Genomic DNA, 72,089 nt, shown 5'->3' on the forward strand with positions numbered 1-72,089 from the left:
GATCATGTAGTGTCTAATTTGATTAAGAAAACACATATGTGATAATATTTTATTAATAAAATTAAAGATTATGAAATTTATACTCAGAAATTTTAGAATACCTGTCCAATATTTCACAGTTAGTCCTTAAAAGAACTGCAGCCTTGGAAGAAAGGCTGAGTCAGAGGACCCAGCAAAACCATGCACAGATTCCTGACCCAGAAGAGCTGTGAAAAAAATGTGTTGGTTAACTACCAAGTTTTAGAGTAATTCATTACAAAGCAATACATAAGTAGTAAATAGGATATAATGAAAGTTTGGATACATGTTTAAATCATAAAGAATATGTTCTAAGGTCAAAGTGGAAACAAAGCATATCAATAGCAGAAAAACAGCTAGAAGTCACCAAAGTTTGGAAAATAAACAACACACTTCTAAGTAAGCCTCCAGTCAGAGCAGAAAAAAGAATAAAAATTAGAAAACACGTTAAAAATATTAAAGGCTTGCATAGTATCAACCCATCAGAGTTGGATGCCAAGCTCTCCCTATGTAAGTGACAGAAATGTGCTTGTTTGTGCCTGAAAATACACACTAGTAATATTTGGAAATTTTGTGGACAACCTCATTTAAATTACCCGAAGTGGGCCTGGTACCAAGGGAAATAATGCATACACCCAGCCTGACCCTATTTACTCTTCTTATGAGGCAATATGTCTTTGACTTAATGTTGATTTTATTGTCATTTACTAAATAATACTTCTTTCTTGCCATTTACAAAGAGGAACAAAAAAGAAGGTAAGTATAACTAATAAGAGGACTGACAGACAGGTCATTACTCCAGGTACACAAAGATGTAAAAGCTATTATTAGGAGCCTATGCAAATAAAGAACTGGTTTAAAATGTTCTCCCGTTAAAAATAAAATAAAGATAAAGTAAAATGTTCTCCCAGGGAAAACATTGGGCACAGATGGCTTTCAGACTACATCTACAAAATTTTCACAGAACATATTGTTCCAATATTACACAAACTCTTCCAATCAATAGGAAGGAAAAAATGGAACATTCCCTAACTCATGCTGCATTTATATCAAGATCAGAATAATCAAAGACACCATAAGAATAAAACTTAAAGTCTATTTATCTATCAATATAGATACAAACATCTTTTAATAATTTGCAAACTGGTGAGCTAAATAATGTATGTGGGTGTGTATATGTATCTTAAATACATATATAATACATATATACATATATATATTTCCAATACTTGGCATATACATGTATTTCCAACATGCTACTGAAGGAACAGTATTTTACATCAAAATATAAATTGAAAACATTTATAAATATCCACATTTGCCAATGTGCAAACTAAACATCTATGGTCAAGTCATAAACACACACATATATTTCTTTATATTTGGCAAAGTGACTGGAACCATTAAAAAAAAAAAAAACTGAGATTTAAACTGTGTTAATATTAATGCTGGTATAAATATAAGTTTGAAATTATTATTTATAAATACATCTAAACATCCTCAAAAGTCACTTTAATATTAACATTTCATAGCATTTACAAGATATATTAAAACCAAAAATTTAATTATAGCTCCAAAATAATAATCTATTAGCTACTTATAAAAAGTAGATATTACTGATAATGAAATCTACCAAAAACTTAAGAAAACCAAGACTTTTTTACTCTGTCTCTAGACTTTGTCTCACTCTTTTGATAAGAACAGCCTTTAATAAGAACAATGAGGGGAGGAGCTAAGATGGTGGAGGAATAGGACGGGGAGACCACCTTCTCCCCTACAAATTCATCGAAAGAACATTTGAACGCTGAGCAAACTGCACAAAACAACCTCTGATCACTAGCAGAGGACATCAGGTGCCCAGGAAAGCAGCCCATTGTCTTTGAAAAGACAGAGAAGAAATCCAGTTCCACGCATCAGAACACCGATGCAAACTTCCCTAACCAAGAAACTTTGACAAGTCAATCGTCCAACCTCACCCACTGGGAGAAACCTCCACAATAAAAAGGAACCACAGACCACCAGAATACAGAAAGGCCACTACAAACACAGCAATCTAACAAGATGAAAAGGCAGAGAAATACCCAACAGGTAAAGGAACATAAAAATGTCCACCAAACCAAACAAAAGAGGAGGAGATAGGGAATCTACCTGAAAAAGAATTTAGAATAATGATAATAAAAATGATCCAAAATCTTGAAAACAAAATGGAGTTACAGATAAATAGCCTGGAGACAAGCATTGAGAAGAGGCAAGAAGTATTTAACAAGGACCTAGAAGAAATAAAAAAGAGTCAATTAAAAATGAATAATGCAATAAATGAGATAAAAAACACTCTGGAGGGAACCAACAGTAGAATAATGGAGGCAGAAGACAGGATAAGCGAGGTAGAAGATAAAATGGTGGAAATAAATGAAGCAGAGAGGAAAAAAGAAAAAAGAATCAAAAGAAATGAGGACAACCTCAGTGACCTCTGGGACAATGTGAAATGCCCCAATATTCGAAGCATAGGAGTCCCAGAAGAAGACAAAAAGAAAGGCCATGAGAAAATACTCGAGGAGATAATAGCTGAAAACTTCCCTAAAACGGGGAAGGAAATAGTCACACAGGTCCAAGAAACCCAGAGACAAACAGGATAAACCCAAGATGAAACACCCCAAGACACATATTAATCAAATTAACAAAGATCAAACACAAAGAACAAATATTAAAAGCAGCAAGGGAGAAACAATAAATAACACACAAAGGGATTCCCATAAGGATAACAGCTGATCTATCAATGGAAACTCTTCAGGCCAGAAGGGAATGGCAGGACATACTTAAAGTAATGAAAGAGAATAACCTACAACCCAGATTACTGTATCCAGCAAGGATCTCATTCAGATATGAAGGAGAATTCAAAAGCTTTACAGACAAGCAAAAGCTGAGAGAATTCAGCACCACCAAATCAGCTCTTCAACAAATGCTAAAGGATCTTCTCTAGACAGGAAACACAGAAAGGTTGTATGAACACGAACCCAAAACAACAAAGCAAATGGCAACGGGACCATGCCTATCAATAATTACCTTAAATGTAAATGGGTTGAATGCCCCAACCAAAAGACAAAGACTGGCTGAATGGATACAAAAACAAGACCCCTATATATGCTGTCTACAAGAGACCCAGCTCAAAGCAAGGGACACATACAGACTGAAAGTGAAGGGCTGGAAAAAAATATTCCATGAAAATGGAGACCAAAAGAAAGCAGGAGTCACAATACTCATTATAAGATAAAATAGACTTAAAAATAAAGGCTGTGAAAAGAGAAAAAGAAGGACACTATGTAATGATAAAAGGATCAATCCAAGAAAATATAACAATTATAAACATATATGCACCCAACATAGGAGCACCGCAATATGTAAGGCAAATGCTAACGAGTATGAAAGGGGAAATTAACAATAACACAACAATAGTGGGAGACTTTAATACCCCACTCACACCTATGGATAGATCAACTAAACAGAAAATTAACAAGGAAATACAAACTTTAAATGACACAATGGACCAGCTAGACCTAATTGATATCTATAGGACACTTCACCCCAAAACAATCAATTTCACCTTTTTCTCAAGTGCACATGGAACCTTCTTCAGAATAGATCACATCCTGGGCCATAAATCTAGCCTTGGTAAATTCAAAAAAATTGAAATCATTCCAGTCATCTTATCTGACCACAATGCAGTAAGACTAGATCTCTGGCTAACAAACACATGAAAAGATGCTCAACATCAGTCATTATCAGAGAAATGCAAGTCAAAACCACAATGAGGTACCATTATACACCAGTCAGGATGGCTGCTATCCAAAAGTCTACAAGCAATAAATGCTGGAGAGGGTGTGGAGAAAAGGGAACCCTCTTACACTGTTGGTGGGAATGCAAATTAGTACAGCCACTATGGAAAACAGTGTGGAGATTTTTTAAAAAGCTGGAAATAGAACTGCCATATGACCCAGCAATCCCACTTCTGGGCATACACACTGAGGAAACCAGATCTGAAAGAGACACATGCACCCCAATGTTCATTGCAGCATTGTTTATAATAGCCAGGACATGGAAGCAACCTAGATGCCCATCAGCAGACGAATGGATAAGGAAGCTGTGGTACATATACACCATGGAATATTACTCAGCCATTAAAAAGAATTCGTTTGAATCAGTTCTAATGAGATGGTTGAAACTGGAGCCCATTATACAGAGCGAAGTAAGCCAGAAAGATAAAGACCATTACAGTATACTAACACATATATATGGAATTTAGAAAGATGGTAACGATAACCCTATATGCAAAACAGAAAAAGAGACTCAGATGTATGGAACAGACTTGTGGACTCTGGGAGAAGGCGAGGGTGGGATGTTTCAAGAGAACAGCATCGAAACATGTATATTATCTAGGGTGAAACAGATCACCAGCCCAGGTTGGGTGCATGAGACAAGTGCTCGGGCCTGGTGCACTGGGAAGACCCAGAGGGATCGGGTGGAGAGGGAGGTGGGAGGGGGGACTGGGATGGGGAATACATGTAAATCCATGGCTAATTCATTTCAATGTATGACAAAAACTACTGCAATGATGTAAAGTAATTAGCCTCCAACTAATAAAAATAAATGGAAAAAAAAAAAAAAGACTAGATCTCAATTGCAGGAAAAAAACTATTAAAAATTCAAACATATGGAGGCTAAATAATATGCTTCTGAATAACCAACAAATCATAGAATAAATCAAAAAAGAAATCAAAATATGCATAGAAACGAATGAAAATGAAAACACAACAACCCAAAACTTATGGGACACTGTAAAAGCAGTGCTAAGGGAAAGGTTCATAGCATTACAGGCTTACCTCAAGAAACGAGAAAAAAGTCAAATAAATAACCTAACTCTACACCTAAAGCAACTAGGGAAGGAAGAAATGAAGAACCCCAGGGTTAGTAGAAGGAAAGAAATTTTAAAAATTAGGGCAGAAATAAATGCCAAAGAAACAAAAGAGACGATAGCAAAAATCAACAAAGCTAAAAGCTGGTTTTTTGAAAAGATAAACAAAATTGACAAACTGTTAGCAAGACTCGTTAAGAAACAAAGGAAGAAGAACCAAATCAACAACATTAGAAATGAAAATGGAGAGATCACAACAGACAACACTGAAATACAAAGGATCATAAGAGATTACTACCAGCAGCTCTATGCCAATAAAATGGACAACTTGGAAGAAATGGAAAAATTCCTAGAAAAGTATAACTTTCCAAAGCTGAACCAGGAAAAAATAGAAGATCTTAACAGACCCATCACAAGCATGGAACGATAATCAGAAATCTTCCAGCAAACAAAAGCCCAGGACCAGATGGCTTCACAGCTGAATTCTACCAAAAATTTAGAGAAGAGCTAACACCTATCTTACTCAAACTCTTCCAGAAAATTGCAGAAGAAGGTAAACTTCCAAACTCATTCTATGAGGCCACCATCACCCTAATTCCAAAACCAGACAAAGATGCCACAAAAAAAGAAAACTACAGGCCAATATCACTGATGAACATAGATGCAAAAATCCTTAACAAAATTCTAGCAAACAGAATCCAACAGCATATTAAAAAGATTATATACATCATGACCAAGTGGGCTTTATCCTAGGAATGCAAGGATTCTTTAATATCCACAAATCAATCAATGTAATACACCACATTAACAAATTTAAAGATAAAAACCATATGATTATCTTAATAGATGCAGAAAAAGCCTTTGACAAAATTCAACATCCATTTATGATAAAAACTCTCCAGGAAGCAGGAATAGAAGGAACATACTTCAACATAATAAAAGCTATATATGACAAACCCACAGCAAACATTATCCTCAATGGTGAAAAATTGAAAGCATTTCCCTTAAAGTCAGGAACTAGACAAGGGTGCCCACTCTCACCACTACTATTCAACATAGTTTTGGATGTTTGGCCACAGCAATCAGAGCAGAAAAAGAAATTAAAGGAATCCAGATAGGAAAAGAAGAAGTGAAACTCTCGCTGTTTGCAGATGACAAGATCCTCTACATAGAAAACCCTAAAGACTCTACCAGAAAATTACTAGAGCTAATCAACGAATATAGCAAAGTTTCAGGATATAAAATTAACACACAGAAATCCCTTGCATTCCTATACACTAACAATGAGAAAACAGAAAGAGAAATTAAGGAAACAATACCATTCACCATTGCAACAAAAAGAATAAAATACTTAGGAGTATATCTACCTAAAGAAACAAAAGACCTATACATAGAAAACTATAAAACACTGATGAAAGAAACCAAAGAGGACACAAATAGATGGAGAAATATACCGTGTTCATGGATTGGAAGAATCAATATTGTGAAAATGAGTATACCATCCAAAGCAATCTATGGATTCAATGCAATCCCTATCAAACTACCAACGGTATTCTTCACAGAACTAGAACAAATAATTTCACAATTTGTATGGAAATACAAAAAACCTTGAATAGCCAAAGCAATCTTGAGAAAGAAGAATGGAACTGGAGGAATCAACCTACCTGACTTCAGACTATACTACAAAGCCACAGTCATCAAGACAGTATGGTACTGGCACAAAGACAGAAATATAGATCAATGGAGCAAAATAGAAAGCCCAGAGATAAATCCACGTACCTACGGACACCTTATCTTTGACAAAGGAGGCAACAATATACAATGGAAAAAAGACAACCTCTTTAACAAGTGGTGCTGGGGAAACTGCTTAACCACTTGTAAAAGAATGAAACTAGAACACATTTATAACACCATACACAAAAATAAACTCAAAATGGATTAAAGATCTAAATGTAAGACCAGAAACTATAAAACTCCTAGAGGAGAACATAGGCAAAACACTCTCCTACATAAATCACAGCAGGATCCTCTATGACCCACCTCCCAGAATATTGGAAATAAAAGCAAAAATAAACAAATGGGACCTAAAGAAACTTAAAAGATTTGCACAACAAAGGAAGCTATAAACAAGGTGAAAAGACAGCCTTTAGAATGGGAGAAAATAATAGCCAGTGAAGAAACAAACAAAGGATTAATCTCAAAAATATACAAGCAACTCCTGCAGCTCAAATCCAGAAAAATAAATGACCCAATCAAAAAGTGGGCCAAAGATCTAAACAGACATTTCTCCAAAGAAGACAAGCAGATGGCTAACAAACACATGAAAAGATGGTCAACATCACTCATTATCAGAGAAATGCAAATCAAAACCTCAATGAGGTACCATTAACACACCAGTCAGAATGGCTGCTATCCAAAAGTCTACAAGGAATAAATGCTGGAGAGGGTGTGGAGAAAAGGGAACCCTCTTACACTGTTGGTGGGAATGCAAACTAGTACAGCCACTATGGATAACAGTGTGGAGATTCCTTAAAAAACTGGAAATAGAACTGCCTTATGACCCAGCAATCCCACTTCTGGGCATACACACGGAGGAAATCATATCTGAAAGAGACACGTGTACCCCAATGTTCATCGCAGCACTGTTTATAATAGCCAGGACATGGAAGCAACCTAGATGCCCAGCAGCAGATGAATGGATAGGAAGCTGTGGTACATATACACTGGAATATTACTCAGCCATTAAAAAGAATTCATTTGAATCAGTTCTAATGAGATGGATGAAACTGGAGCCCATTATACAGAGTGAAGTAAGCCAGAAAGATAAAGACCAATACAGTATACTAATGCATATATATGGAATTTTAAAAGATGGTAATGATAACCCTATATGCAAAACAGAAAAAGAGACACAGATGTACAGAACAGACTTTTGGAATCTGTGGGAGAAGGCGAGGTGGGATGTTCAGAGAGAACAGCATTGAAACAAGTATACTATCAAGGGTGAAACAGATCACCAGTCCAGGTTGGATGTGCACTGGGAAGACCCAGTAGGATGGGATGGAGAGGGAGGTGGGAGGGGGGATCGGGAGAGCGAACACATGTAAATCCATGACTGATTCATGTCAATGTATGGCAAAAAACACTGCAATATTGTAATTAGCCTCCAACTAATAAAAAATAAATGGAAAAAAAAATAAAAAAATAAAAGCTCCCACAATGAAAAAAAAAAATAAGAGCAATGGAACACCAATTTTCCAGTACTGATAAAACATTCATGTATAGAACAAGCTGAAAGTGCTGACATAGAATCTTGATGACAGTATATATTTCTGAAATGATACCCCTCTATTTCCAAAATATATTATTGTAAGGCATCTTTATATAAATAAAATAGTAATAGTTAATTGGTAAATATTTTTTTTGAAATTTTAATCAAATAAAAATATGAACAGACAGATCTTGGAGATACTGCAGGTTGTTTCAGACTGCAATGAAACAAATATTGCAATAAGTGAGTCACATGAATGTTTTCATTTCCCAGTGCAGATAAAAGTTATGTTTATACTATATTATAGTCCATTAAGTGTGCAATAACATTATGTCTAGAAAAAATACATACCATAAAGAATACTTTATTGCTATATAATGCCAAAATAATTATAAAGTAACATCAAAGGCCAGTGCTCACAAACAATAACAAATCTAATAACTAAGAGAAAAGTTTGAAATATTGCAAGAAATAAAATGTGAGACTCAAAGTGAACAAACACTGTTGGAAAAAAATGATGCTGACTGACTTGCTAGATGCAGGGTTGCCAAAAATCTTCAGCTTGTAAAAACAAAACAAAAATCAACACAGTTATCTGCAAATCTCAATAGCGTGAGGTTCAAATAAACAAGGAATACCAGTACATGATCATTAATCTGCTGAAATTATAGGCAGTAGAATAGAAAGTTCCATTCTCTTGGGGAAACAATGAGGATTTGATCTCTGTTGAGCACTTCCCAGGTTTTCAGTGGCACTGCTGAGAGAAAGCACTCAGTTTCTTCCCGGCTGCCACCCACCATCTCCAGGAAGGGAAGAAGTTTGCCCTGACCTTGAGAGAGTTTAAGGACTCCTGCTAGACTATATTTTTAAGAACCTTCTAGTTTTAAAATGCCTACAGAAGACTCTTCTCCTTGTGTCTTCTTTCTGTTTTTCCCTTGGTGTGATGTTCTCAGACTTTCTTCCTAATCAGAACTGAAAGATAGAGAGGCTGAGATATGGGTGAGAAATTAGAGAGAAAGCATAAAAGATAATGCTTGAGCTACTTTAGTGGTAGGCCTTAGGCCCACTTTCTAACCCTGAGCTCAACTGAAAACTGCTTTAGGATCTATGGAGCAAAAACAGTCAATAAATAACACATTCCTTTGTATAGCTTTGCCTTCTGTACATATATCCCTTCCAAGTCCTGAATTACAGGCAGACAACCATTTCAGGAGAGGATTCAAATATTAAGGGTCTTTATGTCCCAGAAATATCCCACTTAATCTTCCCATGTGCTTTTGTAGCAAGAGACAAGTGTGTATGAATAAAAAGTGCCATTCAGAATAAAGGTCAATATAAGGACAATTTATAAAGTTAAGAGGAGCACAAAAGAGATGATAGTCTGTATAATCCATCCGAAGCACCAAATGTTGCCATGTACTAGCAGGATCCAACAAGATTCACCTATTGGTAATTCATTTATTTCCAGAGCCAAATGAAATATGACTTTGTGGGATAATGTCGGGTTTCTGGGGGAGACGGGGCATACCAAGAGGAAGGCAGTAGAATCAGTGTGTGCATGTATCACTCTGTGCTGTTAGCACATGAGTTAATTTGTCTCAGTGCTTTTTTTATGATGTTAATCTACCTGATTACAAACTATGCATGAGACTCTAACAGCTCCCATACCTGACCCTGCTTCCACTTGCCTCTGGGACTCCCTGGAAGAGCACTCAGAAAGCAGTTGTTTGCACTGCTACCCTTCCTGTTCCACCTGAATCTATTCCAACATCATCCGTCCCCATCTCTCTAACGCTTCTCCCAATTAGAGCCACTAGCAACATTCATGCTGCCAAATCCAATGAAAAGTTTTCAGCTTTTATTTTTCTCAATTCTTCAACGGACTGTGACACAGTTGCTCACTTCTTGAAAATATATTCCTCACTCCCCATCCTATTTCTTCTAAATGCTTTGGCAACTGCCTTTCAGTCTCTAGTTCTAGATATACCACTTTTGGCTAACTCTAAATGTTGGTGAATCCAGGCTTCCGGGATCTCTTTTTCTTTATTTCTGTATTCACTCTGTTGGTACATTCATACCAACCTCTGGGGCTTAAACACCATCATATGCTGACAATTCCCAAGTTTATGAGTTTCCCTGACCTCTCTCCTAGGCCAGTTTACAGGGATATTTTTGACTGGATACTTACATAGAAACCTGAAATTTGTTGTTTTTGTTCAGTCACTAAGTTGTGTCCGAGTCTTTGCAACCCCATGGACTGCAGCACGCCAGGCTTCCCTGTCCTTCACTAGTTCCAAGCGTTTGCTCAGATTCATATCCATTCAGTCAGTGATGCTACCTAGCCATCTCATCCTCTGCTGCCCCCTTCTTTTGCCTTCAATCTTTCCCAACACAGAGTCTTTTCCAATGAGTCAGCTCTTTGCATCAGGTGGCCAAAGTACTGCAACTTCAGCATCAGTCCTTCCAATGAGTATTCAGGGTTGATTTCTTTTAGGACTGACCAGTCCAAGGGACCTTGAAGTCCAAGGGATTCTCAAGGGATTCTCAAGAGTCTTTTCCAGCATCACAATTTGAAAGTCTCAGTTCTTCAATGCTCAACCTGAAAAATGACATGTCAAAACTAATATTGGTTTCTGTGACATCACCTCCCCACAAGAAAATGTTATTTGTTTAGTATTCTCCATTTTGAATAATGGACTCACACAGTTGCCCAGGCGTAGAATCTTAACTTCTTCTGTTCTTTATTTTATGAGTGCTGGTAAGTCACAGAATAGGTACTCCCTAAATAGCTGTAGCACAAGTGATTGAAAGACTTATAGGGAATCATTTTTAAATATTTTGAAAATTTTTGTAAATACACAAAAGTTAAAAGTACAACAAATGTCCATTTACCCATAATCAGTCTTGAAGAACTGTCAACATTTTGGAGAGAGTCATTAAAAATAGACATTATTTTAATTACAGTTCATTTTATCAACTTTATTAAATGTGAGCAAATAGTCTGTAGAACAGACAAAAAAAAATCATGTGGCAAAATGGCCTACATTGCATTAATATAACAAATCTATATAAATAAAATAAATTGAGTCATTATAAAGCACTATATGTAAGTATACTAAAGCATTCTTACATTCTGCCATGTCAACAACAAATGAAACAGCAGATTAAATATAGTTCAAAAAAATTTCTCCTTCTTTTTACACATGCATTCACTCTACTTACTTAAGGCAGTAAGTACTTTTATCTTCATCCTTTTCAATTTCTCATATCTCTATGGCGTTCTGTTCAAAGGCCTCCTGGTACCTGCCTCTTTGGGACTATTTCTGCCTAAACAGTTTGACCTTTAGTTCTCAGCTTTTTTAGTTTATCTTATCAGCTAAGCTTGTGCTTCAATGAAACCCTTTTGTAATTGGTCTAGGGACTATCAATTTTTTACACCCATGCCCTCTCATGTTTTAAAACATTTTTTGCAGCTTTAAAATATAATACACAGAAATAATATATAAATGTTACTCTCTTTCTGCCTGCATGGTCGTGGAGGTGCTTCAAGAATGAACTTATTTATTACAGTACCTTCTCTTGTTTACAAAATTATGTTGCTGCTGCTGCTAAGTCGCTTCAGTCGTGTCTGACTCTGTGCGACCCCATAGATGGCAGCCCACCAGGCTCTGCCGTCCCTGGGATTCTCCAAGCAAGAACACTGGAGTGGGTTGTCATTTCCTTCTCCAACGCATGAAAGTGAAAGTGAAAGTGAAGTCATGTCCGACTCTTCACAAACCCATGGACTCAGCCTATCAGGCTCCTCCGTCCATGGGATTTTCCAGGCAAGAGTACTGGACTGGGTTGCCATTGCCTTCTCTGATACTTTTAGATATCCCTATCCATTCTTTCTGAATAACATTAAACTCAGTTCAGTTCAGTCACTCAGTTGTGTCCGACTCTTTGCGAACCCATGAACCGCAGCGTACCAGGTCTCCCTGTCCATCACCAACTCCTGGAGTTTACCCAAACTCATGTCTATGGAGTCGGTGATGCCATCCAACCATCTCATCCTCTGTCGTCCCCTTCTCCTCCTGCCCTCAATCTTTCCCAGCATCAGGGACCCTAGTAATAACTTGCTTTGGTCAACAAATATTTATTCAATTTGCATTTGTGCTAAGCATTATTCTAAGCAACAGAGATATAATGGAAGAGAAAGCAAATGAGGTCCTTGCCTCATATTACAGCAAATTACTGTGTAATTTCACCAAAGTTAAGTAACTAGCCTCAACAGTCTATCCTGTTACCTAAAACACTAGCCATATATTTCTTAAAATATTTTGTTTGGTCCTTCAGATGGGTATGAATGAAGGAAAGGGCAAATTCTTTTCTCTTTAAATATCAAACTGCTATCATTTATTGCTGGCCATAAAGAAGTGTTATTGGGAAATCCATACCAGACTATTTTCTTTGTTCTAAAATAGTCAATTAGAATGAGATTTAAGAACTTAGGTTTGAGTTGGGAGGGGAAAAAAAAAAAAAAAAACTAACCACCACAGAGTTTCTAGTCATTGTAATAAGACAAGAAATAATAAACAAAAGTATACAGAATAGAAAGGAATGAAGAATGTTATTATTTGTATATGATAAGATTGTGCTAATAAAGGATTTGAAGAAAACCATTAAAAGTTACTAGAACTAACATGTGAATTGAATTTAAAGAAGCTGAAAATTATAAAGTATATATACAAACAATGATATTTCTATATATTAATCAAAAACTGTTGAAAACTGAAATTTTAAATACCAAAACATGGAATAATTATATTTAACAAAGTATAGGGGTAAAATCTGAAATAAAAATAAACTACAAAATACTGCTAGGAGAAAGAAATGTTTTTTTACATGAAGCACAGATTTATTAGAGGAAGAAATAGGAGAGATGCTCAGGGATGGGGAATTGGGAAAGGGAATGAGACAGAAGCTATGCATCAGCCTCTGGTGTCCCCGCGAGTCAAGGTGAAAGCCCTAGAACCAGCCCAGATATATTTCTTGCTTCAGGACATGGATGGGCCATAGCTGTGGCCAAACTGGAAGCTGGAGAAGCTGGGACCTCACTCACGTTCATCTAGGAGAGAGTCAGAGCGCAGAATAGAAGAATATTGGGAGCAATGGGATGGGTGAGACAAGGGGTTGCATGCAAAGAAACCCTGACAATGCTTCCTAGGACCCTGAGTAGGAGAAGGTGGGAAAGGAGGGCAAATCCTTGAGCTGAGGATCAGAGAAGGAGCAGGAGGAAGAGAAGGCTGCATCTGGTAGCCTGGTTGGTGGGCAGGTATATCTCAGTCCATTCTTACTTCTATTTATTCTTGGGGGCTTGTTGGGTTGCAGGAACTTCTGCTGGGCATAGATTGCTGTGTCCTTAGGTGGGCATTGCTTCTTGGCCTGGGGAGCACATGGATCCTTGGTTTTAGGTGCTCACGCCTCTTGATATTTGACAGGGGGTGGCTGACAGGGCTGCTTTACCTGCTGCTATTGGATCATCTGGGGCAGGCACTACTGCTGCTGCTGCTGGGAAGACATGGCTGCAGGAACAGGTGAGCCAGAGGCACGAGCCAGACCCTAGGACATTCGGCTGAGCACAGGTTCCGAGAAAGAAATTTTAAAGCCTGTAATAAATGGAGAAATACACCAAGTTTATGAATTGGAAAACTAAATATTGTTAAGGTATCAAGTCTTCCAAGGCTGATCTATAGATTCAGTGCAATGTGCAGCATAATTTCAACAGGGATTTGTTTGAGGGGAGGAAGTATAAATTGACAATCTGATACTAATATACATACACATACACACACACAGAAATGCAAAGAACAAGAATAGTCAAAACAACTCTTAAAAAAACAGATTTGGAAAACATATACCCACCTGATCTGAACTCCTTATAAATCAAGCCAGTGTAGTATAGGTGTAAAGACAGACATACGTATCAATGGAACAAAACAGCATCCAGAAGTAGATATGTCTGTATGTGGTCAGCTGTTTTCTGATAGGGGTGCCAAGGCAATTTCATGGTAAAGAATGGTCTTTCCGTATCTCAAATGTTGCTGGAACAACTATTTATTCATATAAAAAAAAAAAGAGATCTCAATCCTTATCTTAAATTAAACACATATGTTATCCCAAAATAGATCACAAACCTAAATATAAAAGCTAAAACTGAAGAATTTCTAGGACCAGGGTTCAATTTTGCTACACCAATAGATATTTGACAATCTCTAGAGAAAATTCCAACTTAGAATATTTGGCCCAAAATGTCAGGGAGGTTGATGCTGAGAATCTCAGGTCTCGAAAGAAAATAATAGAAAAAAGTATTTGTGATCTTAGGCATAGAAAGTTACTTCTTAAATAGCACACACAGAAATCATTACACAAAAAATAATGACAATCAAAGTCAAACACTTCTGGTCTTTAAAAGAAACTGTTAAGAAAATAAAAATACAAGTTAAACAAGATTCATAGAAATCTTCACTCAAATATATCATCAAAACATATGTATCCCCAATACACAATATGAGTAACTTCTACAGATCAATGGACATAAGATTTGAACAGATATTTCAAAACCTTAATGCATGAGGGGCCAATAGCATATTATAGCAAGATTGATGACATTAAATATTAAATGTGTATAAATTAAAATCATAATGTAATATCAATAGACAAACATAAAAATACCTAAAATTTTAAAACTGACCATGTGAATTACTGGTGAGGATATGCAGCAACTAGAATACTCACTGGTAGTTCAGTCAGTAAAGAATCTGCCTGCAGTGTAGGAGATCTGGGTTCAATCCCTGGGTCAGGAAGATCCCTTATGGAAGGAAATGGCAACCCAATCCAGTATTCTGCCTGAAAAATCCCATGGACAGAGGAGACTGGTGGGCTACAGTCCATGGGGTGGCAAGAGTCAGACATGACTTAGCAACTAAACCACCACAGAATACTCACACTTTGGTGGTGGGATATAAAATAAGGCAGCCACTTTCAGAACAGTGTATGAGTTTCTTACATATTTAAACAAACTTTTTTTTTTAACCTACACGACAGTTATTTATACAAGGCAAATAAAAACATATGACCACACAAAGACTTTAAAAATATGCATAACAACTTTATTCACAGTAACTCAAAACTAGATACCAAACTGTCTATCGATAGAAAAGTGAAAGTAAAAGTCACTCAGTCATATCTTACTCTTTGTGACCCCAAGGACTATAAAGACCATGGAACTCTCCAGGCCAGAATACTGGAGTGGGTAGCCATTCACTTCTCCAGGGGATCTTCCCAACCCAGGAATCGAACCCAGGTCTCCCACACTGCAGGTGGATTCTTTACCAGCTGAGCCACCAGGGAAGCCCTATCTATAGAAGAATGGATTAATGGGTCTGGTATGATATATACAATGATATTATTCAGCAATAAAGGAAAAACTACTAATCTATATATCAGTGTCGACATATGTCAAAAAACTGTACTGAGTAAATACACTATCTCAAAAGAATGCATAGTATATGAACGTGTTAATGTAAAGTCCTAGAAAAACAAGCAAACAAATTTTAATGAAAGAAGGTGGGTCAAAACTTGCCTCATGTGAGGTTTTGAAGGAGGCTACTGTTTTTAAAAACGAATTTTGGGGAATGATAGACATGTGTTCACAGTAGAAGCAAGTATCATACTTATCAAAATTATTTTTACATTTTAAATGTTTATGTTTCATTGCTTATAAATAAGATCTCAATAAAATTCATTTTCAAAGTCCTAGGTTGTACAGATCAATCTGACAGCAGACAGGAGTACCCAGCCACCGGAAAAGAATATATAGAACCATGCAAAGCTCAGTAGGACAAAGGAATTAGGGGAAAAAACAGAAGAGTTAGTAGGACTGGACCTGCCCTCAGTAGGTGGGGGAGCTGAAGCAGGGGTCTGATCCCCACATCGGGGCAATGTTTGGATTAGAAGAGAAATATTGAGGCTGTGAGTGAAGCAGCTGATCTGCGGCAGCCTAAACGGAATGAGAATCTCAGACAAGGCCTGCTGTAGCCACAAGTACCCGGGGACAGGGACACGGGTCCCCTAGAAGGCACAGCAGCGGGGAGCTGGAGCACACGGGTTGGGGCGCAATCTCAGGGCGAGGTCTGCTGTTGACTGTGGGGAGATGGCCCGGGGGGATGTGAGGGAGGAGACTGCGGTGGGAAATGCCTGTGGAGGAAAGCCAGGCAGCCAGGGAAGCAAGGCGATGCTGCTGAGTCATGCGTAGGGGGCGGAGCCATCACCACAGCCTATCTCCCCACACGCCAGCACTGGGCATCTGAACAATAGTGAGGCTGGCCCTTCAAGCACCTGACATGCAGGACAACAGAGAAGGACCCCAGTTAGGGCGCCCCTTTACATGCCTAACACACCAAACAACAGAGAAGGACCCCAGCCAGGGGGAGCCCTTTCAGTGCCTCATGCACAAACCAACAGAGAAGGATCCCTCTGAGTGCCTGAACAGGCAAAGTGAGGAGAAGGACTAGCCAAAGAGGCCTTCTGATCACCAGCTGCCAGAGGCTAGAAGAAGACTCTGATGGGGCCATCCCTCCTGCAGCTGAGGCAGTCCGTGCCCCTGCACACTTGGCACCACCAGGGTCCCAGCAACCCAAGCAGCTGCACCGCCTTCATGCTCAATCCTCACTGGGACAGAGCTTCAAAAGGCTAGAAAAACACCTGCATCTGAGAACATGGGGTTGCTTCCACTGTATTCAACTCTTTGTGACCCTGTAGACTGACTGGTCTGCTAGGTTTTTCTGTCCAGGGGATTCTCCAGGCAAGAATACTGGAGTGTGTTGCCATACCCTTCTAAAGCACCATATTTCCTGCTGCCATCTCCTCTGAATACCTGTGCTGCCAGGGCCCCTGCGACCAAAGCAGCTGCACCACCTCCACACCTGGCCCTCACTGGGGCAGACCCAAGTCCTCCAGGGCAGCCTCAGGAGCAAACCCCACTGGACGACTCACACGCAGAAGTGGGGACAAAATCACAGTTGAAAGCCAGGGGCAGTGTCCTAAGGAAGAGGACCCAAAACTTCACACCAGATTAAATCCACACAATCAACTAGGCAGACTCTGGGTCTATGGAATATATAAAAGGACATTGAGAGTTTCCACAAAAGAAAACACACTAGTTCTGACAGCTGTGGACATTGGAGGCAAGAACACACAGCAGTAGGGCCAGATTACAGTCAGAGTTGCCCCCACAACATGTCCAGAGATCAGCACAGCGTGAGAGGGCATCCTAGGGAGGCAAGGTGGAATGTGACTCCCAGAGAGGGAAAGATGCTGACAGAAGAGACTCAAGAAAGACATTTATTATTCTATATTTTGACTTGTTCTGTAGTTCCTCCTGGATTTTTCTCTCTCTCTTTTTTTTCTCTTTTTTTTTTTTACCTTATTTCCCCCTCTGTTGTTGAGGTGTCGATTTTATTAGTACTATTTAAGTTTTTGAGAAATTTTTTTTTTCAATCACACACTTTTTATTTCTGTTATAAATGTCTGCCTCTTCATTGGCCTTTTGCAGTTCTGTGGAGATTTTTTTTCCCTCGGTATTGTTTTAATTTAAATTTTTTTAATTTATTATTTTTTCTACATTAATTCCTTTGTTTGCTTTTCTTACTGGTCTTTTCCCTTCACAGTTAATCTTTAATATATATAAATTTATTTATCTACCTCTATTTAACTTTACATTTCTATTATTTCCTTTCCTTTCTTTTCTTTCTTTTTCTCACCATATTTGTTAGTTTGTTTTTCTTGTTGTTGCTTTATTCCCCAGTTGGCACTCTGCTTTAGTTTTGTATTCCAGTTTGTGCTTTAGTTAGTTTTGTTCTTAAGTGGTGGATATAATTTTTGGTTTCTTTTGTTTATCAGTTCAATCTATTGTACATTTTTTTTTTTGGACTGCTTTGATTTACTTATGGTGTATATGTATGTGTGCACATACAAAATTCCATTATTTTAGGTATTATATGTCTGATATTCTAATTGCCATTTGTCTGGGTGCATCTTTTGTTTCCACTTTTGGGTATTTTTTTTAATCCCATGTAATGCCATAAAAAACCATCTGTGGAATCTCTATTCATGCCAGAGATCAAGGCCTGTGCCTTTGGATTGTGAATGCTGACTCCAAGACCCTAGATTACTGGAGAACTACTAACCCTAGGGAATATCAAATAGTGAGAATTCCCACAAAGGCAGCCACTTGCATACAAGACATGGCATCACCAACTGCCCAGTAGCACCCTGTGCAAGATGCCTCATCCAAACAACAAACAAGAAAAAACTACAAACACAATCATCAGCAGACGTCACCTCACTCAGCCCTGCCCATCAAAGGAAAACAACAACTCAACTCCTCCCACCAGAATGCAAGCACAAGTCGAATCCTACACAAAGCTTACGCAAACCACTGAGCAAACCTCAGGAGGGCAGAAACCAAACAGAAGAATGAATTCAACTTTGAAGCCTGGAAAAAGGAGGCCTCAAACAAAGTAAGTTAAAAAAAGTAATGAAAAGGCAGAGAAATACTGTACAGATGAAGGACAACCAAGAAACACAAGTCCAAATATATAAAAAGGAAATAGACAAACTACCTGAAAAAGAATTCAGAATGATAGTAAAGATAATCCAAAACCTTGAAAATGGAGTGGAGAAAATGCAGGAATCAATTAACAAAGACCGAAAGAATTAAAGAATAAACATACAGAGACAAAAAACACAATTACTGAGCTTAAAAATACTCTAGAAGGAATCAATAGCAGACTATCTGAAGCAGAAGAGTGGGTCAGTGAGCTGGAAGACAGAATAGCAGTAATAACTGATGAAGAGCAGAATAAAGTAAAAAGAATGAAAATAACTGAGGATGGTGTCAGAGACCTCTGGGGCCATAGTAAATGCACCAACATTCAAATTATAGGGGTGCCAGAAGCAGAAGAGAAAAAGAAAGGGTATGAGAAAATTTTTGAAGAAATTATAGTTGAAAATTTCCCCAACATGGAAAAGGAAATAGTCAATCAAGTGCAAGAAACACAGAGAGTCCCATACAGGAAAAAACCCAAGAAGAAACAGGCCATGACACATACTAATAAAACTAACAAAGATTAAACATAAAGAAAGAATATTAAAGGCACCAAGGGAAAAGCAATAAGTAACATATAAGGGAAACCCCATACATTTAACAGGTGATCCTGCACCCAGAAACTCTGCAGCCCAGAAAGTAATGGCAAGACATATTGAAAGTACTGAAAGGGAAAAATCTACAAAAAAATTACTCTCCCTGGCAAGGATTTCATTCAAAATTGAGGGAGAAATCAAAAGTTTTACAGATAAGCAAATGTTAAGAGAATTTAGTATCATCAAAACAGCTTTACAACAAGTGTTAAAGGGACTTCTGTAGTCAGGAAATAAAAAATATCTACAAAACAAAAAACAAAAAAACCCACAATCAACTCAGAAAATGGCAATAGGATCATCAGTTCAGTTCAGTAGGTCAGTCATGTCCAGCTCTTTGCAACTACATGGACTGCAGCATGCCCTACTTCCTTGTCCAGTACCAACTCACAGAACATGCTCAAACTCATGGCATTTGAGTCAGTGATGCCACCCAATGAGCTCATCTTTTGTCCCTTTCTCCTTCTACCTTCAATCCTCTCCAGCATCAGGGTGTTTTCTAAGAGTCAGTTCTTCACATCCAGTGGCCAAAGTATTGCAGCTGCAGCTTCAGCATTGGTCCTTCCAGTGAATACTCAGGAATGACATCAATTAAAATTGACTATTTTGATGCCCTTGCAGTCCAAGGGACTCTCAACAGTCTTCTCCAACACCACAATTGAAAAGCATTAATTCCTTGGTGCTCAGCTTTCTTTATGATTCAAATCTCATACCCATACATGACTACTAGAAAAACCATATCTTTGACTATACAGATCTTTCTCAGCAAAGTAAGGTTTCTGCTTTTTAATACCATGTCTAGGTTTCTCAAAGCTTCTCTTCCAAGGAGCAAGCATCTTTTAATTTCATGGCTCCAGTCACTGTCTGAAGTGATTTTGAAGCCCAAGAAAATAAAGTCTGTCACTGTTCCCATTGTTTCTCCATCTATGTGCCATGCAGCAATGGGACCGGATGCTGTGATCTTTGTTTTTAGAATGTCAAGTTTTAAGCCAGTTTTTACACTCTCCACTTTCACGTTCATCAAGAGGATATTTAGTTCCTCTTTGCTTTCTGCCATAAGGCTGGTGTTATCTGCATATATGAGGTTATTGATATTTCTCCCGGTAATCCTGAATCCAGCTTGTGCTTCATCCAGCCCGGCATTTCACATGATGCACTCTGCATATAAGTTAAATAAGCAGGGTGACAATATACAGCCTTGATGTACTCCTATCACAATTTGTAACCAGTTCATTGTCCCATGTCCAGTTCTAACTGTTGCTTTTTGACCTGCATACAGGTTTCTCAGGAGGCAGGTAAGTGGTCTAGTACTCGCATCTCTTGAAGAATTTTTCACAGTTTGTTGTGATCCACACAGTCAAAGGCTTTAGTATAGTCAATAAAGCAGAAGTAGATATATTTCTGGAACTCTCTTGCTTTTTTCTATGATCCAACAGACATTGGCAATTTGATCTCTGCTTCCTCTGCCTTTTCTAAATCTAGCTTGAACATCTGGAAGATCTTGATTCATATACTGCTGAAGCCAAGCTTGGAAAATTTTCAGCATTACCATGCTAGCATGTGAGATGAGGGCAATTGTGCAGTATTTAAAAAATTATTTGGCATTGCATTTCTTTAGGATTGGAATGAAAATTGACCATTTCAAGTCCTGTGGCCAGTGCAGAGTTTTCTAGCTTTGCTGGCAAATTGAGTGCAGCACTTTCACAGAATCATCTTTCAGGATTTGAAATAGCTCAGCTCGAATTTCATCGCCTCCATTACCTTTGTTTGTAGTGATGCTTCCTAAGGTCCACTTGACTTCACAATAGGTATGTATATACATCAATAATTGCTTTAAATCTAATTGGATTAAATGCTGCAACCAAAAGATACAGACTGGATGAATGGATATAAAAACAAGAGCCATATATATGCTATCTACAAGAAACCTACTTCAGACCTAAAGACATACATAGACTGAAAGTGAGAGGATGGAAAAAGATATTCCATGCTAATAGAAATCAAAAGAAACCTGGAGTAGCAATCCTCATATCAGACAAAATAGACCTTAAAATAAGGAATATTACAAGAGATAAGGAAGGACACTACATAATTATCTAGTGATCAATCCAAGAGTAAGACATAACAATTGTAAATATCTATGCACCCAACATAAGGAGCACTTCAATACATAAGACAAACACTAACAGACATAAAAGGAGAAATTGATAGTAACACAATAATAGTAGAAGACTTTTACACCCCATTTACACAAATGGATAGATCATCAAAGCAGAAAATAAATAAGGAAATACAAATCTAAATGACATATTAGACCAAATGGATCTCATTGATATATTCAGGACATCCCATCCGACTGCAGAAGAACACCTTTTTTTCAAGTGCACATGGAACATTCCTCAGACAGACCACATCTTGGGTCACAAATCAAACCTCAGTATATTTAAGAAAATTGAAATCGTATCAAGCAACTTTTCTGACCACAATGCTATGAGACAAGATATCAATTACAAGATAAATAATGTAAAAAACACAAACACACAGAGATTAAACAATACATTTCTAAACAACAAACAGGTTACTGAAGAAATCAAAAGGGAAATCAAAAAATTCCTAGAAACAAATGACAATGAAAACACAACAGCTCAAAACCTATGGGATGCAGCAAAAACAGTTCTAAGAGTGAAGTTTAGCAATACAACCCTACTTCAAGAAACAAGAAAAATATCAACTAGACAACCTAATTTTATACCTATAACAACTGGAAAAAGAAGAATCAAAAAACCCCAAAGTTAGAAGAAGGAAAGAAATCATAAAGACCAGAGCAGAATTAAACGAATAAGAAATGAAAGAAACAATATTAAGCATTAACAAAACTAAAAGCTGCTTCTTTGAGAAAAAAATTGACAAAACTTTAGCCAGACACATCAAGAAAAAAAAAGAGAGAAGAATCAAATCAACATAATTAGAAATGAAAAAGGAGAGGTTACAACAGACAATGGAGAAATACAAAGGATTATAAGAGACTATTATGAGAAACTATATGGCAATAAAATGGATAACTGGAAAGAAATGTAGATTCTTAGGAAAATTCAATCTTCCAAGACTGAATCAGGAAAAAATAGAAATTATGAACAATCCAATTTCAAAGACTGAATTGAAACTGTAATCAAAAATCTCTCAAAAAACAAAAAAGTCTAGGACCAAATGGCTTCACAGGGGAATTCTATTAAACATTAGAGACAAGCTAAAGCCTACCCTTCTAAAACTCTTTCAAAAATTTTCAGAGGAAGGAACACTTCCAAATTCATTCCATGAGGCCACCATCACCCTGATATCAAAATCAGACAAAGACAACATAAAAAAAGAAAACTACAGGCCAATGTTACTGATGAACATAGAGGGACACTCCTCAATTCAACCACATTAAATAGCTCACACACAATGATCAAGGTGGGTTTTTTCCAGGAATGCAAGGATTCTTCAATACACACAAATCAATAAATGTGATATACAATATTAACAAATTAAAGACAGAAACTACATGATAATCTCAGTAAATGGAAAAAATCCCTTGACAAAATTCAGCACCCATTTATGATTAAAACTCTTCAAAAAATAGGCATAGAAGGAATCTACCTGAACATACTAAAGTCCATAAATGGTAAACCCACAGCAAACATTACTCTCAAATGATCAAAAACTGAAAGCATTCCCTTTGAGATCAGGAACATGACAAGTGTGGCCACTCTCACCACTATTATTCAACACACTTTTGGAAGTCCTAGATATGGCAATCAGAGAAGAAAAAGAAATAAAAGGAATCCAGATGGGAACAGAAGTAAAGCTCTCACTGTTTGCAATGACATGATACTATACATAGAAAACCCTAAAGACACTATAGGAAATTGCAAAACCTAATCTGTGTCTGACTCTTTGAGACCCCATGGACTACAGTAGGTCAGGATTCCCTGTCCATCACCAACTCCCAGAGCTTGCTCAAATTTATGTCCATCAAGTGGGTGATGCCATCCAACCATTTCATCCTCTGTTGCCTCTTCTCCTCCTGCCTGCAATCTTTCCCAGCATCAGGGTCTTTTCCAAGAGTCAGTTCTTCACATCAGGTAACCAAAGTATTGGAGTTTCAGCTTCAGTGTCAGTATTTCCAATGAATATACAGGGCAGATTTCCTCTAGGATTGACTGGTTTGATCTGGCAGCCCAAGGAACTCCCAAGACTCTTCTTCAACACTATAGTTCAAAAGTATCAATTCTTCAGTGTTCAGTTTTCTTTATAGTCCAACTCTCACATCCATACATGACTACAGGAAAAAACATAGCTTTGACTAGACAGATCTTGTTGGCAAAGTAATGTCTCTGCTTTTTAATATGCTGTCGAGGTTGATCATAGCTTTTCTTCCAAGGAGCAAGCATCTTTTAATTTCATGGCTGCAGTCACCATCTGCAGTGATTTTGGAGCTGAAGGAAATAAAGTCTGTCACTGTTTCCATTGTTTCCTTTCTATTTTCCATGAAGTGATGGGACTGGAAGCCATGAATTAGTATTGTGAATGTTGAGTTTTAAGCCCACCTTTTTCAGTCTCCTCTTTCACTTTCATCAAGAGGCTCTTTAGTTCTTCTTCAATTTCTGCCATAAGAGTGGTTTCATCTGCATATCTGAGGCTATTGAAATTTCTCCTGTCAATCTGATTCATGCTTGTGCTTCATTCAGCCCAGCATTTTGCATGATGTACTCTGTATATAAGTTAAATAAGCAGGGTGACACTATACAGCCTTGATGTACTCCTTTCCTGATTTGGAACCAGTCCATTGTTCTATGTCTTGTTCTAACTGTTGCTTCTTGACAGGCATAAAGATTTCTCAGGAGGCAGGTCAGGTCGTCTAGTATTCCCATCTCTTGCAGAATTTTCCAGTTTGTTGTGATCCACACAGTCAAAGGCTTTGGCATAGTCAATAAAGCAGAAGTAGCTATTTTCCTGGAACTCTCTTGCTTTTTTAGGATCCAATGAATGTTGACAATTTGATCTCTGATTCCCCTGCCTTTTCTAAACCCAGCTTGAACATCTGAAAGTTCACAGCTCACGCACTTTTGAAGCCTGGCTTGGGGAATTTTGAGCATTACTTTGCTAGCATGTGAGATGAGTGCAATTGTTTGGTAGTTTGAACATTCTTTGGCATGTGTTTCCTTGGGATAGGAATAAAAACTGATGTTTCCCAGTCCTGTGGCCACTGCTGAGTCTTCCAAATTTGCTGGCATATTGAGTGCTGCACTTTCACAGCATCATCTTTTAGGATTTGCAGTAGTTCCACTGGAAAACCATCACCTGAACTAGCTTTGTTTGTGGTGATGCTTCCTAAGGCCCACTTGACTTCACATTCCAGGATGTCTGGCTCTAGGTGAGTGATCACATCATTGTGGTTATCTAGATCATGAAGATCTTTTTTTGTATAGTTAGTCTGTGTATTCTTGCCACTTCTTCTTAATATCTTCTGCTTCTGTTAGGTCGATACCATTTCTGTCCTTTATTGTACCCATCTTTGCTCCCTTGGTATCTCTTCATTTTCTTGAAGAGATCTGTCTTTCCCATTCTATTGTTTTCCTCTATTACTTTGCACTGATCACTGAGGAAGGCTTTCTTATCTTTCCTTGCTATTCTTTGGAACTCTGCATTCAAATAGGTATATTTTTCCTTTTCCCCTTTGCCTTTTGCTTCTCTTCTTTTCTCAGCATTTTGTAAGGCCTCCTCAGACAACCATTTTGTGTTTTTGCATTTCTTTTTCTTCAGGATGGTCTTGATCACTGCCTCCTGTACAATGTCACAAACTTCTGTCCATAGTTCTTCAGGCACTCTATCAGATCTAATCCCTTGAATCTATGTGTCACTTCTACTGTATAATCATAAGGGATTTGATTTGGTCTAGTGGTTTTCCCCACTTTCTTCAATTTAAGTCTGAATTTTGCAATAAGGTGTTCATGATCTAAGCCACAGTCAGCTCCTGACTGTGGTCTTGTTTTTGCTGACTGTATAGAGCTTCTTCTTCTCTGGCTGCAAAGCATTTAATCAATCTGATTTCTCTATTGACCATCTAGTAATGTCTACATGTAGAGTCTTCTCTTTTGTTGTTGGAAGAGGAGGTTTGCTATTACCGGTGTGTTTTCTTGGCAAAACTCTTTTAGCATTTGCCTTGCTTCATTTGGTACTCCAAGGCCAAATTTGCCTGTTACTCCAGGTATCTCTTGACTTCCTACTTCTGCATTCCAGTCCCCTGTAATGAAAAGGACATTTTTTTTCTGGGTGTTAGTTCTAGAAGGTCTTGTAGATCTTCACAGAATCATTCAACTTCATTTTTTCAGCATTACTGGTTGGGGGATAGAATTGGATTACTGTGATATTAAATGATTTACCTTGGAAATGAACAGAGATCATTCTTTCATTTTTGAGATTGCACCCAAGTACTGCATTTCAGACTCTTTTGTTGACTATGATGGCTACTCCATTTCTTCTAAGAGATTCCTGCCCACAGTAGTAGATATAATGGTCATCTAAATTAAATTCGCCCATTCCCTTCCATTTTAGTTCACTGATTGCTAAAATGTCAATATACACTCTTTCCATCTCCTGTTTGATCATTTTCAGTTTACCGTGATTCATGGACATAACATTCCAGGTTCCTAAGCAATATTGTTTTTTAGAGCATCATAATTTACTTCCATTAACAGTCACATCCATAACTGGGCACTATTTTCACTCTGGCTCTGCCTCTTCATTCTTCCTGGAGTTTTTTCTCCACTCTTCTCCCGTAGCATATTGGGCACCGACCAACCTGGGGAGTTCATCTTTCAGTGTCATATCTTTTTGCCCTTTCATATTGTTCATGTGGTTCTCAAGGCAAGAATACTGAAGTGGTTTGCCATTCCTTACTTTAATGGACCACGTTTTTGTCAGAATCTCCACCATGACCATCCATCTGGGGTGGTCCTATGGGGCATGGCTCATAGTTTCACTGAGTTAGACAAGGCTGTGTTCCATGTGATCATTTGGATCTGCTTTCTGTGATTGTGGTTTTCATAAGGTCTGCCCTCTGATGCATAAGGGTAAGAGGCTTATGGAAGCTTCCAGATGGGAGAGACTGACTGTGGGGGAAACTGGTGTGTCTTCTTCTGATGGGCAGGGCCATGCTTAGTAAACCTTTAATCCAATTTTCCATTGATGGGCAGGGCTGTGTTCCCTCCCTGTTTTTTGACCTAAGACCAAACTATGGTCAAGGTAATGAAGATAATGGCAACCTCCTTTAAAAGGTCCCATGTATGCACTGCCACACTCAGTGTCCCTGACCCTGCAGCAGGCCACTGACCACCCACACCTTCACTGGAGTCTCCTGGACACTCACAGGCAAGTCTGGGTCAGTCTCTTGTGGCATCGCTGCCCCTTTCTCCTGCGTCCTGGTGCTTACAAGGTTTTGTTTGTGCCCTCCAAGAGTCTGTTTCCCCAGGCCTGTGTAAGTTCTGTAATCAAATCCCACTTCCCTCCGAAGTCAACTTCCCTGGGGGTTCTAAGTCCCTTTGCCAGATCCCCATATTGGGAAATACGTTGGAATATTACTCATCCATAAAAAGGAATACATTTGAGAGTTCTAATGAGGTTGATGAACCTAGAGCCTATTATACAGAGTGAAGTAAGTCAGAAAGAGAAAGATAACTATTATATATTAATGCATATATATGGAATCTAGAAAGACGATACTGATGAATTTATTTTCAGGGCAGCAATGGAGAAACAGTCATAGAGAACAGACTTATGGACATGGGCTGTGAGAAAGAGGAGGGTGGGATGTATCGAGAGAGTAACATGGAAACTCACATTGCCATATGTAAAATCTATAGTCAATGGGAATTTGCTGTGTGACTCAGGAAACTCAAACAAGGGCTTTGCATCAACCTAGAGGGGTGGGATGGGGAGGGAGATGGAAGGGAGGTCCATAACAGAGGGGCTATATTTACACACGACTGACTCATGTTGACATTTGACAGAAAACAACAAAATTCTGTAAAGCAATTATCCTTCAGTTAAAAAATAAATAATATTTTTTAAAGTGATGCTAACAATACAAGGGAAACTGTAGGTATTTAATTATCTTTTAGTATGAGAAGATAAACAGAATTATTTTGTATAAGTTTATCCATTACTATATTTATAATCAGTATAACAACTACACATTTCATGCATTTTTATTTCGGCTCATGTGTCTACCCTTTGATATATTTAAGGTGAACTCATCCTGATTCAACTGCTCTGGGATACAATAAGAAACCTTTGTGTACAAGTAAGTTTGAGAATCAGATCCTTGATAATGTTAATAATAAAACACACATACATTTTTTGAAACTTTATCTTTGTTGTTTTTTGTTATTCCTCACCAAAAATATTTTTGTTTCCATTTCAGTAGAAAGACCTGTGGTTCTGTGACAGGCAGTTGAAGTATATATGCATCTAATCTTATTTGTTCTCTGTAGTATATGCATTAAGGTACAGTACATGCATTACAGTAGTGGTTTTAGGATTTACGGAAGAAATAATTTGAGCTTGGTGAAAATGCCCACATCAGGGCTACTAGCAAGTGGTAAATATGAAGCACCAAAATAATTTATAAAATTGTTAATTCATTCATTTGAATTGCACCTTGTTTTCAAAAAAATTGATGGCTTAAAAACACAAAATAATGTATAACATAACAGAATACATTAGAAGTAGGTAAAATAATGAAAAAATAAATGTAGGAATATAAAGCATAGGCAAACAAGGGACAGATAAGAATCATCATATCATAAAATCCCTCACTCTTACTATTGAGGGAATCCACAAATTGAATTCTGATTTCCAGCTGTCAAAAAAGAAGTAATTTATCAGATGCATGATTCACAGTGGCTTTGCAATAAGTCTCAAATCATGTTTTCAAAAGAAGACAATTATTCCCAAATTTCAAAATTAAAAACATCTTATTAAGGAATACTGCAACAAATAATACGGAAATGAATATAATCGACAACACACATGCACTAGACCTCTTAGGAGGGCATATTGGGAGGCCCTTTCTAGGGTGGTCCTCGCTGTCTTTAACCAAAGAGCAATGTGCTAGCTGTAAGAATAAACTCCAAAGTGCAATGCTTATTCCTCAATCTGTATTCTACAGAAATACTGTAATGTGATTAGTCAAAAGGTATTATGTAGTGTTGGCTTTGAAGATGCGGCCCCTGACCAGTAAGAACTCAGTATACAAGTACTCTAAATGCTTGTGGAAGCTTATGACTTGTGCTTTAACTGGCTAGGAATGTGGGGTACACACTGCTTTTTTCCTTAGAAACTTTGTGGGGCAGTAAATAAATAGGTTATCTCCAGTAGAAGAAAGGAAAGAGATAGGAGAAGGAGTCCCTATGGATGGTCTGACCCTTTGGGAAGCATATGCTTTGCAATACAACCCTCTTTACCTCTTTATCAATGGAGGGTAAATCCCTCCAAATCTCACAGGTAAATCCCTCCAAATCTCACATAATCTCATCAATTCAATTTTAAATAATTGTAGGGGCCTGGTGATACCATAAGATACTACAACTTGATTTAGCTAATACCACACATTTGTAATCTTACAAGCACTGAGTCATAGTTATTTATAATTTTATGGCCATGGAGTCCTAAAAAATAAATTCTCTAGGGTAGAATTTAAGTGCTATTTATACTCAGAGAAAACAGTTTGATTATTTCATCACATCCATTAAAATTTTTATTGTTAATCTCTAAGTTTGCCTTGCTAATTTTCAGATATCACTAGTTGAATGTTGATTTTAATTGAATTCAAAATCTATATACAATTGCTCTATATAGCTCATTTCTATTGCTATCATTTTTCTATTTTGTTAGCTATAAAATATAAATTGATACTCTTTTCTAGTAATACATCTAATCACAGCAGGACCAATGAAAGCAGCCTACTAAATATCATTAATCTTTATTACTGAAAATCATAAATACTGTAAGATATATGAACTACTTCCACAGGAAGCCAATTCTAATATTTTCTGAACTATAGAACTACCTGAGTTTATAAAATTGAGGCATATATTTAATATACATAATATTACATATAGCTAAGTGTCCATATGTATAGCAGATAATTTAAAAATCAACTTACCCATAACAACAGTCTTTATTTATTTAGGATTACCTGCTAGACTTTATATTGAAGAAGAAAAAATGAAAATTAGATAGCTAAAAAAGGAAGAGAAAATGAAAATTAGATAGTAGAATTTCTAAGAACAAAATAGTATTTATCCAGACATGAGTGCAAGTAGATTTTTAGACACAATTTAAAAATACAGACCAAGTGATTTAAATGAGTCAGGGCTAGATTCTATGGTTTTTAATTTCTAGTACATTACTTCTCTATTAAATATTCATGTGCAATTTGCTTATTCATTCACTGATTCACTTCTTGTTAATTATTTTCTCAAGAAACATTTATGGAGTACCTTCTTTTTTTTTTTTTTCCAAAAAACTGTGTTGGGAAATTACCTATGACCGATTGGAAGTGCCAAATAAGTAAATAGGCAAGCATGACTGCTTCAACAAACAAAAGATTGTTAGGAGAACTTAGAACACTTGTTTTACTCTAGACAGTACCCAGGATGGTGTTATTTTCCTACTGGTATGAAAGATGAAAACCGCATGTGATAGGAAAGGAGCAACTTACAACTGGGAACACAGAAGGCAGTGACAAGTTGGGAAGTTTAGTTCCTTGTAGGCAAAGAAATGAGCTTTCCTGGTGTCTCCATGGTAAACGATCCACCTGCCAATGCAGGAGACTTGGGTTCAATCCCTGGGTCAGGAAGATCCTCTGGAGAAGAAAATGGCAACCCACCCCAGTATTCTTGCCTGGAGAATCCCATGGACAGAGAAGCCTGGTGGGCTACAGTTCCTGGAATTACAAAAGAGTCACACCCGACTTAGCAGCTAAATAACAAAGGCAAAGAAACACATGGTAATAATGAAACATAAGAGGCTCAGTATGGATAGACTAGAGATGGATTTAAGGAGGGATAATGAGATATATGTCTGAAAAAAAGTAAATAAAGGATAGACCAGTTGTTATTAAATTTTATGTTTAGGATGTTTCAGTTCAGTTCAATTCCATCATTCAGTCGTGTCCAACTCTTTGAGACACCATGGACTGCAGCATGCCAGGCCTCCCTGTCCATCGCCAATTCCCAGAGTTTACTCAAACTCATGTTCGTTGACTCAGTGATGCCATCCAACAATCTCATCCTTTGTCGTCCCCTTCTCCTCCCACCTTCAATCATTCCCAGCATCAGGATCTTTTCAAATGAGTCAGTTCTTTGCATCAGGTGGCCAAAGTACTGGAGTTTCAGCTTCAGCATCAGTCTTTCCAATGAATATTCAGGACTGATTTCCTTTAGGATGGGCTGGTTGGATCTGGTAGAATGTTTAGGAAAATCCTAAAATTTTGAAAAGATATGTACAGCTCATACATTTCTATATGGCCATCTAAAACTTCTAACCAAATTTAAAAAGATTCAAAGCAACTATTTTCCAGTGAATATAAATTATGATTTTTTGAAACAAAATAGTAGTACCTAATGGAATCTAAATACCAGGGTGAATTATCATCTATTTAGAAAATATATGAATAAGCTCTTCTTATGGGAAGTCAGACATCAACCATCACTATTTTTCATTGACTTTGTTAACAGATTTTCTATTTACTATAATAGTTTTTATGCTTCAAGGACTTCTATTGATCATCTACCATATTTTTCTGAAATAAATGTATAATCAATTAAAATTATTCTAAATTGTTTCTTACTGTGATTATAAGACTACTACAGGAAATACAGTTTTTGAATATATATAATTATCACAAATTTATGAAAATATTAAATATTTTAATTTTTAAAAACAAATAAAATTTAATTACAATTAGTTTCATGTTGTAAAGTTTAAGTTTGCTCAATTCACTTTCTATAAGTGAATTTTATTGAATGCTAGAATGAGATAAAACATCAATTCTATTTATCAATTAATAAAATTGGATATGAGGCATTTTGCTTATTTCAATTTATTCAAAAACATGAGAGAACTAAGATTTTGTTAAATTTTAATACATTATTACCAATAAAATAATTGTGGATAAAATGCCTTAATCTTATCAGGCAGTTTAAATATAATTTTGTCAACAACTTTGGAGCTGCATATTCAGTTCTTTCAACATACATATAATATCTGACATATAAATCAATTAGCAAAAGCAGTCATCCTGTAAATAAACTAGTCAAATCAAATTTCCATCAAAAAAGCCTAACCTCATTTTTCAATTCAAATATATTTTACAAGTTCCTTAGGGTATTACAAATGCAGTGAAAAAAAATTATGAAATACTCTTAGAAGGATCTGTTGCATAAATCAATCAAATTAAGATTAAAACAATATAAAATACTATTAATTCACTTACTTTTATAAAAAGTCAAATAATATTTATTCTATATGCTATTTCATATAGCTTATTTGCAATAAAGCAATATAATATATAGTTAAAATCATTTTATTTACAATAGGAGAAATCTGATAAAAGACACAGTATATTTTTGGTAAAAGTGTGTGTATACTGAATTCTATACATAATTTTAAAGAAAATTAAATAAGAACCATGGAGGAGACAAAGGATGAGATGGTTGGATGCCATCACCAACTCAATGGACATGAGTTTGAGAAAGCTCTGAGAGTTGGTGATGGACAGGGAAGCCTGGTGTGCTGCAGTCCATGGGGTCACAAAGACTCAAACATGAATGCGCAACTGAACTGAACTGATAATATTCATAATTAATTTCTTTAATGCTATTATTATAACTATATTTTCCCATAAGCCTAATAAAGCAAATATATATACTCTTAAAAGTAAATTATCCAACATTTAACACATAACTTTATTTTTAACAACAGGTGTAAGAAAATATCAATTACTTAAGTATAATATTAATCTCTTACTAAGGCTAATAAAATTATGACTAATATTAGAATAAGATGTCATGATATGCCTGACAAAATAGGCTTTTAGCTGATTGTATTCAGTGAAGGTTCAACAAGGAAATAGAAGCTTTAGAAGTAACATCAGAATGAGGGAATTACTTATGTGAATGTGGGTTGAGTACAGAAAATGAAGATCTGGCAGAAAAGAGTCAGAAGATCAAGATTAGAGAAACCATCACTAACCAGCCCTCCTGAAGCACTGAGGTGGGTGGACAGGTCCGAGCTTGCTGGAAATCCAAGAACCTGAGATGCGTGACTGCCTGACTGGCACTGTGAAGGGGCAGCCGGTGGAGACACCCATGAAAGCTGCCATCTCAGGGAACTGCTGCGTCTATGCAGTAGCACCCTGGGCTGCCCGGTCCAGGCATCTCAGTGTGGGCTGGGCTGCTGGTGGTTGGCAGAGCCAGCAGTGGAGATGCTGAGCAGAGGAGAGCAAGGACAAGGTGGGGCTCCAGGGGTCTTTCTCTCACCTTGTCAGGCTGACAGCCTTCCAAGAGCAACAGTGTCTGCTTCACTTCAGCCTTTAGATTTGTGCACAGGTTCCTCTTTTGGCTGTGAGGGGGTTTCCTGAAAATCTAGTTCCCAGCCTTACCAAGCAGGCGTTTCACAATTCAGGACACTGAGCACTTGTAAGATGCACACTGAATTGACAAAAAAAAAAAAAAAAAATGCATTCTAACATTTTAGTCTGTGAATCTTCTCCAGTAGTAAGCTGGAAATTCTTGCAGTCCCTGAAAGCTTTCCAGTTACTCTGAAATACATCAACGCCAATAGCAAGTACTTCTTGATCTATTTGAAGGTATTTTCCTTTACAATTAAAGCACATCTTACAGGTATGAATATATTCAAAATAAGCTGCATATATATGATAGGTGGGAGAAAGGCCATTTTCTCATTTAATTTTTGGAAGCAAATACTCCTTTTGATTTGTCTCATCTATCTCTCCCCATAAGATCTCTGCCTTTTTTGACAGGTTGAGATAAGAAGAGACAGTAAGCCTCTGATGGGGAAAAATCTTCCATTTTTAAGTGCCATAGAATATTTTACACAATTAAGCAATGTCCTATAATAAAATTTGACATGAGTGAATTATATGCATTGTTTCTAAAAGTAGGGAATGAGAAATTATGAAATGGAAGGTGAAAAACAAAAATTTACAAGAAGTTAGTAAAGAATATATATGGAATTTGAGGGTCAGGAAATTGATTCTTTTAAAATTATTAATGCTCACATACCTCTTGAAAATTTTTTAAAGTGTTTCAAAAAGAAAAGCAGAGTTCAAGAATCACAGGGTATAGACGAAAAATAAGGCAGTGTGTATGGAAAGATGCAGACTCCTTTAAAAAGTGCTTGTCAGGGCATATGAGAACTGGTAGGAAAGTCACATGGTGCCTACCTGAGGTAGATTCCTGTAGTTTCTCTGTCTTCCTCTCACTTTTTCTTAAACTGGAACAGGGCAGGCACATTGTCACGTTAAAGGCTTTACTGAGAACACATGAATGGACGTGATACAAAAAGATAGGCAGGTGGTCAACCAAGAGATCAAGATGCCTCATTATCCCTCTCTACCAATTGTACCTTGAAAGAGAGTAAGAGAAGGAAAGACATTCTTATCTTTCTGTGGCCTTTGTCTCTATAGCTTCATATTTAACATCATCAGTACCAATACTGGCAATGGTCACACACACATACACACACACCCACGCACACACCCCAGGATAATGATGTCCTAAGGCTGTGGCCACAGACCCCACTTGAAGGAAAACTCGCCTAAGGATACACTCTTTTTATTTCTGAGTACACACTTAGCACCCACTTAGCACCCACTTCTGGTAGTGTTGATGAAAAATCATCCTTACTGTGAATTCCACCATCTAATTAAAAGACCACAATGTTAGTTGAGGCCCCCTCAGCCCACGTGGCACAGGCATGACATAACTAGGGACGGCAGTAGAGGATGAAATAGAATCCTAGAAAACTCAAAAGGTAATTTTAATGACATATTTCTAGCAGTTAAGGACCTTGCTTCCTTAAATTTGCTTTCTTGTGTCCATAAAAACATGAATATGCTTGCAATTTTAAATACACTTCAAAATCATCTTAATCACAAATTTACCATTTTCAGTCCCATTTATAGTGGTTTAATTTTCTATTTTTCTTTATAATTATTTTCCCCTCAAAAAATAACTATAATACAGCAAAGACACAGTATACAGTCAATTTATATGAATAGTGAATGACCAACCTGGATTAGGATGGTCTTTCCAAATAAGTGTAATGGAGTACACATCACATCTACACTATCTTACATCTGCTGCAGTAATCACATTAACAAAAAAATATGACAATAAGATTTTTAAAAAAGACTCACAAAAGAACTTCATTCATTACTGAACTTCATTAAACCACTAAGGTTTTCACCGGAAAGATCATTTGAAAAATTTTGGATTTTCAGACAATGGGTTTCCATGGACCCACTAACCAAAAGACTGACAATACTCCACAGTGGGGAGAATGAAGCAGAGGGTTCAAATGCACAAGAATGTGGATGATTTAATAAGACATTTATGTAATCCAAAATAAGAGAGAATGGTGAAGGTGATAGCTTACGGTGAACAATATCGGATTCATGATCTCTGAAGAAAAAGATTTAGCTTTGGGACCAGGGACCAGGTTTGATCACTCAAGAGCTTTTGTGTAGCAGAGTTTTACTGAAGTATAAAAAGGGCTAGAGAAAGCTTCTGACATAGACATCAGATGGGATGGAGAGTGCCCCCTCACTAGTCTTAGCAAGGGAGCTATATACTTTTTTAACTGTTACAATAAATTAAAATAACATCTCAAGGTTATAAAGATCTTACTAGAACCACTCCCACAATTTACATTTTAAGATGACAGAATTAGAATTAACACTAGAAAGATCTTATCAGACCCACTACCATAATATACATCTTAAGGTGATAGGATTAGTCAGAAGGTTCTCAAGAAGGAGAAACATGTCCTCAAGCAGGATACATTGTTGTTATATAATCATTAGTACAGAGTTTAAGGAAAAACATATCCTTGAGCAAGATGAATTGTTTCATTTTGCAATCATCAGCTCTGGGCTTAAAGAAAAAAACATTTGTCCTTTTCTCCTCCTTGAGAACCCCAACCCCTCTCTCCTGCTCGGGGAACCCCAGACTTCTTATCAACCTACCTAGGAACTAACTCTCTCAAAGGGAAGAGGCAGAGGAGAAAGAGGAAATACACAAATACAGGTTCGTGATGTGCAAGTTAAGATGTGGTAGCTGATTGAATGTATCAATTAAGTGAAGTATCATAGACAATTCTAAATTTCTGTCTTAGGCAACTGAATAAATAATGCAAACCACTAGTCACTCATAGAAAACACAGAAAAAAAATGGCTCATAAAATGCTAAGATAGAGACCACTGGGCTATGACAAATGATATATATTGGTCCTTGTCATCCAGCTGCATATATGCAGGTTTCAGAGGGAAATATATGTCCCAGGCACAATACTGTAAAAATATGTTGAATAAAATGGTTGCCAAAGAACAGCTGAAGGACAAATATAAAAAGGGGTCTTTTTTTAAGTACAGATTTTTGTTTTTAGTAAACTTGCCACAGAAACCTGAAAACCTACCAATTATTTTCTATCATAGTTGGGTTTGGAAACTATGGCACTGAGATTACCATGCAAACCAATTAAAGAGTTTTCTGACTGGTGCAGCCGAAGTTTACCTTCTCAGCCTTTGTTTATTAAATGGGATTTCATGGCAATCAATCTCTGGGGAGACCACTTAAATCTGGTAGAAGTCGAGGCAGGGTTGTTTCCCAGCTCAGAGTACAGTTCTGTCTCTGAATGATGCATGCTGAAATTCAAAACATAATCAAGTTAGGCCAAGTCTTGCCTCTTTTCTGGAAAGCATTCCATAGAAAAAGTTGTCAAGACTATTTATTACATCAAATCCACATAATACTTCAAATTTAATATATTGATATGATTTTTGCTATATACTGCAAGGGTACTTAACTTTTCACTAATGTTCAGGATGGCTGCTACTGTGATTCTTGTAAATGATTGGGTCAGGTGCCATTGTTTCTTCTCTTCACTGGTGAGTAGGAACACCAGTGAATTGTATTATTGTTAAGACCTTACACCCTAAATTATCTGGAAACTATATTGAGAGCTAGTGGGAAACAGGAAAAGGTTATGTATTAGGCCTTCCTGTGCTTAGACTGTGCTAGATCCTATTCCTAGTTCTTTCACAAAGAAAGGTTCACAGGCAGGAGAATGTGTGGATCTATTGCTTAAAGGAATGGGTTAATATTTAACTATAAAAATGGCTTCATGATAAATAAACTCCTAGGATTTCAAGAAAGCACTGCTTCATATTGAGTATCTGTGTTCCTCCCAAATTTATATGCTGAAATCCTAATCCTGAGAGTAATGATATGAGGAGTTGGGGCCCTTGGGAGGTAATCAAATCCTGAGGGTAGAGCCTTCATAAACATGACTAGTGTCCTTACAGAAGAGACCTCAGAGAGAGCTCTTGCCCCTTCTGCCACATGAGGACACAATGAAAAGACAGCCTAGGATGAGGGTTTTCACCAGATACCTTGATCTGTTGGCACCTTGATCTTGGACTTTCCAGCCTCCAGAATTTTGAGAAATAAATGTCTGTAGTTCACAAGCCACTCAGTTTGTATTTTTATTACAGCAGCTCAAATAAGCTAAGACATGCAACAAAGGAAGCAGCAATAGAGAAAGAAGGCCCAGAATGAAACTCTAAGGAAGATATTAAGTACTATTAGTCACTCAATCATGTTTGAGTCTTGCTGACCCTATGTTCAGTAGCCCACAAGGCTCCTCCATCCATGGGATTTTCCAGGAAAGAATACTGGAGTGGGTTGCCACTTCCTCCTCCAGGAAGGGTTGGCTATCTTCCCAACCCAAGGATTGAACCCTGGTCTCACGCACTGCAGGCAGACTCTCTACCGTCTAAGCCACATACATTTAAGGAATGGGCAGGGGAGACGCACACATGATATAGAGATATGTTGGAGGAAGACAAGGAGTCATGATCCAGTGAAAGGCAAAGGAAGAGTTTTAATAAGGTTTGCCTAATTTAAGAAAAAGCTTATTATCAATATATGTGGCAACTAAATGTGATCTGTTATCTTGACTGGAGCATGTTCAGTGCAATAATGACAGTATAAATCAGATTTCACTTTTTTGTTCTGTTTTAAGAAGAAAAACTACAAAAGTAAAAGCAGTTAGTGTTTTAACCCTGCAAAAATATTTGCAAGTTTAAGTTAAGAAGACATATAATTAGCTAAACATATGGGCTATGGGTAGTTTCTTGTGGCAGCATTATTGTTGTTTTCTGATAGAGTAAGACTTAAGTTCTGTTAAGACATGCTAATACAAAAGAAACAGTGATAAACATACTGCATACTCAGAAGAGGAAGCATAATTAATGGGGTGATTTTCTGAGGAGAAACTAAACAAGTAAGAATCTGATATTTATTTCACACATGTAACAAAATTATAACATGAGTTACTAATCTGTTATTACCTCTCGCTCTCTCATCTCATGGGTGTCTCAGTGGCTATTTTCATCTTTTCCAGCCCAAAGCAGAAATAAACATTTGAAAAACCATGGACCAAAAGGCTTTGGATGCATGCTTACACTGCAAGATTTTTTGCTTTGCATTTTTATTTGCACAACTGTTAGACAGCCTGAGTCTGGAGAAAAGGAAAGGAAACCAGGACTTGAGAGAATGTTTTATACCAAGACTTTGGGCCACTGAAGTGATTAAAAGAAAGGAAGAAAAAAAAAATAACTTTTTTTTTTCCTTCTCGAATTCCTGGTAAAGGAATACAAAGAATTCAATACTTTTAAGCTGAGATCAAACATGAAACATGCTAAGCTACCATCTGTGGACCACCACCACCACCCAACAGCCTTGGACACTTGAAATCTCTTGACTAACAGGGTCAGGGGAAATGGTGGGGCAGCACAATTAAGGAAAGACGCTGCTCTTGACCAAGGTGAAACCATACAAAATCAGTTCGGTTATGAGCTACGGCAATGGTGAGACACACCATTACCCACAAGGAGACTCAAGCAAATGAGATCTAACATAAGAGCGGAGACTGCTGGATCACAAAAAGGCAAAGAAAACCCTAGGGTACCTGTGGAACGGGGACATCAACATTTTTGAAAAAGCTTAATATTTCAGATACAGAACTGGAAGAATTTCTGCAGCATTGAAGGTCTTATTACGAGTCAAGACCCTGAAGCTGTGGGAACATTAACAGTAATCCATAGCATGTTAGTGCAGGAAAGGGAAGGGAAGCATCAGCATAATGAAGTACTATGATACCCTACCTCTACTTGACCCAAATAAGTCCTAAATAGACAACCTCAGTCATCATGTCCCATTCTTTTTGTTGGTGCCTTAGCCGAGGTCAGAGAGATGTGAAGGAATTGAGGTGATGCAGAGTGTTGGGCATCTGAGAATGTTTCTTAATTTGTAAGAAGAGAAAAATGATGCTTGTCTTTCTGCTCTCTTTAGCCGTATCTGCAGGTGATACCTAAAACCACAGCCACTGTTTTGTGACTAGAAGAACATGCTGAAGTTGACAAAGAAAAAGGATAAATGGGGCCATATCTTCGATGAATCACTGAGCCACTGAATCAATCAACCCTCCAGCCCCTCTTTCTCCAGATAGCTAGCTATGTGAGATAAGACAGTCTCATTCCTTAAGCCACTTGGGCTTTTCATTTTCTCATAGAGGAAAACATCCTAGAAAAGTCATTTTTCCAACATTTTTTTTTTCCACCATGGCTTCAAAACACTGTGACTAAAAACACTATTATGTAAGGAGATTAAAAAATCATCTCTGGCTATGATTTAAGGACTCAATGTTTTTAGAGAACTTTATTGTCAATTTATTAGCAACTCCTCCAAACAGAGGTATGATAAGGTCACTGTTCTCATAATTTTAACGACTAAGAAGCCAAGACGAAGAGAGATAAATGGTTGATTTCAAGTGGCCCAGCACATCTGTGGAGTAATTTTCAACTCCCAGGCAAGAATTCAGAACCAAGCTGCTTGTCTCTTTTTCTTGCTCTGGTTCACCTGAGTGTTAATGGCCATGCAGCAGACAATGTGTCTCCTCTCACAATTAGTCATTTGGGCTAAAATCAAAAAGGCGCCAAAATCACTTTTTATAATTCAGTGTTTCTCTAGGCTGAACACTCTGAGGAATCAGCCAGTGCCTTAGTCTGGGTGAGCTTAATGCCCCTGTTTAACATTTATATGATTCTGATTACTGGAACACCCCAACCCCGCCCCTGCCTCGCACTTCTGCTGACATTTTGACTTGAGTTTAAGTGGGTCTGTGAGGGATTATTTCAGCTCTGATGAAAAGACAAAGAATTCTGCTAACTGTAGAGGTATTTTAAATATACTTTTAGCATTGTACTCTCTTAATACTTTCAATGCTTTCATTAAAAAAAATTCCAAAAGATTATGTAAATAATCTTTTTTATGTTTGTTAATACTGCATAAAAACAGATTATGCAATTTTATCTTTAGGATATCCCCTCATGAGTTAGATTATTTCTCTTTTTAGTTCCTCTCTAATATTTTGATATTTCTGTCATTTTAGGACATCTAGCATCCTTATCTACTTTACTTCTTTTGTTTGTAATTTATTTTTATTTTCACAAATTATGGAATGAAGCAGAACCCTTTAGCCTCGCCCCCCTCATCCCAAGTACAAAACCAAACAGTTAATGGTTAGGACAATATAGTCACAGACTCAGTGTCCGATGCACATTCCTGAGTCATTTTACAGATGCTGTAACTGCTGTGGGGGTGGGGTGGGAACTGACTGCATGATGACCAGACTGTAGTCCTGACATGAACTGCTCCAATTTGAGCAATACTTAATCTATGGCTAGCACCAGTTCTAAGAACTGGTGCAAAAGAATGGGATTAGTATTACTGCTCATAATATATGCATCCTTAATGCCCATTTCTATCCCCCTCAGACCTTCTAAGAACCTAATGAGATCACTAGTCAATGTAACTGAACTCCTGCGTTATGCTCTCCTGAATGCACACCAAGCCTTGTCTAACCTGAGGATCCTTTTTCTGGATAAAAACAAGTTAAATGAAGAATTAAAGAATAATTAGCTCTCTTTCTCCAAAGGCCTCGTAAGGAATCCTGCAGGCAGATCACACAAGTAAGATAACAATACCTGAAGAAGCAGTCAGCCAGTTTGCTCTGCTCACAAGGGAGGACAATGCAGAACCCAACCTCCTGCCTCAATGATTCACTGAGATTCTTCCTCCCATTTTTCCCTCTAAGAGCAGAATCATCAGAGTTGGTCCCTGGACACAAGTCTACCTTCTCCCCAGATTGCCAGCTTCCATGATTTACACTTTTCCTTTCTACACTCACTTGCCTCTTGAATGAGTAGCTTCTGAGCTCAAATAGGCAAACCTAGGTTTGGCAATAATTACATCATGATAAAACTTAATAAGGCTTTCTTATGTGAAATATTTCTCTTTAACAATTTATAAGTTAAACAAATGTGTATCACAATAAATTTTTGTTGCTGTTTAAATAGGGTATTTTTATGATTTCAGTACTATACAAATATAAGACCACACTCAGAAATAAGTTTAGGGAATACCCTTACAAAAGAATAGGAGTATTAAAAGAACAAAACAAAAAAGCCCATGCAGGACTGCTATGTAGTAATAAAGATCCCTCCATGCTTCTTCAGGTAATCAGCTTTGGGGAAGAGTTCATCATTGATCAATCTTTGGCTACTTTAAATGGATTCAACTAATTTAAATACTCAGTTTAAATCCAAATTATGAAAGTCCCATTAGAAGTACTGCTAGTTAATATTTTCACCAATAAGCATTTAAAGGAAAAATCAAATTGTAAACATTTTATTTATTTTTTTTTATTTTTGGCAGCCTGTTGCACTTTAATGTGTAATGTTCGAGGTACAAGCAAGCTGCATTTAACAGTGTTATAAATAAAACAGATCAGTCATCAAGGGCTCCAGAGTGAACAGCATCTTCATAACCTCCATGCTTATCATCTTTGCTTTCTGGGTGTAATTTAATAACATCATCAATTCGGAGAAAGGTAATTGCAGCTTCAGTTGCAAATTTCAAGCTCTTAACTTTAACTATGGTTGGTTCAAACACCCCTACTTGTTTGTTGTCACGGGGTTTACCATTGACCAAGTCAAGACCAATCCATTTTAGATTTTTTTGTTCTGGGTTAACCTGAGCCTCATTATGAAAAGCTCTTAATTTTGCCACCAGATCTGTGGAGTCCTGGGCAGCATTAACTGCCAGAGTATTAGGAATCACAAGAAGAGATCTTGCAAACTGCAATAGCAAGCTGTTCTCGGGAGCCCATGCTGGTTGCGTAGTTCTCAAGGTAAATGGAAAGTGCCGCCTCTACAGCACCCGCACCTGGGACCACAGACTTTGACTCCAAAACTCTCTTCACCACACAAAGGGCATCGTGTAAGGAGCGTTCCATCTCGTCACACATGAAATCATTTGCTCCACGTAAGATGACCGATGCAGAGGTACGAGCCTTAGTAGTGATAGTCTTCTATCAATTCAACAGTAGTAAGTCCATGAAGAAATTCACTTCTACTTACACAGGACATTTAGACAGGGAAGCAATGTCTAGACCCTGGAGAAGAGATGAAACGGCAACTTCACCTCCGTTTACAAGGGCCCAGTATTGTTTTATCCCATGCGTATAACTGCTCATATCACTGAAGGACCAAATTGTAAACATTTTAAAGCAAATTCCAGTAAAACATTAAATAAATTATTTTTAATTGACTAAGAAAATGGGACAGAGAGGATTATCTGGATAGAGACTGGGTTAAATACATCACTTTAGCACTGAAAAAATACAAATGCATCAAGAATATCTAAAAAGAATACTGTACAAGATGATCTCTAGAGTCTTGACTTGTTGTCATGAAAAAATGGAAGAATTTATTGTTAATTTGAGCCCACATCTACATTTTAAAGCAAACTAAGCCCCAATAACCCACTAGAAATTTATCTTCTTCTGAAGTAATTCAGATGATGAGGGGATTACACAAAATATATTGTGTGATAGTTTTATCATTTATTTTTATCTACTGGTGGTAAAAATATCTATAGTTTAATTATCTGAGTGTAGTATTGTGATTAGTCTTTTGCCTAAATCTCTCATTCTTTCTGTGATTTTAAATTTCATCAGGATACTATTACATATTTCACTGTTTTTCTGTATACAGCTTAATTTCTTTCTGAGAATCAGTTCAGTTCAGTTACTCAGTCATGTATGACTCTTTGCAAGTCCATGGACTGCAGCACACCAGGCTTCCCTGTCCATCACCAACTCCCAGAACTTGCTCAAACTCACATCCATCGAGTCGGTGATGCCATCCAACCATCTCATCCTCTGTTGTCCCCTTCTCCTCCTGCCTTCAATTTTTTCCAGCATCAGGGTCTTTTCCAATGAGTTAGTTCTTTGCATCAAGTAGCCAAAGTATTGGAGTTTCAGTTTCAGCATCAGTCCTTCCAATAAAGTGCAGCTATAATTGGATTTACAGATTATATTTTAGTAAGAAGCATCAATGCATTGTAATTATAATTGGAGGACAGTTATTATTTTTCTACAACTGTAAATAAAATTTGAGACAATTATTACATCAGGTTTCCTATTTTTACAAACTCCTATGTGGTCCAAAATCTTACATGAAGATGGTGCTCAATAAATGCTTACTAAACAAATTAAGAATAATAATTATAGTTCTTTTTGATTAAATAAATGTGCACTTTAGGAGAATTTGTTTTTGAACAGTAGCACATTAAAGAGAAAATTTGTTTTGAATTCAGACAAGCCCTGGCAGAATCTTATGTTTGCCAATTGTCATCTCTGTGATCTTAGGCGAGTTGTATCACCTCTATGAACTCAGTGCTCTCATTTGTAAGACAGGATGCATTTTCTGCAGTGCTGTGAAATCACTAATGAACATGTTTATAAAGCACCTAATGCATGCCCAGGACATGGTAGACACTCATCAAATAGTAGAAATTTTATTTATTGCTTATTATTTTTACTTTTTAACTTTCTGAAAATATAGGATTTTATAATATTCAAGCTTGATCTATGACAGGCAGATTTTCCTAATAGGGAAGGTTAATTTTTGACCTCCTGTGCTATTCCTTTACTTCTTCTATACCCTTTGTACTTCTTCCTGCCAGTAATCAATACACAATGATAGTGTACTGTTGGCAGTGTGGCTAGTCTAACAGGCATGGATTTTCCCAGTCTAATACCAAATCTGTTCCAATGACTCCATGTTCATGTTTCATCTCCTCTCTCCTTTCAGTTGGGTCCAAATTCAAGAGATTTATGCATTTCAAAGGCATCATTGGGAAACTAAAACATTTTATTTTTTGATGCATTTTGTCCTTGCTGGCATCCATTGAAACATCAAGTTTCTTATCTCATCTTTTGACACTCAAAACTAAAGAATTCCCTTTTTATCACTTTCTGTTGCTGAAACATAATTTTCTAAGAGTACTGGCCACGAAAGGCCTGGCTAGGATGGAAGTGCGTATATGTAAAAAAAAAAAAAAAATCCTGAAAAATAAAAGTTAATATAGTAAACTCCTATATACATTAAAAAAACAAGGAATATTCAAACAACGACTAATATGTTGTTATTAGCTGAAGGAGAAAGAGTCAGAGAAGAGTCCGACTGGTACGGAAACTAAAATGAGACTTTGATAGATCAAAGTCAAGTCAGGAAAGAACTCAGCAGTTTGAAGGGCTCGGCTATGTCACTGTTGCCTGGTAACCAAGGGCAAGAATGAGGTCACACAATATCCTGACCAGGCAGCATCTGTTACAAGGTGAGGGACAGGTTTCATCCAGCTCTGAAGCAAAAATGGGTAAGAGGGAAAAAAAAAATTAAGAAAAGCTCTTCCTGGAAACAAAACTACCTGAAAAATGTATAATTTTTACTTGCTGCATTGCTTACATATTATTTGTAGTGTTAAAAACCCAAATTTAACCAAGGAAATTTGAAGATAAAATTGGCTTTATTAAGTGACTAAGGAGTTAGACAGCATTCCATCTAGCAACTAAAAGGGTTCTTGAGGGGTTGTACAAAATGGAAGGGTTCATATGCAAGAGGGCAAGACGGTATTAATAAAAAGAAAACAAGCAACTTTTGAGCCAGGGCAATTTCTTTTTAGGGGGAAAGGAATCACAGGATTTTATCATGAAGATTGTCCCTTCTTCCTCTAGGTGGATGAGGAGGGCTCACATGATAGATTATCTCACTGGTGTTGACCAGAAAATTTCAGTCTGGTTAATTAAAATTATATTTCTGGGAAAGATAGAAACCGCAATTAGATCAGATATTAAAGCTAGAATCTGTACCATGGGCTTTAGCATAAGTGACATTATTTTGGGCCTGTAGCCTTATTTTAACAATAGCTTAGTGAAGACATATTAGGTGATGAGTAAATATTATGTAATTTAACCTATTTAAGGATATATATTATTCTTAAGTCATACTCTTGTGAGATTTTTAAATAAAATTTGAGTACAGTGGCTGTACTAATTTGAGATTCTAGAATCTCAAAAGACACTCAGGCAAAAGTTAACACCAGGATTTAAACAAATTCTTTAATAAACCAACTACAAACAGAGAAGTTAAAATAGACTGCTATTTATTTTTATCCAGTTCGGATCCCAAAAGTCACACTTTGCTACTGATGGTCCTGTTGTAAAATGAAGCATGGGTCATCAGGAAACTTAGGAATCTAGAAGGGGGGGGGGAAGTGCAGCACCAGGAAGAGGTAGGAGATGAGGACTTAGGATAGACATTGTAACAACAAATCCTATATAAATATTGCCAATTAATCTGAATAAGAACTAGGTAACAGAGTTCTATCAGAAAAGTAAACACAGAAAAAGTGATCTGAATACTGATATACAATATTATAGGAGTTAGACCACAAGCCATTGTGAGCTGGTAGATCAGTCTATGCAGGTTACTGTCTGTTGTTTTGGCTATAAGTCAGCCAGACTAGCAGTTAGGAAATAAACTGGAAAAGCTAAGACCTGCAGGAACAAATCAGAATCCATCAGGAACATACAAGGACAAAGCAGAATTTATGGCATCTCTTACCATCTACAACCCCGATGGCATGATGGCTGCAGGAGAGCAAGGCTTTGTTTAACAAGTACTTGGCTCTGCTTGGCCTGTAACTCAAGGAAGCAGGAGATGTGGGAGTAGGATGGACTGCGGGTACCCTGTCACCCCACTCTATCAAAGTGAGCTAGGAGAACAGAAAGAAGATAAATGAGTTTCCACACTGATTGGGGACCTACATCAATCTTCAGAGCTTAAGATCTGCCTCCCAGATCTTGTATAAAATGTCTTGTGCTCAATGCCCACAGAGAAGGGAATTCTGGAAAATGTACTTCCAGCTTAGGTAAGCAGGCACAGGAAAAAGTAACCACAGATAATTAACAGTGAACAGTTACTTCAATTATGAATGAGTATAATTTATAACTTGTTCAGAATCATTTTGATTTATATTTTTAAACTATTAAAAAGTTAGTTTATTTTATAATGTGAAGAACACCAATGGTAGATTGTATGATAGCAAAGCATATGCCTAGGACACCAGCAATGTGGAGGGACCAAAATTAATTATTTTGAACCAATGTGAAATGATTTGATATTTCTAAAAATGTGACAGATATTTGGATGTTGCTACTGTTATTTTATAGTTTGGTTTTGTTTTATGTATAGCTGTGTATTACTGGATGGACAGTAGGTACGTATCATAATATCATTAGTTCTTAAGATCTCCAAAGGATTTAAACTAGTCTTGAGTTCCACAACTGTCAAAGAATAACTGGGCTGTTTACATAAATTCCCAAAATGAACAAGTCCTTTTAGGATATAAAAAGTGAATTTTTAACAGACTAAGTACAACTAATGCTTTATGTCATCTTCCTGGTGTGCATCTGAAATACCCACTCAGCGGTGCTTCATGTAAAATGAAGTCTCAGTAGGTGCCATTCTCTAAGTGCACTGAATTTTTTGTATATCTAATAGAACTTATGATTTACTTTATATTATTCAGTAACAAAGCATATCAAGATGAACTTTCATAGAAAATGCAAAGTTTATTGATACCTTTTAATTTATGAGTAAATAAAACTAAGAGGTAAAATGCCATCTATCACAATTGCATTCAGACCTCAAAACTGAATTGTGAAAATTTAAAGAAATTTCAAATTCCTTGTATATATATTCCCCTTTCTTTTATGTTGTGTGTCCTAACAGAAACTGATTGTAATTCTACATAAGAAACTGAACTCGTCAAAAAAAAAAAAAAAAAAATACAGGACAATCAGTTCAATTTAAGTTTCATATAAATGATACTTTTTTAGTGTAAATACTGTAGGGGCTATATTTAATACTAAAAAATAAAGTATATCTGTTATCAGAAATTCAAATTGAACTGGGTGCCCTCTATTTTCATTTGATTTATCTGGCAACTCTACCCCAAGCATATGGTAGAAAACTAATATGCAAAAAGTTTACCTGAAATGTATGAATGATTTGTACAGGGGATTATCAGAACAGCTGTCAAAAGGCTGGAAAGAAGTCTTGGAGATCGCGTAAGTGTTCATGATGGGAGAAAGTCTCCTGCCTCCTCCCCATCTCTGCTCCACCCCAGAGAGCATGTTGTCTTCCAGCCATTTTAGCCAGAGGGGCCTGCCGGAGTCACTAAAAGTGAATTAAGTTGACTGCGTAGCTCCCCCACACCCCAAGAGTGTTTATCACTGTTATCATCTTTCCCATTTCCTCTCAATGCTTCTTGGTAACAATCGCTGCTGCTACTGTCAAAAAGGAACAGAAAAGATTTTACTGTCATAAGTGTTTCTAACATTTATTATATTCCATGGCCATGTAACTAGCTTAAAAAGTAACCTTTCAAACCACCATGAGAGGAAGGCAGGGCTGTTGATACCCCCAAAGACAAAAATAGAATGTTAAAACTTCAACTAATCCCATTCTGATTCTTTCAACAGCTTCTTTCCTCTTTCAGAGTTTTGAAAGCTTACATTTAAAGAAGTGTCTGAGAGAGGACTGGACAAAGTAAGACAAAGCAAGTCTAGCCTACAAAATAGATGAATAAAAAATAAGAAACAAATGTCAAACAAATAAGTTGCTTTTAAGCACTGTCCCCTCTCCATGCCCTGTAAATAATTAATCATAAAATATAAAAAATGAAAGCTATCTGAATTATTCCAAAGGTCTATTGTCAATTTTTTTAGTGATTTTTTCCATTTATATTGTATTAACACCAATAATTTTAATAATAGAAAAATGAAACTGGGAGATTTTAGGATAAAATAAGTATAATATAGCTCTTAGGAGAACAGCTTTTATAATTAGATAGCTTGAAATCAAATATGGATTCTGCTTCTTTCTAGCTAGACGAAGATCAGATAAGCTACTTAACCTTCCAAAGCTCTAGTCTGGTTTCCATTTGTAAACTGGTGTTATTAATGGTACCTTTTTTAGAGGGGTCTGTGTAAATTATTAGGTGAGATAATGTTTATAAAGTTCTTGGAAGAGAATCCACTAAATAATTTGCTCTAAAATAAATATTGCTTATGACACAGCTCATTATCTTCTGATAATTTCATTTTATAAGTGTCACAAAGAAGCACATGAAGTTTTGTTTTGAATCTGGTTAAAGGTTTCTCTGGTGGCTCATAAGGTAAAGAATCCGCCTACAATGTGGGAGACCTAGGTTCCATCCCTGGGTTGGGGAGATCCCCTTGGAGGAGGGCATGGCACCCCACTCCAATATTCTTGCCAAGAAAATCCAATGGTGGGCTACAGTCCATGGGGTCACAAAGAGCTGGACACGACTGAGCAGCCGAGCACAAGTGATGTTGAAGGAACACTGAACTTCAGGGTGGGGAATGCACAGAAGAAAAGACTGGCTCATTCATTCATTTATTCAACAAAATGATATTGAGTACCTACCAGGTACCAAGTACCATGGGAGACACAGGTTACAAAGCAGAATACAAATTCCCTTTCCTCAGAGACCACACAATCTAATGAGGGAGGCAGCTGGTGTGCAAGACACTTCTAGTGTGTTGACTGTGGTGATGCAAACAGTCCTAGAGAGAAAGGCACTTACCAAGGTCAGGGGTGAACAGAGACAAGGCATCCTTGAGGACAAATGTTTCTGTTTGGTCATGAAAGATATATGTAAATTAATCAGATAACACCAGGAGGATAATTTAAAAGTAGATTTTTATAATATAACCACAACTTGGAGATTCACTGTAGCATATTACAGGAGCTACAAGAGCCACAGGGAGTTTCAATATGAAGTTTAAAACAGGAGTGTGTCAGGACACTAATCTACAGTGGAAGGTCTCATACAGCAGAGTTAGGTGTTTAGATTTTTACCATGAAAGTAGGAAGGGATTCTGGGAGGATTTTAATCAAGGTAGAGATATAATCAGAGTTTTCCTATTTAAAAGATCACCCTAGAAGCATGAAAAGATTATACTGGAGGGAAATGTGTACAGAGGCAAGAAGATCACATCTGCTGTAGCAATCAAGGTGAGATTTTGATTAAGAAAATGGAAATTGCAGTAGAAATAGAGAGGAAGGAAAGGAATCAAGAAACATTCAGGGGAAGAATTAGAAGTCTTAGTACTGAGGGAAAGGGATAATCCACAATGACTCCTAATGTCTGCTACAAGACAAGTGAGAGTGTGTTGGCTGGAAGAAGGGCAGGACATTAAGCTTCTTTAGTCACTAAGTAATTGACTACATCAGCCAGATAACCTATCTGAAGCAGCGTAACTGATATTAGAACAACATCATTTTAACATGTCCTTACATGTCAAGCTTTTAAGTTTTTCCAAAAGTATACACGTAGTGTATTCTGGTTTTAAAGTGAAAGTGAAGGTTGCTCAATCATGTCAGACTCTTTGTGATCCCATGGACTATACAGTCCATGGAATTCTCCAGGTCAGAATACTGGAGTGGGTAGCCTTTCCTTTCTCCAGGGGATCTTCCCAACCCAGGGATTGAACCTGAGTCTCCTGCATTGCAGGTGGATTCTTTACCAACTGAGGTATCAGGGAAACTCTCTGGTGTGAAAATTCTTGGCAAATACAGTGCTTATACTCAATCATCCCTTTTGTATTTCTAAGGAGAGTTTCAAGTGAAAACCTTCTTTCTTATAATAAAAAGAAGAAAAAAGAAAGCATTCAGGGAAAGGAGACTCTTGTTAAGTTTTACCTTTTTTGGACAGCAATGCATATGCCATCAGTTAAGTTCAGTTGCTCAGTTATCTCTGACTCTTCGTGATCCCATGAACCACAGCACTCCAGACCTCCCTGTCCATCATCAACTCCCACAGTTTGCTCAAATTCATGTCCATCAAGTTGGTGATGCCATCAGACCATCTCATCCTTTTCAAAAGTGTGAAAAGGCATATGCCATAAACCCACACATACATGGAGTTACTCAAAAAAAAGAAATACCCAGATATTTCTAAAGCATTTTACCCCAAAATGAAATGAAATCAAGAGTTCTAATAAAAATAGATTTAAGTATGGAAATAGGGTCAAAACATATAAGAGAAGAGAAATCTGTATATGAGGAAAGCAACAGTAAAAAGCATAAAATATAAATAAAATCTAATGGGTCTCCAAATGATTAGACTCAGGAGAGTCTTTATCTCCAGGAAGTCTAACACTTGCTATACCATACAAGTTTTATAATAACATCAATATTATTTATTAGAATAAGGATTTTTATGAGACACTGGTGGAATATATTAGAATGGCAGATTAATGTGAAGTCCCAATTTTCAGTAGCTTATAACTTTGGCAGTATATTTAATTTCAAATGGAACTTGGCATGAGTTTACTATGTCAGACTTTAGCCCTTGCCAAGTTTGACAAGCATCCAGTTCAGCTGTTTTGGGCTAATGTGAATGCCAAAGTAGAGACTTTTTTTTCTGCATTCAACAACATTTTTCATTATGAAAAGCAAAAATGAGTAAATGAGTGTTTATTGTTAGGCTCCTTAATTAATGTAAAACAATTCTCACACAAAGCAGAAATGCAAAGTGATTCAGTGAGCAAAGTAATGGACTGAGGACTCCACAGAAGTAAATTTTAGTTTTGCTACTGACTCACTATGTAAAGTTGGATAAGTAACATTGCCTCTTTATGACTCAGCTTATTCAACAGTAAGATTAGGAGATTAATACAAACATGCATAATCATAATGAAAATGACAGTAAAACCGTTTTCAAGTTTAAACATACAATAACTTCTTTTTCAATACCTTTTCACTATAGGGATTTTTAAGGAAATAAATAAATGTGGGCATGTAATGATGACCTATCTAAAGTTGTATAAAAAGCTAGTCTATTAATATATATGTATACTCTGGGAATTAATTAGGATCTCTGAGATGCTATTTGTTCTTTCAGGTAACTGAGTATCATTCAGTGAATTAATGATTTTGTTCACCATTTTGGAAATTACTGTTTCATTACATAAAACAATGCCCAAGTGGCTTGAAGAAGTCAATTCAGTCTACTCCAAAAAACAACTAATTTTCTATTAAAGATCATTTAGGCACTAGAACAAAAAGACCAACTAGCTTGATAAATCAGTGAAAAGGATGCAAGTTTTTTTCTGTGTGTAATGAGTAAAATCATTATTTTCTTGGTCACATTAAGGATTGATTAGTAGGCACTTTTAAATGTCACAGTCAACTGAATTACAGCTTGAACTGCCTCTTAAGTCAACCCAAAATACCAGCGTAATCCAATAACTTTAATTCCATAGACATAGCAAAAGATATCCAACATATCTTCCATTCAGTCATGCTTGGATTACATAGGTCCACACATTAAAGAAAAATAACATTAATTACATAATTATTTACAAATATCTAGGTATTCACTTTTCTGTAAGAATAAACACAGAGAGTGACAGAAGAGGAGACCCCAGCCTCCATTCCCTGATAAAGATCAATAATTAAAAGTTACGCAACTATCCACAAACAAAAACAGCCCTGGGAGAGCTCTGGAGTTCATATAAGAAACTTCAACAACTTGGTGGAACAAAAAACTTGGAATTTTTGGTGAGGATAACTGCACAAAAAAAGATGAAAAAGCAGTTTCATTTTGCCTGCATCATCAAATCCCCCAAGTTATCAGTGCTCAGTGCCAAGAGGAAATAATGCAGCTAGAAACATTTCTCCTCACAGAGTCAGGAAGAACAGGATGAGTGACCAGTTGTCCCAGCCTCTTGAGCACCATAGAAAGGCCCTGCTTTGGATTCACTCTGTTAAGAGATCAACATAGCTGTGATACATAGTGATGGTTGGAAACAAAGAAGAAAAGCAAAGACTACCAATATCAGTCATGGAGTATGAGCCACCACGGTTCCAGTGAGCTTGTTTATGACTTTAGCATCTTTGTCTCTGAGAAATTGATGGTGAGCACAAATGCCATGAACTCCTGCAGATGTTGCCTGCTTTTGCTCCACAGGTATTTGTGTTTCCTGATGCCAAGTACCTGATTCTCTGCCTGCTCCCTCCCTCTCCTACCCCTGCCAGAGCCCAGGACCTACACTAGCAGCTGCCCCAGGTCTCTGCAGCTACACAAGTGCAAGATGACAGTCTAGATCCCCACAGCTGATGCCTCACTGCCATGTAGGCACACAGAACTCAAACTTCTAGCTGTGCATGTACACACAGCTGGACTTAAACCCATCACCAACCTCCACTTTCAAGCACTTATTGCAAAACCCAGCAGTGATAGCAGTTTATGTTCACAGACAGGACCCCTGTGGCCATGAGTGCACCCACAGCTGGCTCCAGCCTTTGCTGCTTGCTCTGGCTCCCACCACTACATCTATCTGCAACCATCCTCTACCACTACACAGGCACTTGCAGCTGGTTTCTGCATGCCACGGGTTCCAGTCATTTATGTGGTTTTCCCTGGACCATAGAACCTCTTAACAGCCCTTTGAGTATCTTCAGACCCCCTGCAGCACTAAAAACTATGTAGCAGTTGATGCTGTGAACCACAATGCCTTAATCCAATAAGCCACAACAGCCTCCACCCCAGATCTAATGTAGTCACATGCTCCTACACTTGATACCCTTCACCACTAGACTCAGAGTTCATACTATGCTCCAGCATGCCCCCACTCACAGGTCAAAGTATTCCATTACCACAATCAGTCAATAGAGCCTACAGGAGATGACCGCTTTTTTAAATCTGCAAACACCTACACAAAGCTACAGGGATCACAAAGAATCAGAGACACATAACTAATCAAGGAAACAGTAAATCTCCAGTAACTGGCTCTAAAGAAATGGAGATTCAAAAAATTCCTGACCAAAAAAAAATCCAATAATTGTTCTAAAAATGCTCAGAAAGTTAGAAAAGTACACAAACACATAACTAAACAATATTAAAGAAACAATACAAAAACAAAATGAAAAGTTTAATAAAGAGATAACAAAACCTGAAGGAATCAAACAGAAATTTTGGAGCTGAAAAATATAATGACTGAACTGAAGAATTCAATAAAAATCTTCACTATAGACTAGAATAAGCTGAAGGAAGCACCAGTGAGCTTGAAGATAGATGATTCACAAGGTCAGAGGAAATGTTTTCAATTTTTTGCCATTGAGGATAATGTTTGCTGCGGCTTTGTCATTTATGGCTTTTATTATGATAAGGTATGTTCCTTTTATGCCTGCTTTCTGGGGACTATTTTTTTTAATATAAATAGGTGTTAAATTGTCAAAGGCTTTCTCTGCATATACTGAAATAATCATATGGGTTTGCTCTTTCAATTTGTTAATATGGTGTATCACATTGATTGATTTGCAAATATTGAAGAATCCTTGCATCTCTGGGATAAAGACAATTTGGTTGTGATGTATGATATTTTTAATATGTTATTGGATTCTGTTTGCTAGAATTTTGTTGAGCATTTTTGCACCTATGTACATAAGTGATACTGGCCTGTGGTTTTCTTTTTTTGTGGCACCTTTTTCTGAATTTGGTATTAGGGTGATGGTGGACTCACAGAATGAGTTTGGGAGTTTACCTTCCTCTGCAATTTTCTGGAAGACTTTGAGGAGGAAAGGTTTAGCTCTTCTTTAAATTTTTGGTAGAATTCACCTGTGAAGCCATCTGATCCCGGGCTTTTGTTTGTTGAAAGATTTTTGATTACAGATTCAATTTCCATGCTTGTGATGGGTCTGTTAATATTTTCTATTTCTTCCTGGTTCCGTTTTGGAAGGTTATACTTTTCTAAGAATTGTCCATTTGTCCAAGTTGTCCATTTAACTGGCTCATAGTAGGCTCTTATGATCTTTTGCATTTCTGTGTTACCTGTTGTGATTTCTCAATTTTCATTTCTAATTTTATTGATGTGATTCTTCTCCCTGTTCTTCTTGATGAGTCTGGCAAACAGTCTGTCAACTTTATTTACCTTCTCAAGGGACAAGTTTTTAGTTCTGATTTTTTTAAAGGTCTTTATTTCTTTTTCATTTATTTCTGCTCTAATTTTTATGATTTCTTTCCTTCTACTAACTTTGGGATTCTTTTTTTTTTTTTTCTAGTTGCTTTAAGTGTATGGATAGGTTGTTTATTTGATGTTATTCTTGTTTCTTGAAGTAGGCTTGTATTGCTGTGAACCTCCCTCTTAGCACTGATTTTACCAAATTCCACAGGTTTTAGGTGCTTGTGTTTTCATTTTCATTTGTTTCTATGCATATTTTTATTTTCTTTTTGATTTCTTCCATGATCTGTTGATTATTCAGAACCACGTTGTTCACCTCCATTTCATTTACAATCAGGAAGAAGACAAGGGTGCCCACTGTCACCACTACTATTCAACATAGTTTTGGAAGTCCTAGCCACAACAATGAGAGAAGAGAAAGAAATAAAGGGAACCCAGATTGGAAAAGAAGAAGTAAAACTCTCACTGTTTGTTTGCAGATGACATGATACTGTATGCAGAAAACCTTAAAGAGACTACCAGAAAATTACTAGAACTAATCAATGAATATAGTAAAGTTGCAGGATATAAAACTAATACACAGACATCCCTTGCATTCCTATACACTAACAACGACAAAACAGAAAGAGAAATTAAGGAAACAATCCCATGAACCACTGCAAGGAAAAGAATCAAATACTGAGGAATAAATTTACCTAAAGAAACAAAAGGCCTATATATAGAAAACTATTATAAACTGATGAAAGAAATCAAAGACGACACAAATAGAGGGAGAAATATACCATGTTCATGGACCAGAAGAATCAATAAGGTGAAAATCAGTATACTACCCAAAGCAATCTATAGATTCAATGCAATCCCTATCAAGCTACCAATGGTATTTTTCAGAGAACTAGAACAAATAATTTCACAATTTGTATGGAAATACAAAAAAAACCTCGAATAGCCAAAGCAATCTTGAGACAGAAGAATGGAACTGGAGGAATCAATCTGCTTGACTTCCGGCTATACTACAAAGCTATAGTCATCAAAACAGCATGGTACTGGCACAAAGACAGAAATATAGATCAATGGAACAAAATAGAAAGCCCAGAGATAAATCCATACACGTATGGACACCTTATCTTTGACAAAGGAGGTAAGAATATACAATGGAGAAAAGACGACTTCTTTAACAAATGGTGCTGAGAAAACTGGTCAACTACTTGTAAAATAGTTAAACTAGAACAGTTTCTAACACCATACATACACACCAAAAAAAAAAAAAAAAATGGATTAAAGATCTAAACATAAGACCAGAAACTATAAAAGTCCTAGAGGAAAACATAGGCAAAACACTCTCTGATGTAAATCATAGCAGGATCCTCTATGACCCACCTCCCAGAGTAATAGAAATAAAAGCAAAAATAAACTAATGGGGCCTAATTAAACTTAAAAGCTTTTGTATAACCAAGGAAACTAAAAGTAAGGTGAAAAGACAGCCTTCAGAATGGGAGAAAATAATAGCAAACAAAGCAACTGACAAAGAATTAATCTCCAAAATATACAAGTAGCTCATGCAGTTCAATACCAGAAAAATAAATGACTGAATCAAAAAATGGGTCAAAGAACTAAGCAGACATTTCTCCAAAGAAGACATACAGATGGCTAACAAACACATGAAAGATATTCAACATCACTCATTATCAGATAAATTCAAATCAAAACCACAATAGGGTACCACCTCATGCCAGTCAGAATGGCTGCCATCAAGAAGTATACAAGCACTAAATGCTGGAGAGGGTGTGGAGAAAAGGGAACCCTCTTACACTGTTGGTGGGAATGCAAACTAGTACAGCCACTATGGAGAACAGTGTGGAGATTCCTTAAAAAACTGGAAATAAAAGTGCCATAGGACTGAGCAATCCCACTGCTGGGCATACACACTGAGAAAACCAGAACTGAAAGAGACATATGTACCCCAATGTTCACTGATGCACTCTTTACAACAGCTCTGACATGGTAGCAACCTAGATGTCCATCAGCAGATGAATGGATAAGGAAGTTGTGCTACATATACATATACCTGGAATATTACCCAGGTATAAAAATGAATGCATTTAAGTCAGTTCTAGTGAGGTGAATGAAACTGGAGCCTAATATACATAGTGAAGTAGGCCAGAAAGAGAAACACCAATACAGCATACTAACACACATATTTGGAATTTAGAAAGATGATAACAGAAACCCTATATGCAAGACAGGAAAAGAGATATAGATATAAAGAACAGACTTTTGGACTATGTGGAAGAAGGTGAGGGTTGGATGATTTGAGAGAATAACACTGAAACCTGTAGATTACCATATGTTAAATAGATGACCAATGCAAGTTCAATACATGAAGCAGGGCACTCAAAGCTGGTGCTCTGGGACAACCAAGAGGGATGGGCTGGGGAGGGAGATGGGAGGGTGATTCAGGATGTTGGGGCACATGTACGTCCGTGGCTGATTCATGCTGATGTATGGCAAAAACCACCACAATATTGTAAAGCAATTAGATGAGATGATGTATTAACTTCATAACTGTAGATGTACCAATCGTACCCTAGGTTTTGGAGGATTTCAGCCATTATTTCTTTAAATAAGCTTTTTATGTCTTTCTCCCTCAGAATCCCTTGACATAAACTTTGTTTCTTAATTGTTTCTTAATTGTTTCTTAATTGTCTCATCCAATTAAAATTAAATAATTAATTTTTTAAAAGTCAGAGGAAAGGCATGGACACCCACTCCAGTATTCTTGCCTGGAGAATTCCATGGACAGAGGAGCCTGGTGGGCTACAGTCCATGTGGTCACAAAGAGTTAAATACGACTGAGCAACTAACACACACACACACACACACACACACGGAACAAAAATAAAAAAGAATAGAAAGTAATGAAACAAATCTGCAACTCCTATGCAACACAATTAAGAAACAAAGTTTATGTCAAGGGATTCTGAGGGAGAAAAACATAAAAAGCTTATTTAAAGAAATAATGGCTGAAATCCTCCAAAACCTAGGGTACGATTGGTACACCCACAGTTATGAAGTTAATACATCGTCTCAAAATTATAATTAAAATTTCTTTTCTTCAAGATACATTGTAACAACAATATCTGAACTGAATTTAATGAAGCAAAAGATAAAAAATTATCTAATACAAGGGAAGCTCCTTAAAGCTTTCAGTGGATTTCTCAGTAGAGACTTTATCAGGCCAGGAGCAATTAGGAGGATCTTTTCAGGGAGTTTAAAGAAAAAAACTGCCAACCAACAACATTTCACCCAGCAAAGTTGTTTAAAAATGATGGAAAATGAAGGACTTGTCCAAACAAACAAAAGCTAAAGAAATCCATTATCATCAGACCACCTAAGAAATGCTTAAAAAGGGTTCTTTAAGCTGAAATGAAAGAATACTAACTAGTAACATGACAACATATGAACATTAAAAACACACCGGTAAAGGCAAGTATATAGTCATGTCTGAATAGTATACTACAATAAAATGGTGGTGTATTAATAGTGGTGTTTTCTAATATAAAAGGACAAGAGCATTAAAAATAAGTATAGCTATAATCATTTGTTAATGAATATACAACTCAAAAAGATGGAAAGTGTGACATCAAATACAAATAAACATGTGTGAAGAAAATAAAAAGGTAGAGTTAAATTGCTATCAGTTTTAAAAGACTGTTACTTCCATAACATATTTCAAGTAAGTTTCAGGGTAACTATGAAGTAAAAGCCTTCAGTAGATAAACACACAAGATAAAGAGAAGGATGTACAACTATTGTTGCTGCTTAGTCAGTCATATCCAACTCTTTGTGCCCCAACATACCAGACACACCCTGTCCATCACCAACTCCTGGAGCTTGCTCAGAATCATGTCCATTGAGTCGGTGATGCCATCCAACCATCTCATCCTCTGTCATCCCCTTCTCCTCTCGCTTCAGTCTTTCCCAGCATCAGGGTCTTTTCTAATGATTCATCTCTTCACATCAGGTGGCCAAAGCATTGGAGCTTCAACTTCAGCGTCAGTCCTTCCAATGAATATTCAAGACTGATTTCCTTTAGGATTGACTAGTTTGATCTCCTTTCAGTTCAAGGGACTCTCAAGAGTCTTCTCCAACACCACAGTTCGAAAGCATAAATTCTCCACTGTTCAGCCTTCCTTATGGTCCAGCTCTCACATCCATGCACGACTACTGGAAAAACTACAGCTTTGACTATACAGACCTTTGTCGGCAAAGTAATGTCTCCACTTTTTAATGTGCTGTGTGGTGTTGGAGAAGACTCTTGAGAGTCCCTTGGACTGCAAGGAGATCCAACCAGTCCATCCTAAAGGAGATCAGTCCTGGGTGTTCATTGGAAGGACTGATGCTGAAGCCGAAACTCCAGTACTTTGCCACCTCATGTGAAGAGTTGACTCATCGGAAAAGACCCTGATGTTGGGAGGGATTAGGGGCAGGAGGAGAAGGGGATGACAGAGGATGAGATGACTGGATGGCATCGCTGACTCAATGGGCATGAGTTTGAGCAAACTCCGGGAGTTTGTGATGGACAGGGAGGCCTGGTGTGCTACAATTCATTGGGTCGCAAAGAGTTGGACACGACTGGGCAACTGAACTGAACTGAACGGATTGGTCATAGCTTTCCTTCCAAGGAGCAAGTGTCTTTAATTTCATGGTTGCAGTCACCATCTGCAGTGATTTTGGAGCCCGAGAAAATAAAGTCTGTCACTGTTTCCATTGTTTCCCCATCTCTTCACCATGAAGTGATGGGACCAGATGCCATGATCTTTGTTTTTTGAATGTCGAGTTTTAAGCCAGCTTTTTCACTATAAAAGCCATCATTTACAAAACATTACAGCAAGAAAGGAAGAGGGGAATCACAAAACAGTCAAAAATCAATTACCTAGATGGTAGTAGCAAGTCCTTACTGACCACTAATTACTTTAAACATAAATGAATTCAATGATCCAACCAAAAGGGGTAAAGAGACTAATGGATTTTTAAAAAAAATAAAGTCCAACATATGCTGCCTACAATATGTTTTAACTGCAAGGACACACAGGATCAAAGTAGGTTCCTTTAAAAACAAGAAATACAACTCCCATATGACTCAGCAATTCCACTAGTGGGCATAAACTCTGAGAATATTGTAATTCAAAAGGACACATGTAGGGAATTCCCTGGTGGTCCAGTGGTTAAGAATTTGCCTTCCAGTGCAGGGAATGAAGGTTCAATTCCTGGTTGGGGAACTAAGATCCCACATGTCATGGAGTAACTAAGCCCATGTGATGTAAATCCCAGATGCTCTGGGGTCCCACTTGATACAATTAGACAGTCCTCTGACTGCAAGGAAAGACCCACATGGCACAAGGAAGATCCTCACATGCAGCAATTAAGAATCAACAAAGCCAAATAAATAATTAAAAAAAACCACATATGCCCAATGTTCACTGAAGCACTATTTTCAATAGCCAGGACACTGAAGCAACCTAGGTGTCCACTGACAGATGAATAAGAAGTGGTGATACACATACACAATGGAACATTACTCAGTCATAAAAAAGGAATAGAATTAGTTGTAGAGACCTGGATAGAACAAAAATCTGTCATATAGAGTGAAACAAATCAGAAAGAGAAAAACAAATATTGTATATTAATGTATCTATGTATAAATCAGAGAAACGGTAGTGATGAACCTTGTTTTAAGGCTGGAATAGAGACACAGGCATAGAGAATGGACATGTTGACATAGAAAGGGGCAGGGTAGGAAGAGGAGGTTAGGAAGAACTGGGAGATTAGAATTGACATATATACACTTCCATGTGTAAAATAGATAGCTAATAGGAACCTGATATAAAGCACAGGAAGCTCAGCTCAATGCTTTTTGATGACCTCAGTTAGTCAGTTCAGTCAGTTCAGTTGCTCAGTCATGTCCGACTCTTTGCAACCCCATGAGTCACAGTACGCCAGGCCTCCCTGTCCATCACAAACTCCCGGAGTTTACTCAAACTCATGCCCATCGAGTCGGTGATGTCATCCAGCCATCTCATCCTCTGTCGTCCCCTTCTCCTCCTGCCTCTAATCCCTCCCAGCATCAGGGTCTTTTCCAACAAGTCAGCTCTTCAAATAAGGTGGCCAAAGTACTGGAGTTTCAGCTTCAGCATCAGTCCTTCCAATGAACACCCAGGACTGATCTCCTTTAGGATGGACTGGTTGGATCTCCTTGCAGTCCAAGGAACTCTCAAGAGTCTTCTCTAATACCACAGTTCAAAAGCATCGATTTTTCAGCACTCAGCTTTCTTCACAATCCAACTCTCACATCCACACATGACCACTGGAAAAACCATAGCCTTGACCAGATGGACCTCTGTTGGCAAAGTAATGTCTCTGCTTTTTAATATGCTGTCTAGGTTGGTCATAACTTTCCTTCCAAGGAGTAAGCTTCATGAACCTCCATCCACAGTTCATCAGGCTCTCTATCAGATCTAGTCCCTTAAATCTATTTCTCACTCCCACTGTATAGTCATAAGGGATTTGATTTAGGTCATACTTGAATGGTCCAGTGGTTATCCCTACTTTCTTCAGTTTAAGTCTCAATTTGGCAATAAGGAGTTCATGATCTGAGCCACAGTCAGCTCCTGGTCTTGTTTTTGCTGACTGTATTGAGCTTCTCCATCTTTGGTTGCAAAGAATATAATCAATCTGATTTCAGTGTTGACCATCTGGTGATGTCCATGTGTAGAGTCTTCTCTTGTGTTGTTGGAAGAGGGCATTTGCTATGACCAGTGTGTTCTCTTGGCAAAACTCTATTAGCCTTTGCCCTGCTTCATTCCGTACTCCAAGGCCAAATTTGCCTGTTACTCCAGGTGTTTCTTGACTTCCTACTTTTGCATTCCAGTCCCCTATAATGAAAAGGACGTCTTTTTTGGGTGTTAGTTCTAAAAGGTCTTGTAGGTCTTCATAGAACTGTTCAACTTTAGCTTCTTAAGCATTACTGGTTGAGGCATAGGCTTGGATTACCGTGATATTGAATGGTTTGCCTTGGAAATGAACAGAGATCACTCTGTCATTTTTGAGATTGCATCCAAGTACTGCATTTCGGACTCTTGTTGACTATGATGGCTACTCCATTTCTTCTAAGGGATTCCTGCCCACAATAGTAGATATAATGGTCATCTGAGTTAAATTCACCCATTCCGGTCCATTTCAGTTCACTGATTCCTAGAATGTCGACATTCACTCTTGCCATCTCCTGTTTGACCATTTCCAATTTGCCTTGATTCATGGACCTAACATTCCAGGTTCCTATGCAAAATTGCTCTTTACAGCATCAGACCTTGCTTCTATTACCAGTCTCATCCACAACTGGGTATTGTTTTTGCTTTGGCTCCATCCCTTCATTCTTTCTGGAGTTATTTCTCTACTGATCTCCAGTGGCATATTGGGCACCTAGCAACCTTGGGAGTTCCTCTTTCAGTATCCTATCATTTTGCCTTTTCATACTGTTCATGGGGTTCTCAAGGCAAGAATACTGAAGTGGTTTGCCATTCCCTTCTCCAGTGGACCACATTCTGTCAGACCTCTCCACCATGACCCGTCCATCTTGGGTGGCCCCACACGGCATGGCTTACTTTCATTGAGTTAGATAAGATTGTGGTTCTGTGATCAGATTGGTTAGTTGTCTGTGATTATGGTTTTAGTGTGTCTGCCCTCTGATGCCCTCTCGCAACACCTACCATCTTACTTGGGTTTCTCTTACCTTGGACGCAGGGTATCTTCTCACAGCCACCCCTCCTGACCTTGAACGTGGAGTAGCTCCTCTTGGCTCTCCTGCACCCACACAGCAGCCACTCCTTGGAGGTGGGGTTGCTCCTCTCAGCCATGGCCCCTGACCTCCGGGCGTGGGGAAGCTCCTCTCAGCCGCCACCCCTGACCTCGGATGTGGGGAAGCTCCTCTCGGCTGCTCCTACACTGCCGCAGCCTGGTCCCCTCGGTCGCTACCCTGACCTTGGGCAAGGGGTAGCTCCTCACTGCCATGCTTCTATGCAGTCGAAATAGGGAGTGGAGTGGGAAGGAGGTCCAAGAGGGAGGGAATATATCTATACATATAGCTGATTCACTTCACTGTACAGCAGAAACCAACAGAAGCAATTATCCTCCAATTAAAAATAACTTTAAAAAAGGCCCAGCAGGTGCTGCCTACAAGTATATGCTTCAGTTTCAAGGACACACAGAGGATCAAAGTACATAGGTAGAAAAATAAATTGTATGTAAATAAAAACAAAAACAGAGCAGGAATAGCTATACTTGCACCAAACAAGATGTATTTTATTCAAAATATATCAAAGTTTTTATATAACTATATATAAAAAATATAAATTTTATTCAAAATACATTCAAAAACTATAACAAGAGATAAAGAAGTCAGTTTATAATTATAAAAGAGTCATATATGGATGTAAGAGTTGGACCATAATTAAGGCTTAGTGCAGAAGAACTGATAGCTTTGAACTGTGGGTGCTGGAGAAGACTTTTGAGAGTCCCTTAGACTGCAAGGAGATCAAACCAGTCAATCCTAAAATAACAATCCTGAATATTCAATGAAAGGCCTGACACTGAAGCTCAAATACTTTGTTCACCAGGTGCGCAGAGCCAACTCACTGTAAAAGAAACTGATACAGGGAAAGATCAAGGGCAGGAGGAGAAGGAGGCAACAGTGGATGAGGTGGTTGGATGGCATCAATGACTCAATGAATATGAGTTTAAGCAGACTCCAAGAGATGGTGAAGCACAGGTAAGCCTGGCATGCTGCAGTTATTGGGTCACAGAGAGTTGGACATGACTGAGTGACTCAAAAACAACAATTCATTAAGAAGATACAATAATTATAAATACATATGTACTTATCATCATAATATCAGTGTACTAATAATATTAAGCACTAATAATATATTTGAAGGAAGTGATAGACAAAAATAAAATAATGTAGGAAACTCCATACCCACATAAAACAATGTATAGATATCCAGACAGAAAATTCATAAAAAGAAAACTGAATTTGCACTATATTTAGATCAAATTGATCTGAGACACATATATAGAATATCACATCCAATGGGAGCAGAATTTACATTTTTCTGAAACACACATGAAGAACTCTTCAGCATAGAACATATCTTTGGTCACAAAACAAGTCTCAGCAAATTTTAAGACTAAAATTTTACAAAGTATCTTTTCCAACCATATAGTACAAAATTAGAAATAGATAACAAGAGAAAAACTGAAAAATTCACAGACATGTGAAGATTAAACACTACACTCTTGAATAGCAAATGGGCCAAAGATGAAATCAAAAGGGAAATTTAAAAATATAATAAAACAAATAAAAATGGAAACACAACATACCAAACCTTATGAGATTCAGAAAAAGCATTGCTATAAGAAAACTTTATAGTAATAAATTGCTACATTTAGAAAAAAGAAATATATCAAATAAACAAGCTTTCATTTCAAGAAATAAACACAAGAATAAACTAAGCTCAAATTTTAGAAGGAAAGAGATAATTAAGAACAGAGCAGAAATAAATAAAATAGGGACCAGAAAAAATGGAAAAGTAAAACAAAAAATAAACAAAATTGATGAATCTTTATCTAGACTTAGCAAGAAAAAGGACTCAAATGAAATTTTAAATATCAATAATAAGGGACACATTACAACTGATACCACGAAACTACAAAGAATCACACATGACTACCATGAACAATTAAACACCAAAAAATTGACCAGTCTAGAAGAAATGGATAAACTCTGAAATACATACAAACTACCAAAACTGAAGGTAGTTTGTTACTTCTGTTCATGAAGGAAGAGAAAATATGAATAAACCGGTAACAAGAAAAGAGACTGTATTAGTAATCAAAAACTTCCCAACAAAGAAAAGCTCAGGACCAGATGGCTTCCTAGGAGAATTCTACCAAACATTTAAAGAAGTGGTGCTGGTGGTGGTTTGGTTGCTAAGGTGTGTGCTACTCTTGTAACCCCATGGACAGTGGCCCATCAGGCTCCTCATTTAAAGAAGTAATGCCAATTCTTCTCAAACTTTCCCCCCCAAAATGAAGAGGATGTTACACTTTTAAACTTCTTTTATAAGGCTAGCATTATCCTAATATCAAAGCCAGATAGGAGAAAATAAAATCTATAAACCAATAACCCTGATAAATAGAGATGCAAAAATTCTCAACCAAATATTAGCAAACCCAATTTAACAGCACATTAAAAGGATTATTCACCATTATCACATGGGATTTACTGTTGGGATGCAAGGATGATTCAGCATATATAAAACATGCTACACCACATTAATAGAATCAAAGACAAAAATCATATAGTCATCTCAATAGATTCAGAAAAAAATCATTTGACAAGAGTATAACATCTTTTCATGATAAAAATTCAATAAATTGGGTAGAGAAGCAACATATCTCAACATAATAAAGGCCATATATGACAAACCCTCGGTCAGCATCACATACAATAGTGAAAAGCTGAAAACTGCAACCAGAAACAAGATAAAGATGTCCATTTCCACCAATCTTATACAACATAGCATTGGAAGTCCTAGTTAGGGCAATTAAATCAGACAAAGAACTACAGCCATCTGAATCAGAAAAGAAGAAGTAAAAATATCTTTGGTTGCTGGTGACCTAATTTTGAAAATATAAATTCTCAAGACAAGACCAAAAAAAAAACCTAAAAGCAAATTCACTAAAGATTCAGAATACATGCATAAAAACAGACACAGAGACCAACAGAACAGAATCAAAAGTCTAAAACTAAGTCCACATCTTTTGTGTTGGCCTGAAAAGTGTGTTTGGGTTTTTCCATAAGATGTTGTGGTAAAACCCAACCAAACTTTGTGGCCAACCTAATACAGCATCAGTAAACATTCAATCAGATAGCCAAGAGTATTCAGCAGGGAAGGGCTAGTATTTTCAATAAGTGGATTTGGGAAAAGAATATTTACATGCCAAAGAATGAAACTGAAACCCTAATTTATGTCACTTACAAAAATTAATTCAAAATGGATTAAGAACTTAAAGGGAAGACCTGAAACTGTAAAACTCTTAGAAGAAAACACAGGGAGAAAACTCTTTATTACAGGTCTTGACAATGATTTTTTTTACTATGACACCAAAAGAACAAGCAATAAAAGCAAAAATCAACAAGTGAGACTACATCAAAACAATAAGCTTCTGTACAGCAAAAGAAACAATCAAAATAGAAAGGCAACCTACTGAATGAGAAAATATATCCAACATATGTAAGGAGATCATAAAGCTCAGTAACAAAAATCTAACAATCAGATTTAAAAAAGGGCAGAGAGCTTGAAGAGACATTTTCCCAAAGAAAACAAAGAAATGGTCAATAAGCATAAGAAGAAGAACTGCTCAACATCACTAATTGTTAAGGAATTGCAGACCAAAATCACAATGAGATTTTAATCTCATACCTCTTAGAATGACTATTATCAAAGCAAGAGATAACAAATGCTAGCTGGGATGTGAAGAAAAGGGAAACTTGGTGACCTGTTGGTAGGAATATAAATCAGTACAGCCATTATGGAAAACAGTATGGAAGGTCCCCAAAAAATTAAAAATAGAATTACCATATGATTCATCATTCCCCCTTTAGGTTGTGTATCTGAAAAAAATGAAGTCATCATATTGAAGAGAGAGCTGCATCCCCATGTTCTTTGCATCATTATTTACGATAACCAGCACATGAAGATAAGTCAAGCGCCCACTGGCAGATGAATGGATAATGGAAACATGAGACGCACACAGGTATGCAGACAGGCACACACACAGTGAAACGTTACACTTCCATAAAAAAGACAAAAATCCTGTCATGTGTGTCAACATGGATGGACCTTGAGGGCATCATGCTAAGTGTCAATAAGTCGAACAGGAAATACAACTACTATGTGATCTCACTTATATATAGAAGCTAAAATCATCAAACTCACAGAAACAAAGAGTTGAATGATTATTGCCAGAGGCTGAGAGGTGAGGTAAACTGGGACATGTTAGTCAAAGGATACAAACATTCAGTTTCAAGATGATTAAGTTCAAGAGATATAATGTTCAACATGGTAGCCATACTTAACAATACAGTATTGTATAACACAAAATTTGTTATAAGAGTATGGAGTTTAAACGACTCACTGAAATAGCAGCTACAAAATGGTAAATATGTGAAATGAAGGATATGTTCACAAACTTGACTGCAGTAAACATTTCACAATTTGATACATGTAAACATGTTAAATCATGTTTAACATGTGAAAACATGTTAAATCACTTCAGTCGTGTCCAACCCTGTGAACCTATGGACTGTGGCCAGGCTCCTCTGTCCATGAGATTCTCCAGGCATAAATACTGGAGTGGGGTGCCATGCACTTCTCCAGGGGATTTTCCTGACCCATGGACCAAACCTGTATCTCTTAGACCTCCTGCATTGGCAGGCGAGTTTTTTACCACTAACACTGAAATGAGAACCTAAGTTCTTGTTTGTGGAGCTGAAGAATGAACTTCATGAACACACAAACACCCACAGTAGCAAGCAAATAAGATTTATTTTAAAGAACAGTACAAAGCTCTCAGCATATTCACTGAGACAAGGCGAAGTGTCTCTGAAAAAGTGGGACTTACAGCACTTCATATCCTTACTTCTTTTGATCCCCAGTTTCTAAGTTTGCTCAGACATTGAGTCGTTACTCTGTGACTAGATCTTATGACACCCTGGCCATTTTACGAATGACCAGATATGGACCAAAAGTTGATGGTCTATAAGTTGTTTTTCTTTTAGATACGAGGGCCAGGAGTTAATGGTTATCCTGTCTTGGATCTGGGTGTTTTATGATCTACCAGACCAAGGATTCATTCCTCCGAAACTCAGGAACAAAGGGTATAGCTCTAGGTTAATGGAATGAGATGTTTATTGATAAAAAGATTGAGGTCTCAGAGTCCTACACTGATTGCCTAGCAATTTCTATCTCAAGACCACCTGGGAAGCTCATCTCCTAAAGTAGATTAATTTAATTTAAAACTCAGAATGAAATGTCTCACTAGTACTTTTTGGTTGTCTCCCTGGGACTGATAACAGAAGAAGCAACATTTTTAAGACTAGTTGTGAAGCACAAAAGATCAACACTGCAGTTTATCTTTCTTTTCTTCAGAGAAGCTGACATTTTTCATAGTCTAACCCTGTGGACTCTTTAGGGGATTTTTTCTTTTTTTTTTTTGCTTAAAAAATAAATTCCATGATTTAAGAAAGAGTTCTATAATGATGATCTATCTAGAATTTTCTTCAGCTCCTCTCCTATTAAAATCTATACACAGTCTTCTAGAATAAATCTATATCAGTCACTCCCTTTTTGACTGAACCAAACTTGGGTCTACTCAGGCACATGTAAAAAAGCCAAGTTCCTGACTCAGGGATATAGTGAACAAAAGTGCAGTGTTTACTGTAGGCTCCAAAAGACTCAGACTTTTTCATGGGCTTCAGGGAAGAGTACATCTGTCTGTAATACAGAGTACCCACTTTTTGTTTAGTGATTGTAAAACCAGGAGATAAAATTAAATCAGAAAATGTTTTGCCAGCCATAGAATCAGAATTAATGGGTTTTATCTTGTAGGACAATATAAGTAAAAAAGGACATTAGTTTGATGAATTAACCTTCCCTGTTCTAAGGATGCTTCTGCATTGCTGAGTGGTGATAAGGAAAGGCGCTGCACTTCAGTTTAGAAACTATATATGGGGAGCTTCTCATACTTTTAGTCTCCTTTTCTAAATGCTTGCATAACTTCAACTTTACATCAGTGATGTGTTCTGACATTTTGTAGATGTTAGTTAACTCCCATCAACAACATTTTTATTAATTTTTGAGAACTGACAGACTTTCTCTGCATAAATCTAGCATTTAATGAATGGTCTTTTGTTGTTTTTATTTTTATCTTGCTCAATTTATGCTGTTTCCATCAGTTTCCACTACAGAGAATGATTTTTGCTGAGTTTACTCACAAAGTCTGAACTCATATTCTGTTTAGAGCCAATAGCTCTCTATTCACAGACTCTGATGACAAATTAAGATTTTGTACTTCTAAACGCCTCACTCTGCTTTGCCTGCAAATACCATCTCAGGAAAGCTTACCAAAGATAGTCACCTTGGAGGTGAGTAATAGGATACCAACAATATAAGATTGGGAAATACCAATACATGTCTGAGGCATAAAAACATTTCTTTTTTCTTAAAAAAAAATGGTTTTCTTGGAAGTGAAACATGTTCATGCAAATTATTAGGCTTGAGAACAGAAATTTAAAAAGAAACAAAATTAATGACCTTCATGTTTACTGTTTCAACTTTAAATATTAGGTAGACAGAAATTATTGGCCTTAAGGATAAATGTTAAATGAGATACTGTTTCTTTTCAAGGATTATGAATGCTGCAAACTGTCCCATATAAAATATAATATGTAATATTTACATTATTAAAGTGAGGGTGGAAACCATATCAGCAAAACATAAACCATCATTTTAAATATAGCCATACTAGTTTTAAAATAAGTTAAACTCCTACTAGATTTGGTAATCTTACAGCAAAGCATTTTTTGCATATTTTTATACTTCTTTCTATTCCAAGAACAGAGTCAGCAACCTAAAACAATTCAAAAGCCCTTAAACAAATCTTTTAGATTCTCAGCATTTAAATTTTGGACTCAATGCATTGCTACAAGGCTTTGCTGTTTATCTCTTAATCCTTTATTGTTTAATAATCTTTCTTCACAGATGGTGACATGCAAATTATATTTTCCCAATGTAAATAGTGCTGGGAATGCAGATTTAAACCTGAATAAATGAGATTTGTTTCAGGTGGCAATGACAATGAAGAGGAGGACACGTGGAGATGCCAAACAAACTTCTTGTCTCATTCCACTCCTTATGGCCTTTTGGTTCCTAAGCAGGTGGTAAATCAGCCAAACAGATTGTATCTCAGTATTAACTCAATCTTATCAACTGTTGACATTAAATTAAAAGTGGATACTTGTCAATTCACATAATTACTTTAAGATGTCTATGCCTGCACTGCTGTAAGTGAAAGGAAAACTGTTTGAATGTTGGCAGTTACATACTGTATTCAAAAAAAAAAATCCTTCTTAATGAACCATCAGCTCCTTTCCACTCCCAGGAGACACAGGTAACTCCCTTCCCACCATAATCTGGAATTCCTCCTCCTGAGTTATAGTACCATCAAAGAAAAGCTATTCTCATTTAATTCAGTGATCATATCCAAATCATGCATACAGTGGAAAGCTAGGATACAAAGTACCTATTTAAAAAAACAAGACGTAAGAGGAGGGTTTAGCAAACTCATAGAACCAATGCAGCTATAAAAAATATATATAGCTCCTAAAACAGTTAGAGTGTAAATATCCTAAACAGTATTAAAAAGAATATACTTGGCACCTCAATCCACATTTCCACTCAACCGACTCTTTCAAATACTGTTTTGGCTTAATGAGCATTGGCAGGTGATTTTAAAGCTGATTTGGAAGCATGTTCTGAGTTAGAAGTGGAAAACTATCTCTCCTTAATTTCCCAAACATATTTTCAGCATAATGACTAAGATACTTTTTCTGTACATTATTTTTGGTGTTCAAGGAACATGGGTTAAATATAATCAGAGGGCCAAATAAAATATTTGATGGTGGTTTTCCAGACAGTTTTACATTCAAAGAATATGTTTTCTATAGAATCAGCAGGTGCCAAATCAGGAAAACACCAGTTGTACCCCTTCAATAATTCCAGTTAGACAGACTTGGTTGGATAAGATCAGCAGGTAGAAAGACTCAAAATTAGTCACGAAGAAATATGTAAAAACTTCTCAGGTCTGCAAAAGTTATAACCTAAGCAAATAATTATCATCAAATATGGAGAATGGCAGAAGTCAGAGAAAGAAGAAATGCATAAATGCAGAACAGAGGAAAAAGAGATTTGATGTTAGATCAACATTCAAAGCCATGATGCTACAGCATGTCTTCAATTCAGTACATTTGGCAGGAAAGGATGGTCACTTGAAAGGTACCAATTCTCAGACTTCGGATTTTGATTAATTGTTCAACAGCAGTATTCCATTTCTGTATTTTGTAAGCTCCCTGGGTGATTTTAAATTGCAGAGAGATATGATAAATGTATATACTAGTAATCACCACCATAATCAATATATAGTATATTTCCATAATCTCAGATTTCACAACCTATGTACCACTTTCCATTCAATCAACCTGCTCTGTGGGCAACTCACTCATTTCCATCACCACAGATTAACTTTGCTTGTTCTTGAACAAGGAACCTATAGTATATACTTCATGATGTCTGGATTCTTTCATCAACTTTCACATTTTTAAAAATCATCTTTGTTTCTGAATTGTATCAGCGGTTCATTCTTTCTGTAACTAAGGATAAGTATACTATGATCTGCCCATTTACTTCTTGGAAGACTTCTGACAAATTTCCAGTTTGGGGCCGTTATGAACAAAGCTGGTCTAAATATTCTTCAATAAATCATTTTGTGGGCTTATACTCAACATTCACTTGGGTAAAATAAAAATGAATGAAATTACTGAGCACAGATAGGTGAATATTTAATTAAATAAATTTCCAAATAGTTTTCCAAAGGGATTTACTACTTTATACCCCAACAATGGTGGAGAACTGTCCCAGTTGCTCCACAACACCAACATCCACATCAGTCTTTCATTTTAACTATTTTAGACAGTGAAAATAGTGTTTGCCTGTGGTTTTAATTTGCTTTCCTCGATGACCAATGTTGACAAGCAGAGTTTCTAAAAATGTAATTCCTGGACTAGCAGTATCAGTATCATTAAGAAACATATTAGAAAAGCAAAACTTATACTCTACCCTAGGCCTAAAGATTCCAAAGCTCTGAAGCTGGGGCTCAGCAATATTTTAACAAAACCTCCAGGTAATTCTGGGCTTCCCAGGTGGCTCAGTGGGTGAAGAAACTGCCTGTAAATGCAGGAGATGCCAGAGACGTGGGTTTGATTCCTGGGTCGGGAAGATCCCCTGGAGGGCACAGCAACCCACTCCAGTATTCTTGCCTGGAGAATCCCATGGACAGAGGAGCCTGGCAGGCTACAGTCCATAGGTCGCAGAGTCAGACACAACTGAAGCAACTGAACACAGCACAGCACCAGCTAGTCTGGTCCATGATTTAATTAAATTGCTTAGGTGGTTTTTGGTTTCAAACCTTATAGTATAAAATACAGGTAAAAGTTAAATATCTTAATTTGATATTAATAGGAATGATTTAAAATGATAGAAAATGGTTGTCCTTATCTAGATTATTCCTATAAATATTGAAATAAACCAATTTGAATTTATTCAAAAATCTAATACCCATGTAAGTAGACTTCTTAAACATAAATCTCAACTCTTTTGAATTTGAAGAATAAGGATGAAATTTTAAGAATATTACAATATCTCAAACATTGAGAGCCCTGAAAATACTATTATTTCTTCTAGTTTAATGTTTTTCTCGCCAATTAAAACATTTCTTTTTATTTCACTATTATACAAAATATTTAGAAATCAACACCTACAATAACTTTCAAGTGTCTTATGTATATGAGAATGGGGCACAATAGTAGGCATATTACAACTTCAGCATTTACTTGAACCATTGTAAATCAGTCACGCGTGGCTTCCATTGTATTTTAGTATTTTA

At 37.1% G+C, this 72,089-nt stretch overlaps 1 long non-coding RNA gene, 1 other non-coding gene and 1 pseudogene across 2 annotated transcripts; all 3 read right to left on the reverse strand.

The window, feature by feature from the left end:
- Positions 1–8,542: 8,542 nt before the first annotated feature.
- LOC139037390 (uncharacterized) lies at positions 8,543–10,697 on the reverse strand. The gene is made up of 2 exons (XR_011490164.1): positions 10,387–10,697; positions 8,543–9,160 (listed from the first exon to the last, which is right to left on the reverse strand). It is a non-coding gene; the product is annotated as an uncharacterized lncRNA (long non-coding RNA).
- A 2,801-nt stretch (positions 10,698–13,498) lies between these two features.
- LOC139037533 (small proline-rich protein 4-like) lies at positions 13,499–33,013 on the reverse strand (annotated as a pseudogene).
- Positions 33,014–42,292: 9,279 nt separating this feature from the next.
- LOC139037588 (small nucleolar RNA SNORA20) lies at positions 42,293–42,424 on the reverse strand. Its single transcript, XR_011490470.1, has one exon. It is a non-coding gene; the product is annotated as a small nucleolar RNA SNORA20 (small nucleolar RNA).
- Between the last annotated feature and the right edge of the window lie 29,665 nt (positions 42,425–72,089).

This window comes from Odocoileus virginianus, chromosome 11 (assembly GCF_023699985.2).
Source record: "Odocoileus virginianus isolate 20LAN1187 ecotype Illinois chromosome 11, Ovbor_1.2, whole genome shotgun sequence".
In the NCBI taxonomy this organism is placed as follows: domain Eukaryota; kingdom Metazoa; phylum Chordata; class Mammalia; order Artiodactyla; family Cervidae; genus Odocoileus; species Odocoileus virginianus.